This window comes from Terrapene carolina, unplaced genomic scaffold (assembly GCF_002925995.2).
Source record: "Terrapene carolina triunguis isolate 2854851 unplaced genomic scaffold, T_m_triunguis-2.0 Scaffold242, whole genome shotgun sequence".
NCBI lineage: Eukaryota > Metazoa > Chordata > Testudines > Emydidae > Terrapene > Terrapene triunguis.
In genome coordinates, this window is record NW_020664593.1 from 8,762,873 (window position 1) to 8,834,961 (window position 72,089).

Genomic DNA, 72,089 nt, shown 5'->3' on the forward strand with positions numbered 1-72,089 from the left:
CATTTCCTACAATGCCACCTTCCTGGAAAGGCAAAGGATTGCAGTAGCTGTTACTCACCCAAAGCCAGTGTTCCTGGGCCACTCTCTGCAGTACCTGGAAGACTGCTGTAAATTTCAGCAAAAACGCATCTAAACCATTCTACGTAGTAACTTCTGCTGTCAAAGGAGAAGAAACTAAGGAGTTGGAAATGGTCTTTTTAGTACTCAGAAAACAGCACTCCTACATTAGCAGCACTTATCTAACAGGAGAGGCAACTGCCTTCAGTTTTCCTCAAAGCCTTTTGAAATAACTGGAAAAATATCCCTTAATATGCACAGGAGAGAGCTAAATACTGAACTCCAATAAACCCCAAGTGAATAAGACTGGCAAATACTGGAATAAGAACAATTAAAATAATATTTACTATTATTTAATTCTTACTAATGCACTATGCCATATGCAACAGGGATCACTTTACCTGCTACTGATATTCAGCAGTCATTCTGTGTGAGCCACACTATACACACTTTCAGGAGAGAAGTGAAAAGTAGCACATACAATTCATTACAAATGGGTCTGCACTCAAATTCTGAATCCAACCTTTCCTACCAGACGTACAGAGTGTTTGAAAGCCAGATCCTAACATGGCAGCTTGAGCTGTCATCTGTACATTTTAGACATACTTAAGGAATCCTGTGTTGAGACAGTTAATACATTAACTTATTTAAAATATCAAATAATTATAACAAATATACATCACACCTCAGGACCTATTTCATTCAATGACTTGACATTTTAAATGATATATTTCACAAATGTGCATAACCACCAGTTTGGTTAAACAATGGTTTGGAATAAATTCACGTGTTCATCTAAAACTTTTTAGCTTAGTGTTTTGTCACTGAAGTGTGAAACAGGAAGTCTACGATGGCTTTCTCCTTGTTTTTCAGGAAGCAATCTCTTTGATCAAATCTTCAAACTCCAAGACCGCAGTCAGTTATCACTCAATGGATAATGAAACCAAAGCTCAGAGTTTCCCTCTCTCACTATGGATCCTGTGTATTTTTCTTTAATCCTTTTCGACATAAATTAAATGAGCATTCAGTTGTGTAATTTGAGTCTGGAATCATCAAGTATACAGGAAAAGCCATATAAACATCTGGAAAAGTATGTTGCTGGTTCTTTTTACCTAGTCTTTTTACTGGGTTGGTTACTGATTCTATAACTGTTGACTTGCAAGAGAATTGGGATGCTGTTGCTGATAACATCATGTGAAACTTAGCGTTTTTAGCATGGTGAGAATCTCAGGAGCTGGGGATGAGACATTCTCAGTGAAGGATGTTTGGTTATGAACTCCTTACCCTACAAGGTCAGGGAGAGCTTATGTCTTGCCTTTCTTAGGGCTGGTCTACACTGGGGGAGGGGATCGATCCAAGATACGCAACTTCAGCTACGCGAATAGCGTAGCTGAAGTCGAAGTATCTTGGATCGAATTACCTGGGGTCCAGACGGCGCGGGATCGACGGCTGCGGCTCCCCCGTCGACTGCGCTACCGCCGCTCGCTCTGGTGGAGTTCTGGAGTCGACGGTGAGCGCGTTCGGGGATCGATATATCGCGTCTTAACAAGACGCGATATATCGATCCTGGATAAATCGATTGCTACCCGCCGATACAGCGGGTAGTGAAGACGTACCCTTAGAACACAATGCCAAACACACATTTTCAAATAGGCCCCCCTACGACATTCCCCAGGGTACAATCTGGACTGTTGAATAGTTGTGTCCCCTCAATTCTCTAGCCTGGGGTGCCTTTTACACTGCTTTTCTCTATAAACAGCAACTTCTGGCCAGTTCATACATAGCCCCTAGCATGTAAAATCACTCCCAGTTGAATACATGAATGCTATGGCCAGCCATTCATGAATTACATACAGGGCAATACCAACAACTCCGTAGTCGCAGCCTTGTTCCCCTGAAATGTGTGTCTTAAACTGTCCAGCCCACTACTGAACAATGCAAGCTCATAGAAAGTCCATCATTTCATCAAAGGAAAATGATATATGCCCCAGCCTTGTTATCCCAAATGGAGTTTCCCACGCGCTCTAATCCAAACACATTAAGATAAAACAATAATATACATTTATTAACTACAGAAAGATAGATTTTAAGTGATTACAAGTGATGATGCATAAAAGTCAGGATTGGTTGCAAAAAGAAAATAAAAGTATAAAATGCAAGCTAATACCTAACTTCAACAAGTTAAGTGAACTTAAAAGCAAAAGGTTTTGCCTTACCATACACTCTGGTAAATTTCACACGCTGGGTCTCCTTTCAACCCTGGACACTTCGCTTAGTTAAGTTCTTTGTGAGTCATTGATGTCCTGAGCAGAGATGAAGGAGGAGAGAGGTGAAGTGGAGACCACTGTCTCTCTCTCTCTCTTATACCACCCACCCCTCTTTGAGGATTACCCCCAGCTGGGGTGCAGGCAACAAGTAGTCTCTTGTGAAGGTGAGGGTTGAACCATCCCTGAGAAGAAATGTAAATTTCTTGTTTACACCTTCCTATTGCTGGAGAATGGCTGCTTAAGCATGTAATAGAACTTTAACACCTGGCTGGGTGTTAGTCTGTCCTTTGTTCTTGAGAAATTGGTTTGGGTCTGCTTTTCTTAAACTTGGAGCGTGTTATAGAAATGTTATACAGTAGAAACTTATAACTTTACATACAATGTTGATACATATTTTTTCCAGGACATTAATGTTCAGCAGATTATGAATTTTCAAATGATACATCACAAGGCATGCTTTGTACAAAATTTATCATAGTCTTGTAAAATTGGTGACCTTAATAGTGCAAACCATCACATTCTCATATTAGCTAGCAAGTTTTCTTCTTCCTAAAAGACATCTCTCTCCAAATAAAGTCACCTGCTAAAATCTTGCTGAGGGAGGAAAATAATTCTACCAAGATGATGCTGAGATATTTTTAATTCTTGCATTTGCCAATTTTAATACATTTTGGTGATTGGTTTGTTAGAAATGGAGGAGTAGATGAAAATACATGATGAATCCAAATTTTCTTTTGCTTCTTTTTGTTCTCTGCATATCTGTGACAAGTTGATTCATACCTGGTATAACTCCATTCACATCAGTGGAACTACACCGGGGATGATTGTGACGTATATTGCAAAGTTACTGCACATACTTACCGCATCTTTACTGTAAGGTGAACCACAGGAATGGATCAGTTAGCAGCCAGTTGCTTTTAATTAGCCAGGAAGGGATGAATCCAGGCTGCTGGTTGCAAATAACCATGAAAGTGTGAGAACCAAGGATCTTGTGGCCACCAAAAAGGACCAAACCGTACTACATTAAGTGTTGTACACTTCTGACCATTCTCTCCAGGATAGTTGCCAGGAGATGCATTATTTATTGTTACATTATGCAGTCAATGTACATAGACAGGTGAGAATCGATTGTCAGTTTGCAACCCTCTTATCTATGAGAAATGGAGATCTTTTCCTCTTTGAGGAATTCTTCCATTTATTGACACCTGTGGAGCTAAGAGCCTGTTGTTTTGGAGAGGTGCTGAAAAGTTTGCAAGCATAGCAATAAACTGAACCAGTTTGTGAAGAATAGACCAGCCATTCTCCCTGATGCTTGCATTGTTTTTGTTCTGCCTCAAAAATAATGTCCTTTCAGACTTCGTTTGACATCTCCATGATGTTGAACAGATTTGGAGAAATCACCAATATTTTGACAGGGTTCCTTGGCAATGAAATGTTCATGAAGCTCATCTGTCATAACTAGCCAAAGCAGTGGAGGGGATGGATACATTACTGTTACACTGTTAATTCCTAGTCATTTTCTTGGTCCCTAGTGGGTGCAGTGATGGCAACTCAAATTTCAGTGGCAGGGGTATTGGTGATAATCATGTTTTCTGGGAATGGACTCACTTTTATTCTTTGCTGACTGAAATTGCACGACAATGTAATTCTGTCCAAATGTTTTTCTTGGTGACTAAGCAGCTGCCCTCATGCTGCATTGGCCATCTTCGATGACTGCTGCTGCTTGTGGCTTCAAAAAACTTCTGAAAGGCAGCTTGTTCTCTTCTTTAATTCTTCCTCTATCTATGACCTTGTTCTCCTTTTTTGAACTCCTAGCTCATACATCTGATTCATTGTAACCTGTAGTAAGTACAAGGCTGTGTCTTAGTGTTGTACTCTCGGCACATACATGTATGGGCCTGTTTCCGAGCTCACGCTGGTTTTAGTCGTAGAAGTAGTACATCTATATCTTAGGACAGCACCCAGAGTCCCTAGTCAGGATTGGGGCTCCACTGTGATGAGTGCTGTACTAATGCAGGTATGAAACAGTCCCTACCCCAGAGGCCGAACGCAGGTGTAACTCCATTCACCACAGGAGAGTTCTTCCTTATTTCCATCTGCACAAGTGAAACCAGAATCAGGCCTCAAATATTTGTCTTACTTACTCATGTCTGACTTCTATAGGGTGATAGGAAATGTTTACCCACTTTGTAATTTTGTGAGGCACTCAAATACAATAATGATGGACACTTTATAAGAATGTAGACAGGCAGAATTGGATGTGATATAATGTATTTTTAAAATTTGAATAAGATATTTCAAAAATGTAGTAAAGGAAAATATATACATTATATATTAGCCATACCATGTTTGTGTGAGTGTGAGAGCATTTTTTTTATCTATGCCTGTGCATAAATCTGGACTTGATGAGATCTTTCTTAACAGCAAATAGCCAGGTCTTCTGTTTTATATCTTAAATGAAAGCCAACCTCTCCAGTGTCTGCTAGCACAGTGTTGGGCCAGTGGTGTTTGGGCTGACACAACGAAGAGCAGCGCATTATGGCAGAAGGGATCACTTATACTCTGTGGGATTTTGGCGGGAAGGGGCTTGTTCTTTTGTTCTGAGACAGGGGAGACTTTGAACTGGGAACTCTCATTGCAAAAGGGAAAGGAATATCAGATACTGACCGTGAACATTACTTAAGAGTCAATCCAGTCAGTGACAGAGGAGCACAAAAATTCACAAGAGCCCCTTGATAAATCCTCCTCTCCAGCCTGCTAGTTCTCCAGGAACTGACAATTCAATGTATTATGATGGGGTCTGGACTTTTTTTTTTTTGTAATGCCAAATTCCAGCTTAAGCAAAGAATTGCGGCTTAAGCATGGTGAAATGTTACACTGTCAGATAAAAAAAGTGGGGGGGGGGGGCTAGGGAAAGAGAGAAATAGATACAGATAAGTAATAGAGATTTTGTTTGACAAATACTGGGAACATGATGCAGCCTTTACTATAAACATGAATTGCTGTTCCAGATTTCGATAGGAACCCTTGGGATTCAAGGGAAAGTATTTCTCTGCAGTACTTTTTACAAAGATGTATTTATGAGAAACTGGCCTTTACCAGACTAGAGCAGCATCCCAGTGCATCTCATTTAAATGGTTTATCTACAAATATCCAATCCATAGAGGAATGATTGTCTGAGTTTCAGGACCACATGTCTGAAATGGATACACAATGCTCCTAGCAGGGCAGGGGAAAGGCAAGTTTCCCTTCAGTGGTGGTATTTATTAAAGCTCTATCTGCTATGAACAAACCACACTCTGATCTTCTTACAGGGTGCCCTGTGCTCCTGAGATTTCATGTTTTCTGAGGTGCAAGTTGTGCCCTCTGTCGTACAGGTGCACTGTGTGCAGTAGTTTTAAAAAAGAGCCACCGTGGCTTAACAACCGTGTAAAAGAAGCAGTGAGAGATAAAAAGGCATCTTTTAAAAAGTGGAAGTCAAATCCTAGTGAGGTACTTAGAAAGGAGCATAAACACTGCCAAATTAAGTGTAAAAATGTAATAAGAAAAGCCAACAAGGAGTTTAAAGAACAGCTAGCCAAAAACTCAAAAGGTAATAACAAAATGTTTTTTAAGTACATCAGAAGCAGGAAGCCTGCTAAACAACCAGTGGGGCCCCTGGACGATCGAGATACAAAAGGAGCACTTAAAGATGATATAGTCATTGCAGAGAAACTAAATGAATTCTTTGCTTCAGTCTTCACGGCTGAGGATGTTAGGGAGATTCCCAAACCTGAGCCATCCTTTGTAGGTGAAGATCTGAGGAATTGTCACAGATTGAAGTGTCAGTAGAGGAGGTTTTGGAATTAATTGATAAACTTAACAGTAACAAGTCACCGAGACCAGATGGCATTCACCCAAAAGTTCTGAAAGAACTCAAATGTAAAATTGCAGAACTATTAACTATGGGTTGTAACCTGTCCTTTAAATCGGCTTCTGTACCCAATGACTGGAAGATAGCTAATGTAACGCCAATATTTAAAAAGGGCTCTAGAGGTGATCCCAGCAATTACAGACCGGTAAGTCTAATGTCAGTACCGGGCAAATTAGTTGAAACAATAGTAAAGAACAAAATTGTCACACATAGAAGAACATAAATTGTTGGGCAAAAGTCAACATGGTTTCTGTAAAGGGAAATCATGTCTTACTAATCTATTAGAGTTCTTTGAAGGGATCAACAAACATGTGGACAAGGGGGATCCAGTGGACATAGTGTACTTAGATTTCCAGAAAGCCTTTGACAAGGTCCCTCACCAAAGGCTCTTACGTAAATTAAGTTGTCATGGGATAAAAGGGAAGATCCTTTCATGGATTGAGAACTGGTTAAAAGACAGGGAACAAAGGGTAGGAATAAATGGTAAATTTTCAGAATGGAGAGGGGTAACTAGTGGTGTTCCCCAAGGGTCAGTCCTAGGACCAATCCTATTCAACTTATTCATAAATGATCTGGAGAAAGGGGTAAACAGTGAGGTGGCAAAGTTTGCAGACGATACTAAACTGCTCAAGATAGTTAAGACCAAAGCAGACTGTGAAGAACTTCAAAAAGATCTCACAAAACTAAGTGATTGGGCAACAAAATGGCAAATGAAATTTAATGTAGATAAATGTAAAGTAATGCACATTGGAAAAAATAACCCCAACTATACATACAATATGATGGGGGCTAATTTAGCTACAACCAATCAGGAAAGAGATCTTGGAGTCATCGTGGATAGTTCTCTGAAAACGTCCACGCAGTGTGCAGCGGCAGTCAAAAAAGCAAACAGGATGTTAGGAATCATTCAAAAAGGGATAGAGAATAAGATGGAGAATATCTTATTGCCCTTATATAAATCCATGGTACGCCCACATCTTGAATACTGCGTACAGATGTGGTGGTCTCATCTCAAAAAAGATATACCGGCATTAGAAAAGGTTCAGAGAAGGGCAACTAAAATGATTAGGGGTTTGGAACAGGTCCCATATGAGGAGAGATTAAGGAGCCTAGGACTTTTCAGCTTGGAAAAGAGGAGACTAAGGGGGAATATGATAAAGGTATATAAAATCATGAGTGGTGTGGAGAAAGTGAATAAGGAAAAGTTATTTACTTGTTCCCATAATATAAGAACTAGGGGCCACCAAATGAAATTAATGGGCAGCAGGTTTAAAACAAATAAAAGGACATTCCTCTTCACACAGCTCACAGTCAACCTGTGGAACTCCTTGCCTGAGGAGGTTGTGAAGGCTAGGACTATAACAGGGTTTAAAAGAGAACTAGATAAATTCATGGAGGTTAAGTCCATTAATGGCTGTTAGCCAGGATGGGTAAGGAATGGTGTCCCTAGCCTCTGTTTGTCAGAGGCTGGAGATGGATGGCAGGAGAGAGATCACTTGATCATTACCTGTTAGGTTCACTCCCTCTGGGGCACCTGGCATTGGCCACTGTCGGCAGACAGGATACTGGGCTGGATGGGCCTTTGGTCTGACCCAGTATGGCCGTTCTTATGTACACACACAGACACAGAATTCTGTCTTCCTCTCCCTCCTGGGTGTAAAGCAGCATAGCTGGTTATCAGCTGACTGCTAGGAGGAGAGCCCAGCTTCGACACTGATGTCTGCAGTACATATGAGTCAGGGTGCGTATCATCCTGTTACAAAGGATCAGTAAAGTGCACCTAGATTCATTCATTTGTGCCACTAGACAACTCTTGAACCTGATATGCTGGATGGCACCATCTCCTTGCAGTTGCTTGAAGAATTTCACTCAAATATGTTTCTGGTTGTCTCCAGTTCCAAAAAGTAATAATGACAAAGACCAAAACTATACTTGGCATGGACAACCCAGATTTAAAATATCTCTCTGATGAGGAAAGTGGCTGTAAAAATGATCCCTTCTTATTCAAGAGATCTGCCTTACGTGTGTTCAGAATCAGATCTGCTCCTTTTAATGACATAAACAAGTTCTTACTGCCATTTAGTCCTGCAGAACCAATACCACATGAGGACAGCAAGTGGGATTATTTCTTGCCGCACACATCATCAACAAACCAGTTTGCTGGGGATGATATAAGAGGCAGAAAGAAACAAAGATTTGCAGATCCCAGTGCAGGTTTGCAGCACTGGCAATCTCAAAAATCAGCTTTTGACTACAAAATTTAGCCCATTTGACCATGTATCACTGAGAGAGAATAACTCCAGATCTGGACAGCAGGTGCTGAATCCCTGCACAGAAATGCAGAGCTGTTTTGCTGACTGACCATGGCATCTAGATCATGTGAGTCCTATTATCTCCAAACAGGGAGTAGAAAAGGAATCTGAGAGTGTCTGAGGCAAAAGGAACTAGAGTTAGGGACAGAGAAAGAGGGGTCCTGCAAGAAACAACCCCTGGAAACAGCCAAGTTCAGGTCCAAGAACTGGCAGGAAGCTTATGTTTGCTGTTATTTAAGTTAACAAGAAAGGAAACCACAAGAAAGTAGATAAATCTAGATTAGTTTGCTTGTGTGTACTGTGTTAGGAGCAGAGTAGGAACACCACATGCTTATGTGAAATTTAAATAATAGGCTTTGACGGATCATTTCTGATCAATGGTGCTGATTAATGAACAGCTCAAGTAAGGTAGCAAACAAATAAAGAAGGGTGAAGACACGAATTACCGAAGGGGAAAGAGGAGGATTAGAGCATCAGGATGTGGAGTTATGGTAAGGGAGGCCATTAATCATCAGCACTATTATAAAGGACCACATTTTGTGCTGACTTTATGCCCCTTGCAACTCTACTGAAGCCAACACAGAAATTGACCTAAAGTGCACCTCTTAAATCACAATCTGAAGTACCTCACTGCTATCATAAATGAACCTTTTTTAATACAAATAATGAAATGATTAATATGTCTTCCTCCCTCTAAAATACTAACTAAGACTTGGGTGGGTTGGAATACATGTAAATATTGTATTTTAAATAAAATCATCTGTGTCATGTATCCCACTATAGTATGTTTTTAATATTAAATGAAAACAGCCAAGCTGTTCAGGCCATACAAGAAGCTCTGAAGAAAGAAACAATGAAGCTGGCTACGTGTTCTGGGACTTACAATGTTCTTCATGCTCTTCACCCAGAGTGGGTTTTTCAAAAGTACCTAAGGGAGTAAGGCTCCTAAATCCAGTTGACTTTCAATGGGAGTTCAATACCTGATTCCCATGTGTGATTGTGAACAGCCCATCCCCAACATCCTTTCTTCCTGCCACACTTGGTTATGAACCACAGAGTGAGTGTTGGCACACCAATAGAACCAAGGATCTGTTAGTTTAGAGTCCCAAACACCAGAGGCACAACAAATGGCACAGAAAGAAAGAGGTTTCAGAGTAGCAGCCGTGTTAGGCTGTATCCGCAAAAAGAACTGGAGTACTTGTGTGCCACAAGTACTCCTGTTCTTTTTGTAGAAAGAAAGAGGTGTAACAAAATACATATGGCTAACTCTGTCCCTCCTTAGTCTTGACTTATGTGAAACTTCTAGTCAATAGACATTTTGTCTGGCTGAAGAAGGACTGGGGGCCTGATCCTTTGGTCTTTCTGCCTGAAAATCTACTGTGGGAGTTAAACATGCAGATAAACTGTAGGATTGGATCCCCTGTAAGGACTTCAGGATTTGGACTATAGAAAGGTGGGGAGAGGGGCAGAATAAAAGACAGAATGACATGGATGAAATGTACATAGGAAGCAAGGTCGAAATTAATAGAAGGGGAGATAAGGGGTGTATGGAAAACAAGGTAAGCAGGGAGAAGGATTGAAAGGAAATCTTATGCTAAATGTTAGCAATGAAATCTAAAACTATGCACATATTGGGGATCATTACACCCTTGATATTCAACCCTTGATGTTTGTCACTCTGGTCTGTGAACCCTTCAAGCAAATCAGGAGCTGACTCCAAATACAAGTGAAACTCAGTGGTTCTAAATAAGTTTTGTATTGATCTTTCAAATTTGTTTAAATATGAAATTCGAAACAAACTTTAGGGAGGGGTGTGTGCCTACAAAAACTGGAACCTCAGAGAAAATGTGTGCTTGAGCCCCTGCGAAGTGCAACTGCCAAGTGGTGCATCGTGTGTCTGTTTATACAGATCCAGCTTGCCATTAGCCATCATTATTACAAAAGGTGAACATTAAACTGATCTTGAAAGTATACTTCGTGAAATGCAGTATTACAGTGTCATCTAAAATGCACTGAGAGAATACTTAATTGTGTTGGTAGGCACTCATTCCAATGTGTCTGCTATATTGATGAGTGGTTTTGAATATTACTGTGATGAATTTCCTAGCATACATTCTGACCTGCACAGTAATGTTAATTACCTGTGAAATAACAGTGACACTTTGTATCATTTTTGTTCACCTGTGGGTTTGTTTGATTTTGTTGATAAAGCAAATATTCATTTTTCTTCACTGATCCTACTGAAAATCCTGTATTCATGTGAGTAGCACCATTGGCTTCAGTGTGGGCAGGATTGGAGACACTGATGTCCATGGAGCTACTTGCATGAGTAAAGTGAGCAGGATTTAGCTTGTCATCTGCATGTTGGTTTAAGATACACTTCCATCCTCCACAGCCAACTACCAAAGGATTATAATAGTTAGAGAAAGAGAAGTCCTATTAGTCTAGTGATGGATTCAATTGCAAAAGATTTCAAAAATCCCAATATTTTGTAGAGTTCCGATCCAGAGATTTGGTTTAGCCAGTTATAAAAGCAGGAATCATTGCAAAAGTCAGGTCTGGATGCCGAATTCCCCCTTCTACCAAATATCAAGAATGCTTGGTTCTGAAGGGTTTTTTCGGGGCCCATTCTGTATTAGACCGTTGAGTTTACCCCCTCCTCTGGGCAGGATATGGCCTCCAGAGAAGACATTTCAGACATAAAATTGCTACTAAGGTTTGATGTTAGCTGAAAGACTGAGAATAAATTATCTCCCTGGTTGGTTTTTGTCACTAAAGTATCACCCACTGGTGTCCAAGTGAGGAAGTAGGTGGAGTTTCTGCCTTTGGACTGATACACTTTTATTTTAGCCACTGTTTCTGTGATACAAAGAAAGCAGGAGGAGAAAGGCAGGTCCTTTTCCTTCCTTCACCTGTATTTTAGCTTAGAGGCAGCTCTTTCTGTCTTCTCCTCTGAGCAGGGTTAGATGACATGATGGGAAAAATTCTGGTGCCTTTTCTACACTACGGCACCTGCTGTTGCTCAGTGCAGCTGCAGTCATAGCAGGCAACCTGCAAGACCAGGAAGGAATTCTATTGTGTGGCAGTTTGCTGCTTCATTCCCCCATCTTACCTACCCAAAATAGTTTGGATGGTTAGGCCATGGAGACGAGGGACTGGAATCTATCCTCATTTATAGCTGGGGTTGCCCAGATGTAACAGAGGACAGAATTTTGCCCTGCTAGGCCTCACTCTGCCATATAGATGTGGAGAATACTGATTAACTTTGCAGCAAATTCTCTCACTCTTGATAAATTATTAACAATTCCCCCGTCTCCTTTCCTTTTGTTTCTTTCCAGTACAGACACAGCCTCTCTCTGTCCCCTGCCCCAATGAATGTCTGCACTAGGGCCAAGGCTTGGAGTGATTTACCTGAAGAGTGACACCATTTGGAAACCACTGTAAGTAAATTTTATGTCCTACAAAAGACTTCTTGTTTCAGCAGAAAGGAAACAAAAACAAAAACAAAAAACACCCAAAAACCTTCAACACCTGGCCATTGCTGGTGAACACGAGCTAAATTTTACATTACACATTTACCTGGGAAGTAAGTGGTAAAAAACATACCAGTAAAAAAGTTGGTAAGTATTGGCCTCATGTTGTAGTTCAGCAGTGGTTTGACCTCTTGCATCTTCTAGTTGTGCACTGCTCTGGTAGGAGCCCCCTGCCTATTACTCAAGTTTAATGTGGTGTCTTCATGTCTCTCAGTGGAGTTTTGCCCTGTTTTTTATTATATTTCTTTGTCTTTTGTAGAGCTACTAGTCTTATGCGATCAGTGCATATTATTTCTTGTTGCAGTTCCATGCAGTGCAGTTTAGTTTCCCTGCAGCTCATTAAAGTTTTGAGCTGCTCTTGTCAAGTCTCAGTGATTCTTGTAGTTCTGTATAATTCAGGTTGGATCTCTGTGTGTCACTGTAGTTTTGCAGAAGCTTGGTTGGACTATGTGCTTCTCAGTGAAGCTTCCTGATGTTCTCAGTGGGTTTTCTGCTTCTTGTAGTTTCACAGTGTTCTGAAATGATCTCTTACCTGCTGCCCTGGAGGGCATAATCTTATAGTTTTAAACTGTAATGGGCAGAGCTCTGTTCATCTTAATATAGTTTTTTTTTTTTACTGTTCTAGTGAAATTGACTTGATTCTCACTTGTAGCTTCCTGCTTCAATGCACAGGTTTTTGTGCCTCACATGATAGTTTTATCCTGCTCGGGTTGGATCCCAGTGCCATTCTGATCAAGCCTCCCTACCTCCCATCCCAGTTTTGTGTTCTGTTCAGATTTCTCTGTCTCTTGTAACTTTTTATGGTGCTGCTTTCAGAATTCTGTGTATCTTTCCATCTTAGTTTTGTGGTCAGGTATCTGGTCAGACTTCTGTGCTTCTCTCGGGGTTGGTTGGTTGGTTTGTTTTTAACTGAACGTACTCATATCTCTGTCTTCCATAATCAGTTTCTAACCACACATCACATATTGTCAATGTCACATCTGAGAGAGGGTCAGGACTCACAGTGAGAAGCACTGATATCAGGAGTGGCATGAGTATCATACATGCAGGCGGGAGATGAATGTGTAGTAAAACACTCAAAAATATTGCTTAAAAATTCTGAAGAATAGCTTGTTCTCTCTTACATTTTTAAAACAGGAAAGGCCAGATGCCTTGATTTATATATATACTGTGTGCACTAACTATGTTAAAGCCAAATTATGACTCAAAAAGCCAGTGGAATGCTTGCTTGGATACTACAGATGCTGCTCTCAGGGGGCAGTGGCTGGAGGGAGACATTATGCCTCTGTTAGGCATAATACTTGGAATGTGGAGGGCGGAAACTCAGTCAGTAGCAGTCTTTGTTACATCATTAGCAATCCCCTGGCATTGTCCTCCAAGCACTAGCTGGTATTCCAGGGAGCAGGGCTTGACCATGACCCAGCCCATCCAGACATACTCCTTCTAGCAGTGCTAACATATCCTTGACTATGTGGAGGGTCACCTGGAGCCATGTGCCCCCCCCCCCCTCAGATTTCTGCTAGGGTTTATTTGCCCTGCCCTGAACCCCGCTGCATACCACCAAAACCTTTAAATTGTGCCGCCCCCCCCAACTATCAACAGTTATGTGGCATCTCTGCTTGACCCCTTGTGCTTAGGGAGTGCAAATGGTCTTATTATGACTACCTCCTTTACAGATGCACTAGGGAAGGCAGGGCTCATTCTAACCTTTTTGCCACCTCCCGTTCCCAGTGCATTCACACAGGAGCAATCATAATTTGACCATTAAGTAATAATTCAGTTTTGTATTTCTCACTGAAAACCTTTACTCTACAGAATGGGACAGGTACCTGCTCTGTGTTTTCTCTGCTGCCATAGCACCCCAGCCCTTCCCGCAAATAAGTCCCTTGTCTAGAGGCTAGAGAGTTCAGCCTCCACCTTTACCAGCTCACCACCTCCCCATGCTAACAGATGCTGATCTGAAGGGCCCTAGGCATCTTGGTTACCTTTGGGCTCACCTATACCTTGCTCAATTTAGCTGTTTGATAGTGTGTTGTGCTCTGTGATGGGGCTTAAGGAAGTAACTAATAGAAACTCATAAAAAAACCACTCAGCTGCCCTGTCTCATACATTAATCCCAGATCATGCCGGAGTGAAGAGTAACCAGGAGAAATTGAATCCTTTTAATAACCTACATCAGTTGAAATGGGCTTGACATGCTTCTAAAAGTAGAGAACCTCAGACACAGTGCATTTGGGTCCATTTCCAGAACTGGGATTCGGGCTGATGTCTGTTTCAAAGGGCCTCAAATGTTCGCTAGCTGACATGTGGGAAATGCTAGCAGCTGAGCAAACTAAATTGCCTGTCTTTGAGGGAGACCAGACTGAGAGGTTTGCTTGTTGTGACATGTTAATACATCTGGGGGAAATTAATCCCAAACACAGATAATTGTTGTGAGGGAGAAACCTGGGGAGACAACATTTGAAAGAGACTGAGGAGGATTGCTGGACAGCAAATTGCGTGTGAATTTGCAAGGCAATATGGTAGCAAGCAAAGTAAGTACAATTTTGGGTTTGAGAGGCATCCTGAAGCAAGGAGATAGGCCTCCCTACCTGTATAGCTCTGAGTCTACCATACCCAGTCAGTTCTGATCCATTCTGCCTTTAAAATAGACAGACAAAAAAAATCTGTGCTACTCTACATTCAGTGCCTAACATCATGTTGAAGCTGCATTATTGTGAGATGTCAGGCTTCTAGACCTTTATGAAAGAATGCTGCAGTGCTTATATACATAAAAGGGGGAATACTTCGTTACCAAAAAGATATTGGCACTTCGGAGGGATGAGAGGCTGGAGGGACTGATTTACAAGAAAAGTTTGAAAGACCTACTAAATAAGTGCAGTTTGGTTAAGTGATGACTAATACATGGTGGGGACTTGATAACAGTCTATGGATATTTGAAGAGTATACAGCCAAGAAAGAAGGGGAAATATTTTAAGTGGTGAATATCATGAAACACTTCCCAAGAGATGTATCTGGCTGTGGAACAGTCTTCCAAAGGAATTGGGTAGAAGCCTTATTACAAGGGCCATTGAAAACTAGACTGAATGAAACCATACTAAATGAACTCTAAGGAACAATCCTGCATTGGCTAGTTGAGTAAGATAAATGAGTCTTCACCATGTTTAACTTCTAGGATTCTATACATCAGGGCTATCTACCATAGTGTCCTTTTCTCCCAGTGTCTTGGCCCTGTTTTCCTTATAATGAGGGTAAAGATGATGATGATGGTGGTGCCTTGAGTGTTTTCAGATTCAGCTTCAATGACTGGAAGAGCTAATATAATAAACCACAACCACATACAGAGAAAGAGCATGGTCCTCCCTGGGGATCAAACCTGGTACCACCCACACCTGGGGCCTGATTCATAGCTTTATGAAACTGAGTAACTGTTAGCTGGGAGTAAATAGGCTGTTACTAGAAGGAAACATGATCACATGTACTGAAGTAGTGCATTACACTGACACCCACAGGTGAAATTATGATGTGCTACTGCCAAGCACTGTAGCCAGCTCAGAGTAAGAATCTGGGAAGATGTACAAACTGCAATGACGTCGGAATACTCTACAGTCACTTAGAGAAGCTGCCCCTCCCACCAAACCCCAGCCATTGTTGCCTCCTTCTCCCATTGTTTATGCACCAGCCAAATCCAGCTCTTCCATTTCTTTTGACACAGCCAACCAGTGGTCACATTCTGAAGCTACTGACTGAGGTGAGACAGTGCTCCAATTTACCTCCTGGAATAAGGAGATAAGAACACGTTGTGTAATAAACGGTTCAGGATTTGCTGCCTGTCCTTAGCACTGACTATCGGAGTCTAAGCTTGGGGATTGGAGAAATGAGGAGAGGACTGTTCATAAGGCCTCAGTGCCTGCGCTCCTACATAGGTAGTTTCTGATCAAAGTGAGTGCCGAGCCTTTTTTCTAATAAGTTTTCTCTAAATTCTAAGTTGGCTTTGATGTTTCCCTTACTTGAACTTCCCTCCTCCTGCTGCTTCCCGCTCATATGTTTGTTACTCAGATACAGGGAAAGCTCTCTAATCAGTAAGAAAGGAGAGGAGTAATGTTGTGAACACTTATTTCCCTGGTGCTAAACAGCATCATTGCCTCCTTTCCCTTTCCACTGAGTACATGTAGTAGGGCCACAGCATTCTGATTTGGAATGGTTTCTGTTGTGAGGGCCTCCTGATAGTATACTGTCTCCTTTGAGAGCAACGGTAGCAAATAAACCCATTCAGAGAGGAAAGAGATTAGAGATGGGAGTAGAGGATGCTATCCATAATGTCACTGGGGCCACAGCCTATAGTGGACTACATCCACCCTGACTAAATTGGCCTTCAACATTGGTTCTCCACTTGTAAGGTAACTCCCTTCTCTTCATGTGCCAATATATATTTATGCCTGTATCTGTAATTTTCACTCCATGCATCTGAAGAAATGGGTTTTTTACCCACGAAAGCTTATGCACAAATATATCTGTTAGTCTTTAAGGTGCCACCGGACTCCTCGTTGTTTTTTTAGCCTATAGTTAAAACATTTTCTAACCTGCCTCTGTACTTGATTCTGAGTGCTTGTGATGCAAGAGAAGTAGAAATTATTTAGCAACATGGCACTCAGGCTATTTCTTCACTGCAGAATTAACTCAAGTTATCTACACTTGAGTTAACTCCTCTCAAGTTAGCCTAGTCTGAGTGAGAGCAGCCACACTGCAAACTAATACTTGAGCTGCACAGAGTGGTTGGATTAGCAGCACAGAGTGCTAGTGTTAGCAGCTGATGAATTGTGCTAATATGAGCTGTTGCCTATACTCCATGACGGGTCAGCCAACTCGAGTTAAAACCATCAACACACTCGAGTGCAGGATTTGTGTGTGAGGATGGGACATGAGTTAGGGGCAACACTTGAGTTGTAGCTCGGGTTAACTGCAGTGAAGACAAACCCTTAGATGTTGTAAATCTGTTACCAAGGATGGGGATGTTCGTTACGCCATATGTCCAGCCACTCCAACCACCTCGGCCAGGGCCGGCTCCAGGCACCAGCTTCTCAAGCAAGTGCTTGGGGCGGCCGTTCCGGACAGGGGCGGCAGTTCCAGGTATTCGGCGGCAATTCGGCGGACGGTCCCTCACTCCACCTGGGAGTGAAGGACCTCCCGCCGAATTGCCGCCGCAGATCGCGATCGCGGCTTTTTTTTTTTTTTTTTTGGTTTTGGCTGCTTGGGGCGGCCAAAACCCTGGAGCCGGCCCTGACCCCGGCCCCCCAGATCCACTGCTGGCTGAACAAGAACTGGCATTGCCTGAAAGCTTCACAACTAACAATGCTGTGAAAGAGGGGTGTGTGTGTGTGTGTACATGTGCAGAGGGAGGAAGGTACTGGGAATGAGCGGAAGGGGGGCTATTTCTCTACAGGCCCTAGGAAATGTGACAAGAGTTAGCATGTGATAATGTTTGAAGTGCTCTCATGGACAAAAGGTATACTTTCTTTACTCAAGTTTCTAAAATACATTGCTGTGTGGCAATAGATTGTGTGGCTAGAGGTAGATTTTAGCAGCAGAATTGGTATCCAGATTTCAAGCATGCTGGAATTGGGGTGGGGGGGACTGAGATGCTTAATTTATTTTTCAGACCTTTCTCTGTATGAAGTATATTTACAATATTTCAAAACTGTCTGATTTTCATGCAATTTACAGTGATGCAGTTCTAGCCTCAGTTATTCTAATACAAATTTGAGTAACTCAACTGAAGCTAATAGAGTTACTTCAGATTTACTCTGGTGTAAGTAAGATCAGAATTTGGTGCATATTTTCAACATATTTGTAATATATGTTGTTCCCTACCATACAGTGTATGGGACGGAGTATTCTCCACTGCACTAAACCTCTGATTTTGGGAAGGGTGGCTCCCCCAACATAAAATACACTAAAGTTGCCAGCATCACTGGGGTTAACAACAAATCTAACTCAGCCTCGATTCACCTAAAACTCCCATCTAAAACCCTGGACCAGCCTCTTTGGAAACAGAAACATGAGCAGTGGGAAGACCAAAATGTTTTTGTGCTTTTCATCCAATTTGGGAGGTTCAAGCAGAACTGACCAGCACAAGACAGGTGCCTGCAGCCATGTAGTTTTGACCACTGAACCCGGTCACTCGGGTATGAGGAAACCCAGGGTGGTTGGCCTGGATTCTCCATGCCTGTGTGTGTGTGTGTGTGTGTGTGTGTACACACACCCAGTTTTGCTTTGTGTTTCTTCATGCAGTGTCTGCCTTTTCTTTATTTATTTTTCTTTTTCACATTTTCCTTCCTTTTTCTATTGTTTTACTTTGGGTTTGGGTGCTCAGCTTGGTTTTATTGGGGGGGTGTGGGCTGAGGGCAGGCCTGTTTAACTTTTTTCACTTGAGCTTTCATTTTCCGGCTGAGGAGACACTTCATTGGAGTGTGTAATTTTAACACTTACGGCAAAGAATTTAAAAAAAAAAAAAAAGGAGCTTGGCAGACTTAACCTCTGGCATGGTGACCAGGAGGAAGATTCTAGGGAGGTTTTGTCTCACTACAATGTAGCCTGGAGCCAGGTGGTGCTCTGCTGCCCTCTGAAGGTGACCAGCTAGTACTGGCAGCCACCAAGGTTTGACAAGAGCTTCCACATGCTATGCCCTCAGATATGCCAGGCTTATATAATTCTTTTATATAACCGGAGACAATGTTCTCGATTAATGGCAAAGTGGCTTTGCTCTCTGTTGCGTGATAGATGCTCTTTCTTTCTTGTGTGTATCTCTTTCTCTTTTTTCTTTTTTTTTTTTTCTTTTTTTTTTTTGTTTCTTATAATAGGATACCAAAAAAAAGTTTAAAAAAAAAATAAAAAAAAAAAAAAAAAGATAGGCAAGAGGCAGGACTATTTCTCAAAGATATGATTTTGCTGTCTTAATGAGCCTGTATCTTTGCAGGACACGTTGAGTAAGGATTTTGGTGGTGGAGATATAGGAGAAAACTGGTTGTGTTGTTTATTTGCATTTACCAGGGCAATAGGCACTTCAGAAGGGGCTGCTGACATAGCAACCATTCCAGCCATTTAAGGAATTACAGTGATGAATAGTCCGGTGCTCTGTTTGTAGAATGGTTGCTGTGATGTGGGGAAACTGGATAAAACAACAGGAGAACCCTCAGAGCTTCTGTAACACAAATGGAGGGCTCCCTGGGTGAAAAATAATGCATAGCCGTTGTTGTAGAGAAAACATTTTAAGAAGGTTGCTTTCTTCAACAGTTATTTGTGTTTTAAGTGGGCATCATTCTAGGCCAAAGAAGAGCTTTTGAAATCAGGTTTCATTAGGTTGTACCTATGAACAGCAGTAAGTGACACATCCTGCCATCATGGCAGGTAGTACCTGAATTGCTATGTTTACCCCCCGTAACTTTCTGCTCACTTCCATGAGCACTGCACCTGCCTGGATCCAGACATACAGTAGGGCAGCCAGTCTGCTGGCCAAAAGTTACAAGTCATTGCTTCTCCAAGACAATGATTTTGCAAACTAAACACTGCAATTAGAGCTCCAGCTGTAACTTACTTCTATAAAGAGGGAGGTAGCATTTTCTAGAATTTAAAGCACAGAGCTCTGGGCTTTTTTCCTTTCTATGACAGACTTGCTGTATGCCCTTGGGCAAGTCACTTTCCCTCTTCACGCCTCAGTTTTCCCACCTGTAAAATTAGGATAATAATGCTTACCCGCCTCACGTGGGATTTCTGAGGCTTCATTCTGGATGTTTCCAAAGTGCTTTGAGGTCCTGGATGGAGTGCACTAAAGAAGTACAAATATTAGACTTAGTAATTAAAGGCTCTCTTCTTTTAAGGGACGTAGAGGAAGCCAGCATGCAGTGTGGCTATTGCTGGTTGTGTAAGGCTCTAAATCTTATTGCTTCACCTGTATAAATGACCTCTGCCTCTCTAAATTACCCCCTTTCACCATCCTTGCCCCCTGCACCCACAATCTTCTTCACAAAGTACCAGCTTATACTTTCACACTTCTTGAACTGGAAACATCAGTGTTTATTTGTTTTCCAGATACATTTGCTATATATTTCTGTATAACTTTCAATTCAGAGTGATGCAGCCTTGATTAATATTTGTCACATGGAGCTCAGACTGTGTAAAGAACTCAGACAGGTTTTAATTTATATGTAGTCAGTAGGGGCAGAATGGGGAGCTTCTGACTTGGTCTCTGTGCTTTAATGTGGTCTCAGGGCCATTGCATCAGAGTGAAAACAAGGAGCAGCTTGTTTCCAAACAAGAGGCATGGAGTCCTCCCTGCTACCTCCCTTTAAGGAAAAAAAAAAAGCAAGTTATCTTTAACAGATTCTAAAAATGCCTTTACCCAAATACGCAGTTAGTCCCTTCAAAGGTTTCTTTGTTTATTTTCAGGAAGAAACCCAAGACAGCTGAAAACCAGAAGGCGTCTGAGGAGAATGAGATTACTCAGACGGGTGCATGCAGCGCCAAGCCAGGCCTTCCCTGCCTGAACCTTGAAGCTGTTCCGCCTCTGAGCCCAGCCCTCACCCACTCATCACAGTCACCAACAAACCTGCCCGCACACACAGGGTCATCTGATTGTGAGTACACCAATGTACTGACGAGTTGCTGGGAGCTGGTGAAATACCATTCCACACCGTGGACCAGCTTTCCCAGCCTGATGCATGTTGTTTCCATAATGTCATCAGCAAGACCTCATCAGCCTTTCCCTCCTCCTTTTTTTGGTCCATTTATCTTCAGAATATTTTCCAGGAAGTTTTCTGTGATAAAGTCGTGATTATTCAGTCAGCCTAAGAAAGCTGAGAGAGTTGCACAGATCAGGTATGCAGGGCTGGCCCTAATTTCTGTGAAATAATATGTGCATGGCTCCCCACCAGCTCCCTCCCTCCCTAGGACTGGGGTTCCTCATCTTCATGTAGCTGTGTTTCTCCTCATCCCCGCTTGTCTTCTGACTGCAACCCCAACCCCAACCCAGGCCACAATGGAGGACAGCAATTAGGGAATGCAAATCTCTAGCAGACCCCGGGATGCAACAGGGCTTCAGGCAAAGAATCCCCGTGATGCTCTGTGAGGTGGATTGGGTTTAGCATGGTGGGGACCTGGAGGACTCAAGGCCCAGTGCAACCAGATAGGCCAGACGCCTTTGCTGTTGATATGTTTTCAGTGTATTAACTCAAAGATGAGTCAGCACAGATTTCCTGTCCTTTTTAAAATGTTCTTTTCCGTTTCATCCAGGACACCAAAAAAAAAAAAAAAAACCCCCAACCCCAAAATAAGGAAATGAGCAATTGGAACTCGATTTTGAAAAGACAGAAATACATAGCAGATCTTCAATATACTGAAATTTTACAACCATCCCTTCATTGGGTTATGTCAGCTCTCACGTTCACCATTTTTTAAGGGTGGTAGTTTACCTCTTTTGGAGTGGTTTTAAGATATTGTTAAAATGTACAAGGTGGGGGGAAGTAAGACGAGGAAGCCAGCTTCCAAGAACTCAGAAGCCAGCTAAACTTTGCGGAGGTCAATAAAAAGAAAATCTGGGCATGGCAATAAAAATACCAGGTAAAAAGTAAGATATTTTCTTTTTTTTTACTTAAACGACCTGCCTGAGGGCCAATCTTGGAAGCAACCAAGTTATTGGGATAGTTGCTATCCTAATCACTTCAGCGGCAATTCACTCCTGCCACCTTCTGACTTTATTCGTTATGAGCCTCTTCTTGAGATCACAGTTTTAATAGAACCAATAAACAGCATCAGGAGGCTTCCCTAAAGCTGGCCCAGTGACCTGGTAAAGAGAAAGAAGCATGAGACAATGGAAAAGGAAGCACCATACAATTTGGTGCAAAGGAAAATTCTCATCAAATTTGAGATGCCTGTCACTGGCTAAGACTGGGATTTGGGTTTGTTTTGTAAGGTAGTTGAAGCATTAGATCAGTGTACCAGGTATTTGAATCTATTACCGCAGATTACATGAGTCCTTATTTATTTTGGACTCTCTACATGGTTCAGCTTAAGAGCAATTTCCCGAATATAGGTAGCAAATACACCAAGACAGCCAGCTGCACCTCATCTTTAAAAGACAAAGACAAAGAAAGTTTAGGCAGTAGTTTGAATGCTAACGGTGCTGAGGCAAGCAGTTAACAAAAAGTCTGGGCAAAGAGATGTATTATACAATGCTCTCTTAAGGGCCCCATCCTGTGTGGTGAGTGCCTCCTGTGTGGTGCTGTGTGCCATCAACCCCCACTGAAGTCACATTGACTCGGCCCCGTGTAGGATTGGGTCTTAAATGTTACTATTCTTGGGCTTAGACATATTACCAGTGAGAGGAAATTCCTGAAGCAAGGACTTTCAATCTAGAATGCATTGCTTCAAGCTCCCATTGCTTTCCCTGCTGGGAGAGATTAGCTTAAGCATTCCAGGCAAATGCAGGTGGAATGGCAGTTCAGAAGGAGAGGTGGTTTCTAGATAGCTGAGTCCTAGTTCGTGTAGGGCTTTGCAGATAGCAACCAGTACCTTGAATTCCCTTGGAGTTATACCAGACGTTAGAGTTCTAAATACCTCATGGTGTACATGCGGATGTTGGTGTGAAGAGTTGTGAAATTTGAAGAGTTTGGGTGTAAATTGCAGACACAGGCTAAGAGTCTCCACTGAAAATCTGGCCCTATATGTTCAGAAATAGTTACAAGGAAGCAATGAGGCTATTGTCAGATGGTGCACAGATTCCACACACTTTCCTAATCACCAAAAGAGCAAATGGTAACGGTTAGTAGGGGCCAAAACCTAAGGCCATACTCCACTTTCTACTTGGACAAAACTCCCCTTGACTGCGATGCGTGTATAGTGAATAAGGACTTCAGAACATGGCCCCATGTGAATAGGCTAGGCTTTCAAGAGTGTAGATAACACAGGAGCTGTTCAAACATCAGTGACTATATAGACCTATGTTTTGGGAGTGCCAAAAGATAAGAACATTCCGGCAGAAAATTTCAACAGATGCTTAAGGATATAATAAAAATAAAGCTTCATTCAATCTTAGCAGATGTGTCTAAACTCATAGGAATCCCACAGGAATGGTGCAGCTGAATCTCTTTGTGTCTATTGATAGTTAAAAGTGTTATTCTTAGACATTGAAAGGGCAAAGACGGCCCATCTATGAAGGAATTTGTTCCAGATAAGGGAAAGACAACACCTTAGCAAAGAGTTTCCATGGGACTGAGGAGCAGGTTGGATGATTATTGAAAAAAATGGGTGGTATGGGGTTTATGATTTAAGAGGACACAGAAAAGGGGGCTGGCCTGAAGGTAAATTGTCACAGTGAACGTAAGTCCAAGCAGGAAAGTAAGACAAGATAAAGAAGAAACACGGAACAGCAGTAGTAAGTGGAGGGGATGAAGGGATGCAGAGGTCATTTATGTTTAATTGGGGGCCAAGACAGTTCTTGCATATAGAAAGGAATGCACTTTTTAATCTCTGGCGATGGGCCTGAACCACAACCCTCTGTCCGTAAACCCCCACATTTCGTGCCTGTCCAGATCCAGACGTGGGCTTCACCGCATTGCAGACCAGGACAGAAGCATTGAGCCAGATTCTATTTGCATTTTTCTGTTAGTAAAATCTGACTTTCTTATTTTGATGGCTGTTTGCCTTTTAAACTTTAAGGGAAAGGAAGAGAGAGGGAGGCAAATACCCTTCGGGATTCCTAAACTCCACAGGGCACTGAGGTAGGGGGGAAGGAAACTCAGGATGATATTTTTCCTGAGCAATCAATAAGGGTCTATACACCTTCCTTGTGACTCAGTGGGGCTGTTTTGCCTAGTGCTAGTGTTGGGTTCTGTGAAGTTGCAGATTAGTGGAATTTTGTCATTTCCAGTTTTTATGTTTTAATTTTTATATGTCCCCTCTCTGAGGTTCTGTAGTAGGAACAAGGTGGATGTGTATCCTCCTGTCTCCTTCTCCTGGGCTTCACTGCTCAACCCTCCTATGGACTGCACTGGGACCTTAGAGCTCAGCACAGCACAGGGGAGATGCTGGGACACATGGTTAGAATGCACCTCAGGAGGGCCCCTGTCCTGTTCCCATTGAACTCCAGGGGAAAACTCCTGTTGACTTCCTTGGGTGCAGGGTCAGACAGCGTGTTCACATTAACAGTTATCTCATCTATATTTTTGTTAAACTGCATGTGATATGGAATGGTATTTCAGTTACATAATCAATGGGTAAATTTTCAAAAGCACTTAAGTGACTTGGGCTCCTAAGTTCCATTGGTGCGTAAGTCAATGGCACTTTGGATTGTAAGTCATTTAGGTGCATTTGAAAACTATATGTAATGACCTTAATTGCTAATTTCCTTTTTAAGTGACATTAATGTTAAGCTGATGAAGTGTTATCAGGTCTCATGATATTTGGTGCTTTTCTTAAAGCCCCAGCTCCTGGAGTGAAATGATTACATGAGAATCTCAGCTTTCCTTTTTTGAAAGAAAAAAAAGAGTTTCTAGCCCCCGTGGTTGCAGAGAAAAGCTTGAAAACGTGTCCCCAGTGTATCCTAAAGGTTCAAAAACCAGAAGGCAAAGAAAAAGGGCCAGGATTGTATTTATATATTTATTTATTTATTTATTACTCCCATGATTTTTGGACACTTGGGATTGGCAGTACTGTGATGCTTTTGTTTGTGAATCATATTACACTCCCCTAGATACGTTATAGCTATCCACTAACATTTCCCAACTATTTTCCTGACTCTAGTCTAAAGTAAAATGTGCTGGTCTCTCTAATTCTCAAGATCACCCATTAGTATCACTCTTTAAAGGTGAGTCACCCTGTAATCCCTCAATTACATACTTGTATTAGTAGCTCAGCAACTTCATTCATAGTTCCTTGATGAATGCCATCCATTACAGTTTAATTTCTTAAAATATTCTATTACCCCCTCCTTTATTTATTTATTTATTTACTTATTTATTTGCTTGTTTGTTTATTTATTTTATAATGTTCTCCTGGAAGGTGCCATCACCTTCATACCCTGAGATCATTTTCCTTGCCCCATCATTCTCCATGCTGAAAACCAATGCTAAAAAATCACATAGATTGTGAAATTGCTGTATCCTCTTTGATTACCCTACCTTTTTTGTGCACCGGTGGCCTACCTAATCCACTAAGTCTCTTGTCTATTTAATCCGTCTGTCCATGCTATCTAAGGTATTTCTTAGGCACCAGTCATTGCCTTGTGACCTTCTTCTTTCTGATGTATTTAAAGAATTTGTTATTACAGTACTTTCTTTATACCTTCAGCTATTTTTCTTAAAATTTCCTCTTCACTTCCTTAATCTCCATGTTACATCTTGCCTGATACAGTTTATGCTCTGTTCTATTAGCATCACTTAGGCATGATTTCCATGTTTGGAAGGAAACTTTTTCAGCCTTAATAAACTCTTGTGCCTTGTTACTTAACCATCCTGGTGTTATTCCACTTCCTTTTTCGGTTGTTGCTGTTGTCCTGGGATATGCATATTGATCCTAATAAAGGATTTTTAAGGCCACCTCCCTGCTGATTTTATGGATTTTAATTTCTTATCTTTTCCTTTCAGGCTCTTTCAAACTAATTTCTTCAGTTTTCTTAATAATCCTCCTCCTTGAAGTTGTATGTCAGAGCCTACCTTGTGATATGATCCTCCTGCAAGGGTGTCAAACTTAATAATATTCTGGTCGCTGCAATTTGATGGCTTAACTACACATATTTCCTGAGCCACCTCCTACTCAGGTGCATGAAGACTTTTTGTTAAGAGTAGCTCCTTCCTAGTGTGCTCCAGAATGAGCTGTCTCACACAACAATTATATGTCAGCAATTCCCACCCTTTTGAAAGGTGAGTCTCCCATCAAGAAAATGAAAAGTAATCACACCCCTTTCAGCACTGTCACGTGTTGTTAAAGGACTACTCATCTGAAGGTACACATCTTCCATGCCCCTCCTGGCTAGTCATTTGCACTCCTTTAGGATGTGCAACCCACACTTTAGGAAACATTGATTTAAGGGATCGAGGAATTATTAACCAGACCATGTCCTGTTACCCAACTACTTTGTGTAACCAAAGTTTACAATTATTGGTAGGGTAGATTTTGTTGCCATTCTGTTCTCTCATCATTCCAACTTAGGAACTTTTTGCAAACCTCATTCGGCGTTCCAGACTCACTTGCTCTGCATTTCTCTTGCTTTCTCTCTTGAAAGCAGCCTAAGTACCTTGTGCCATGATCCCATTCAGTCATTCAAAATAGGGTAGGGCCTGGTCAGCCCCTGAAGGAGAGGAAAAACCCAGGTGCTACTTGAAGAGATGTTCTTGACTGGGTAGGGCTCTCACATGGGCTGTGCTGCTGGAGATACTAAAACATAAAATTGAGATCCTAGTCATTACAGTCCGTAAATGTTTGCAAAGCATTTTCTCATTCTCTGGTGGAAGGCACTAGAGAAGATCATAGTATTACAGTACATACAATATGCTTTGAACTATTATGGAAGTGAAAATAAGGTATTTGTGACTGAAGGGTGCCACCCAAACTTCTGACCGACCTGCTGCTTTTATCATGAATACCGTGTCTTACCAGCCTGCTGTGTGATGAGTGAACACAACTGTCTGTTTATGGAAGCATTGTGCATTTGGGTTCCATAGCAATTCAAATATTACTATTTATAGTGGCACCAACAGTGTGTTTAGTGCTGTCTCAGTATTTATGTTTGCTGTGAATGTTTTTGTTGTTTCATGGAGTCATTTATGAGGACAAAATAACATGAGATCTAGTCTTACATTTCCACCATTCAGGAACTGAAATAAACTGTGAGAAGTCTAGATCTCTAGTTAATTCATCACTATAAAAGGTTCCTTGAGGTATTCTCAAAGCCCATGACACATGTAAAAACAAATACTAGAACCCTCACGCATCCCTAGTTTGTGCACTATGCTTGGCTATGTTAAACACTGAAAAGATCTCTGCATAGGTAGGATACACAGCATACTCTGTACCAGTATGTGACATGTGCGGGGTAATAATGCTTCTCCGTGAAAGCCCCCAAGAGAGAAGTAGTGTGAGTTAAAAGTAGTCTCCCAAAAGCTATTTTTGAGTTTTAACCAGTGACAATGTAAGTATGGCAATATTGTACATCTATTAAAAATCTTGAAAAGTTCTTTATACCTGCAAGAGAGGGGTGGTAACATGTAATTTATTGATGTTATACAGATAGAGAAAAAAAGACAAAGTAGATTTGGGGGGGTGGAGGGGGGAGTGCGCTAGAGGAAATAAAAACAAAAAGGGCGACTTCTCCACACAGATTCATGGATACCTTATGCAACCACATTGAGTTTAATAAGTGTACCTTGTGCTGTGATTCCATTCAGTCATTCTGAAAAATGTAGGGCCAGGCCAGTACATGAATGAGAGAAAACCCCTGCTTAAGGTGATGTTCTTGACTGAGAAGGGTGTGGGACGTAACCGAGAGCAGAATTTGACCCAGAGGTGATAACTTATCCACTATATTAGTATCCCCTGTTAGTGTCAGTATATGTATCACACCAATTTTTTAAAAAAAATTCAAATGTTTTATTGGAATATTAAAAACTGCAATATCTGCTTATTGCCACAGATCAGTCTAATAACATCAAATGACCCTAAATGTAGCCTAGGGCTGAATCTGTTTTTATTACTTACATCACACCAAAACTAAAAGAGGTGATGTTGGCGATATACCTTTGCTTATGGTTGCACAGGTGTAGCTGAGGACAGAAATTGTTTTAGTAGGCTGTAATGTCCAGAAACAAAATCATGTCTTATGCTGAGTATGTGCCACTATCACTCTGCTCATATGGGAACAGCCATGCCGAGATGGAAGGATGCACAGAGATTCTTCCTGCGTGGGACTGTACAAGGACCTTTCACAATAGCTGTCTGTGCACTCCTGCTCTCTGGTGTTCCTTCTGGGGGAGACAGCTCCCTCCTTTCCCTGAAAACTCAATGTAAAAAAGCCACAGTCCAACTCTTGAGATCTCTCTCTCTCTCATATGTTATTTCTAGGGTTGGAAAATTTACTGCAGCAGCCAGTCTTGCTAGTTAAAAATTACCCTTTAGTTAACAGATCAAGGAGACACATCAAAAGACTAACCAAACAAAACCAAGCATTCTTCTTCAAGTGATGTCCCCCTGGGTGCTCCACTGTAGGTGCAGCAATGCCTTTGTGTCTGGAGTCGGAGATCTTCAATAGCAGTGTCCGTCGGACCACACATGCGCAACTCCCCTCTCTCGTGCTGTGCGCGGGACGTATATATAGCGATGTGTGGTCCAGCCGCCCTCAGTTACTTCTCTACTGCCTGAGGTCTGATGGTAGCTTCTGTCCAGACAGAAACCCCTTTCCCACTTCTGGCTCAGGTTTTCACAAGCTGTTTCCCCACTCCAAGTTATTCCAATCAGCCGCTGTGTCTGTAGATAAAACAAATTCCACATACTACTTCCCTATAAAGGCTCCCTTTCCTTCACAGACTGCTACAAATACTCCCTATAGAGGGATTCTGGGTTGAGTAAAAACCTTCTAAACAGGTAATTATCTTAAGGGGTTTTAATCTATATTTTCCTTTTAACCAAAGCCCACAGGCTTTTAGCCTCACTGTATTTAACCACACTCAAACTGATACACTTTCTCCCAGTCTTGGGAAAAGGTAATTGATACAGGGGCAAATCCAGAGACGCTTAAGGGTAACAGTTACCATTTTGGGAGACGGTCATCAGTGCAGCAGTGCCAATTATTACATTCACTCCCCTCCTAAGGACTGTTTCCATTGACGGTGTAGATCCCTGCAGTCAAATGCAGAGAAAAGAGCAAGAAGAGCCCACACTCATCTTTCTTATGGGGCTTCAATCTCAGGGGCACCTTGAGGGTTTGGTCAAAGTCCATTGGAGCCAATGAAAACATTCCCAGTGACTTCATTGGGCTTTGAATAAGGACCTTAAAGAAGAAAGATACATCACCAGTGAAGCCCACATTTTCCTAGGAGCAAATTCCTCCGTTCTCCAGTAAACATCCCTCCATTTTAAACTTGAAGGAAAAACCCGCAAAGACACAGTAACTTCATGGGCATTGTTGGCTCCATCTCATTTGTTCAGTAGATGATACACTGTAACAAGTACAGCATATCCTATGAGTAATACAAATTGGCTCTGTGAGGGAAATACTAGCAGTACAGAACGCCCGGATTTTAGTCAAACAGCCTTAAACCCATAGCAGATAAATGAAATCTGGGCCAAATTTGGATTTGGTGTAAGCAGGTCTCACTCCTGTATCTTTGGGAACAGGTGAGCACAACAGAAACAGTTTTCACTGAGACATTAAAAAGTTCAAGTAATAAAGACAGTAGCAGTAGTAGTAGCTTGATTTCTCATCTGAGGAAATGGTGCCATCGTGTGGCCATTTTGTTTTGTTTGTGTCCAATTATGGGAGGGCACTTTTATAAACTGTTTTCTTCTTTTTTTTTTTAATACACTGGGGGGTGGAGGTTAGTGTAAATCCACGTAACCCCAGTGAAGTCAATGAAGCTATGCTGATTTTTACCAGCTAAGGATCTGGCCTTGGAGTTTTTTGATTTATCATCTGATTCCTTGCTGTTTTCTGTCCAGTTTGCTGTCAGTCTTGGAGATAAAAATCAGCAAACCCTGCACAGGACTGAGAGAAGGGAAGTAAGTGTGTGCGCGCATTTATGCTGGAGGCGGTGGTGTGTGATTTAAAACCAGAAAACAGATTACATTTGTTTATCAAAAATTGAAAGGATACAAATGAATATAGGAATAATGCCTTCTGCTCTGTGCCTCCTTGTGGGTATGAAGGGCCCTAACTATAGTAGTGCTAATCCAGTTCCACTGTGGAAGGATGGAGGAAGGAATCAGGAACCATGTTCCAAGGTATATAAACCCTAAGGCAGAGGCAACTTCAGTGGTAGATGGGAGGAGAGGTCAGGTACATTGCATATGTTTTTAAAGCATTCCTCTGAATTGCAAGGAACTGTAAAGGTTCAGGATGCTGCTTGCAGGCAGGATGCTGTGCTGGATGGACCTTTCATCTCTTCTACTCTCCCTATGTTCCAAAAGTACATGTCTGAAGAGAAAATGTGAGAGCTAAATCCTATTTCTTGTAACAGGAATAAATCTTTTAACTTAAAAATAGTTGGGCATGTCATTGGCAGTTAGAAACCTATGGTCACCAAGATGCTGTGAAAGGAAACTGCTACTTATAACCAGTGCATTGCAATTATAAGTAGGCTGCAGAGTGTCAGAAGACATGGGTGGGGATCAAGGCATTGAAAAAGTGTAGAAAGAAAACTCAGTGTCTTCAAGCCTGGAGAACAAAACTCTAAAGGAATCAGAGGAGTTAATACCTGGCCTGTCTCTGGTGCCTTTCATCCAAGGAATTCCAAACAATTTGTAATGCTTGCATCTCTTCTGTAGGTTAGGGCCAGTAGTATTATCCCCATCTTACAGATGAGGAAACTGAGGCACAAGAGAGTGAAAGACACGCATCACAACATTTCACAAAGCTGGAGTAAACAAGCAGAATCCTCCTCCCATCCTGCAGGCAGAGCCTGGGTTAGAACCATGGTGATTGCTCCTCCAGCCCATGGGGTGATAGAGAGGCTGCCATCCCCAGCATGGGGGTTTGTGCTTGCTGGAGGTAGGACATTCAAATCCTGGGCACCATGCAGTTTTATTTGAGGAAGGTCTGTATTTAGTCTTTGTTTAGATGCCAAATGGATTCGTCATAACTGGGCAGACGAGCAGGGAATTGTGCAGGACAGTTTGCGCAGGGAAGGGGAAGAATCTGTGTTGCATAAAATAAAAGTAAAAATCTTTTCAACTAAGATTTCAAGGCAAAGATAGGAAATCAATGGGAAGTGCAAATTCTTGCTCATTTGCCAGACACCTGGAGAGGTTTTACATTTTTTATTCCATGTTGTTTTCTTCCTCTCAAATAGATTTAGTTATTGGACTAGAAAATCAAAAGATGTTTGGTGGATTTTAGCACACAGTCCTTTCTTACACAGAGTACATTACTGACATGTTAATGGTTGTTATGCTAGTAAAAATACAGTACTTCCTGTTAGATGTAGACTGCTACATATTTTGATTCTAGCAACAATCTGGTAGGGTTAAAGGCAACTTGTGTAGTGTCATCTGGTGTTTGTTTTAGACAGATACTATACAAAGAGATACTGATTTTCAAGATGTTCAAGCAGATGATAAGGCGAAAACTCCAGTAAACCTTTAAAGCAACAGAAAGCCGGGGTGTTCCTGGTCAGCTCTCCCGCAGAGTTTGCAAATGTTCATCCATCCTCCCACAACTCCCTACCAGCATTTCCCCTTAAAGTCCCCTTTCAAGGAGGCCACACGGTCATAAGGACCAACCTGAGCAGGACAGGATAGACTTCCAAGCATTTTGATTTGAAAGCAGATCATTCCCTTGAGCAACAGAAAGTTCTCCCACTAGGCTTGGCTTCAGGAGGTAGGATCCTGCTATAGGCCAGGTATATAAAAGCACTGAACTGCATTACACCAGTCGTATTTTGGTGTAATTCCATTGAAATAAGTGGAAAGTAAAACAGTGGTGAATCAGGCCCACAACCTGTTAAATGGAAAGGAAAAATAGTTCCCTTTTCTCTTTGACCTGTTCTTTATCATGTGGACTTGTCATATATTCTCAGCTAGAATCAAGGGGTTGACTACAAACCTTTTGGTGAAATTTTATGAAAATATATTAGCATTCCATTGTAGGTCCTTTCCAGCTCAGGAAATTCAAAATATTTAGGAAATTGACTAGTTCCTCCTCAAAACGTAGGACTTACTAGGGTGACCAGACAGCAAGTGTGAAAAATTGGGATGAGGTGGGGGGTAATAGGCACCTATATAAGACAAAGCCCCAAATATTGGGACTGTCCCTATAAAATCGGGACATCTGGTCACCCTAGGACTTACCAACATGTTCATGTGTTTTCATGTGAATGCTGAACTTCAGCTGAACCAAATGTCAAATTTATGCAAATCTTGAAGTTTTCACTCCAAAATAAAGTTCCTTTTCACTCAGAAGTGGGTTTGCTTTTTAATGAAAACCTATAAAATTTCCAATTGGGGGGGAGAGGGGGCAACATTAGACAATTTTTTAAATATAAAATGAAGAAATCTTCAGATCTGGGGGATTTCGTGTCTATTTCGCGCAGTCCTAGTGAGAATGTGGTTCCCATCTCAGAAGGTTAATTTGAGGGAAAATGAAAGGAAACATTCACTAAGTCTCCAGTGTATTTCAGTCTAGATTTTAGAACATCAGGACTGCAGGTATAATATGCCACTGTTTTCTAAGTGTGAGCAGGAGTGCTGAAATGAATCAAGCAAAGCTTCCTAAGTGGTACTCAACCTGCTGCACCTCTGTCTGCTCTAAATGCAACACTGAAGAAGCACAGTGATGACTTGTTGAATCGGCAAAGAGAAGGTGCTTGAAGTAACCGCAGCAGCAATAGCAGATGCACAGTTACCCCTCTGTAAATCAGAATTCAGGATTACTGGCCTCCCACAATTGCTTTGAAAAGTCAGAAGATGGTGTAGCTCCAGCATTTTTGGAGCAGTTTTGTAGAACCAGAAATTGCAGGTTTCCAACAATGCTTGTAGGGAAGCAGAGGGTTGCAACAATAGTGGGCTAGGAGGAGCAGGTGGTTATGCTGGGACCCAGCTGGGCTGCAGTAGCAGAAGAAGGTTATATTAGTTTGCTGTGATGGGGCATATAGGAGCTAGTCTCTGGGCACTGGCATACAGTGAGTAAGTGGCAGAACCAAGAAGAGAACTCAGGATTCCAAACTCCCAGGTTACTGCCCTACCAATCAGATTCTGCACCCTTCTGAGTAGGAAGTGGCATTTTGATGATGGACAGGCACTGACGGGAGTGTGAGAGTTAAATACGCTTTTTCAAAGAAATTAGCAGAAAAAACAGGTTTATCCAGTGTGACATTTCAGGAGAAGCACTGACATGCATTGTGACAGGCATATTAGAATGTATCCCAAGGGTAAAGTAGCACGAGTGGGAAACTCCTCTTGGGATCCTATCATGATATCAGTGGGAGTTCAGGATACTCCGCACCATTCAGGAGGTGCTCAGCACCTCTCAGGATCAGGCATTTGGTATGCAGGCGAAGAAGCTCACAAATGTCAGTTTGACAGATTTCCAAACAATTCTCCATTGCATCTGGGGAAAACCTAGGCAAAAACTCTTCCAGGATATAGGCTCATCTTTCTTTTTCCCCTTCAGGTGAGAAAGTGAAGCAGGGCCCTTCTGCTCAGCTCTGCTGGTTATCCACATTAAAGATCCCCTCGTATGTTTCAAAAAAGAATAAGAGATAATGCTGGTGTCCTGCCCACCATTCCGTTTCTGAGTCAAAGAGGTTTAAAGTACAAGGCTGTCTGTAGAGATACTGCGGAGCAATAATGGCTTCTGTGGTTGCCCAGTCACTGCACCTCTAGCAATGCAATAGTCATTACATTGTAATGAGCTTTGAGATATCATGATGAAGAACACTATAGAAAATCAAATTCTGTGATTTTTTTTCAGCTGTCAGCATTCAAGAGTCGAGCATTTACTTTGCAGTTGAGGACACCTTGTGGCCACACAGTAGAAACTTACTACAGTAAATAAGCTTTAAAGTACTTAACACTCATGGGTGGCCTTAGCGGTCTTCAGCACCACTTACATCCCCTGCTAACTGAACTGTTACTGAAGGATTCCAGGGATCATTTTCTGCATTTATGTTAAACATACGGGAACTGCCGAACGTTGTGCAGCGCTCTCTGCAATATTTTTGCACATAGAAATCCACATTCAAAACTGCTCCATAATTCAGCTTCTCATCACTACCATCTACATTTTCCATAGCATCTACCAGGAGACTGCTGCCTGCTGTTTCCTTCTGCCATCCCTTTCCCATACAGTACTGTGCATCAATGTCTCTTTCTCATTTTTATTCTAATGTTAAAGCCCTCCTTCTTTTTGGACACCTGCAGCATAAAGGTCAGCGGGAAGTGCTGGATTCAGTAAAGCAGTAAACTAAACATTTGGTCATTTATTACGCAACAGACGTCTTTCCCCTTTTCCATCCATGTTGTGCTCCTTCATACCAGTGGAGGATGAATTCCATGCATATTTCTGTGAATAATATGACAGTTTAATCAATACATTTGCTTATGGGGAAACTGAGCATTTTTCAGACATGCACAGTAATACATTTCACCATTCTACAATGGCAGCTTCATATCCCAATCCCAGGAGAGCTGCAAATGTGCATAATCTGTGCAAAAAAAAATTTCTTTCTTTCTTTCTGAATGGACCAAATGCCTATTCATTGCCTATCTAATGGGTTTTGCATTTTCACACTCTTTCTTTCCTATCCAGTTTCTAAATACTCCTCCAATCAGAAGTTGCTTTCACAGAACAGGGACAAAACCCTCCTACAGTAGCTTCTCAGAATGAGTCCGTCAAGATCTATATGTTGCTGTTCACCTGGTGAAAAGAAAGGGAGCACTTAACAAAGGCTGCTTGAAATTTCACAGAAAGGTTTCCCACTGTCTTAACTCTAAAAAGAGTGGAAGGCCTTGGACTAAACCGGGACCGCAGTCTTTTCCCCTTTGCCAGACATTCTATGCAGTGACTGTAAGGTAGGGGTATGTAAGCATATTTTCATTACACTTCATTCTGATATCTTGGTCTTTCAAGAAATTGACACACATTCTTGCTTGCAATATAGTGTTCACCCTTCTCTTTATTCTTTGTAGCGAAGTAATGTCTATTTTAGATTCAGACCCACACTGCAAAGCTCACATTTTATGGGGGTGTCTGACTTTGGACTTTTGGTTTGGCACATTGTATAGGTAAGGGACAGACACAAAGGTTGGGTCTGAATTCAATCTTCCTTAGAGTGTGGGAGATGCTGTTGCACCTGGAGCTTTGATTCAGGCCAATCCCTATAGTTAATGTGCTTGCCTGGGTGGCGTTACTGCATGTTTGTACTACTAGATTTCATGTATTAGCACGTTTGATAATGTGGCAAATGATCTGTTTTCAAGCTTTCTGGGGTTGTCTTTACCTTGGATACCTACAGCTATATCTAGTGACAACTGGCAGACAGAGACCCAGAAAGAACTTCATCATATTCTTTCCATGCTTTTCTGCCCCCACTCTCTCCCTGTTTTTCCTACGCACCCCAAGTCTCTCTTGTTTGTCCTAGTTATTTGTATTCTAGCTGAGGCTCTCATAGGTATGGGCACTTCAGCTGCAGGTCCCCTCACTCTCACACAGTGGGGCAGGGCTCCTTTTGACATTTGTAATAGGTGTGTAGACTTGGAACCTGGGTGTGGTGATTGGAAGGAAGGAGGGAAGGAAGCAGATAAATGAAAGTTTTGTAGTAAGTCACTAAACAATGGATTTTTCAAACAAAAAGTTTTGCCATGATGCTAGTAACCAAAAGCCATTACTGTCTGTCTGCTCATTGGCTTGTATATGAAATGACTCTAGTGGGGGTCAGTCCAGTTCCTAGAGGACAGAGGCTAGATTCACTGAGGGATTTAGGCACTTCACAGCCACTTTAGGTCCTAAATCCAAAATTTAGAGGCTCAAAAGCCCCAGCTCAGCTGCCAGCTAACCCAGTAGGCACTTAAATTCCACAGGCACCTAAATTTCTGCCAATAGGCATGCACCCAGCTGCCTAAATCCTGATGCCTGGAGTCTAGCACATGCCTACGCCTCAATGGGATTCTCAAACTAAGCATTCCCCCACCTATCTCACCTGTGGGGCCTGATCCAATAGGTGTGCTACTGGATTGGGCCCAGTACAAAACAAAGTGGGGGTGTTACCTGTTCACCCCAGGAAGTGGGAAACCCAGGTTCAAATCTCCTCTCTGCCTGTTGTGGAGCAGGCATTTTTAAGTGTTTATACAAAATGAAAAAGCTTCAACAGGAGAGACTGAGAGAGTTCCTTCCCCTTCCCCTCCAAAAAAATCCCCAGAGCCCAGTGATTAGAGCACTCTCCTGGGAGGTGGGAGACCTGTGTTCAGCGCCCTGCTCATCTCAGGCAAAGTGGCGGTTGAACCTGAGTGTCCCATAGCATGGGTGAGTGCTCTAACCACTGGGCTCTAGGGTGAAAGGGAGAGGGCACCAACACCACCTTCCTCAGGATCAGAATTAGGCACCTACATTTCTTTGAGCAGTGGGGCTTAGCCTGCATGCCTCCAGGGCCGACAAGAGGCGGGGGAAGCCGGTATAAATTACCGGGGCCCGGCGGTCCAGAAGAGGCCCCAGGGCCTGGCTTCCGCCCCCCCTTTGGCCCCGTTTAGCCGGTCTGCCCTTGCTGGGGGGCCCCAAAAAAATTTTCACCGGGGCCCGAACCCTGCATGCCTCTCCTCAGTATTTCCTGTTGGCTAGCTGAGGCAGTTCCCCAGTCAGTTTGCTGGCTTCAGTGAATCCCAGCCTTAGGAGCCGACTGTTCCCTATGCATTCTATAGGGAGCCTGGGGTCCTAATTCAGGGGTATGGATTCCATTAGGCAACAGGGAACTGCAACGCTAAGTCTAAGTTCCCTTTGTGGATCTAGCCCCAGCTGTCCACATCACATCAAAAATCCCCTCACAATCAGTACTGACTGGTCCCTGGTTGGCCATTTCAGCAGAGAATCATAGAAATAAAGTCATTAAGTCCCGCCCTCTGTGCTGAGGCAGGACCAAGTAAACCTAAACCATCCCTAACTGATATTTGTCCAACCTGTTCTTAAAAACCTCCAGTGATGGGGATGCCACAACCTCCTTTGAAGCCTATTCCACAGTTTAACTACCCTTAGGGCATGTCTTCACTACCCGCCGATCCGGCGGGTAGCAATCGGTCTATCGGGGATCGACTTACCGCGTCTAGTGAAGACGCGGTACTTACCGCGTCTAGTGAAGACGCGGTAAAATCGATCCCTGATCGCTCTGCCGTCGACTCCGGAAATCCACCTCGGCAAGAGGCGGCAGCAGAGTCGGCGGCAGCGGTCGACTTTCCCGCGTCCTCACCGCCAGGTAAGCCGACCTAAAATACGCAACTTCAGCTACGGTATTCACGTAGCTGAAGTTGCGTATCTTAGGTCGGACCCCCGCTGTAGTGTAGACCCAGCCTTACAGTCAAAAAGTTTTTCCTAATGTCTAACCTAAATCTCCCTGGCTGTAGGTTAAGCCCATTACTTCTTGTCCTACCTTCTGTGGACATGGCAAACAATTGATCCCTGTCCCCTTTATAGCAGTCCTTAACATCTTTGAAGACTGTTATCAGGTCCCCCCTCAGTCTTCTTTTCTCAAGAATAAACATGCCCAGTTTGTTTAACCTTTCCTCAAAGGTCAGGTTTTCTAAACCTTTCGTCATTTTTGTTGCTCTCTGGACTCTCTCCAATTCATTCACATCTTTCCTAAAGTGTGGCTCCCAGAACTGTACACAGTACTCCAGGTGAGGCCTCACCAGTGCCGAGTAGAGCCTGGCAATTACCTCCTGGGTCTCACATTCGACATTCCTGTTAATACACCCCAGAATGATATTACCTTTTTCACAATCATATTCAAGTTGTGATCTACTATAACCCCCCAGATCTTATTCAGCTGTACTACCACCTCGCCAGTTATTCCCCATTTTGTAGTTTTGCATTTGATTTTTTCCTTCCTGAGTAAAATACTTTGTACTTACCTTTGTTGAATTTCATCTTTTTGATTTCAGACAAATTCCCCAATTTGTCAAGGAGGTTTTGAATTCTAATCCTGTCCTCCAAAGTGCTTGCAACATCTCCCAGATAGGTGTCATCTGCAAATTTTATAAGCATACTCTTCACTCCATTATCCAAGGCATTAATGAAAATATTGACTAGTACCAGACCCAGGACTGACCCCTGTGGGACCCCACTAGATACGCCCTTTCGGTTTGACAGCGAACCACTGATAACTACTTTTTGAGTATGGTCTTTCAACCAGTTATGCATCCACTTTACAGTAATTTCATCTATACCCCTTTTCGCTAGTATGCTTCTGAGAATGTCTTATGGGACTGTGTCAAAATCAAGATATATTGCCTCTACTGCTTCCCCCTAACCACTAGGCCAGTAACCCTGTCAAAAAAGGAAATTAGGTTAGTTTGGCATGATTTGTTCTTGACAAATCCATGCTGGCTCTTTCTTATAACGTTATTATCCTCTTGGTGCTTACAGACTGATTATTTAATAATTTGTTTGAGTATCTTTCTAGGTATTGAAGTTAGGATGATGGGTCTGTAATTCCCCAGGTCCTCTTTGTTCCCCTTTTTAAAGATAGGTACTATGTTTGCCGTTCTCCAAAATAATTGCTAATGGTTCTGAGATTGCTTCAGCTAGTTCCTTAAGTACCCAAGGATGAATTGCATCAAGCTCTGCTGACTTTAAGACATCTAATTTATCTAAATATTCTTTAACATTTTCTTTTCCTGTTTTGGCTTGTGTTCCTTCCCCCTTGTTGTTCATATTAATTGTTTTGAGTATCTGATCACCATTAACCTTTTTAGTGAAGAATGAAATAAACTAGGCATTAAACACCTCAGCTTTCTTGATGTCTTCAGTTATTAACCCTCATTCCCCACTAAGTAGAGGACCTTTTTGTCTTTCTCTTGTTCCTAATGTATTTTTAAAACCACTTCTTATTGCCTTTATGTCCCTGGCTAAGTATAACTCATTCTGTGTCTTTGCCTGTCTGGTTTTGTCCCTACATACTTGTGCTATTCTTCTGTATTCCTCCTTTGCAATTTGCTCAAGTTTCCAGTTTTTGTAGGATTCCTTTTTGATTTTCAGGTCATTAAAGAGCTTGTGATGGAGCCATACTGGCCTCTTACGATTCTTCCTATCTTTCATTTGCATTGGGATAGTCTGCAGTTGTGCCTTTAGGCCAGATCTCCTGAACTTCTTTTTTCCCTTAGGTTTTCTTCCCATGGGACCTTACTTGCCAGTTCTCTGAGCTTGTTGAAATCGGCTGTTTTAAAGTCCATTGTCCTTACTCTGCTTTTCTCATGACTTTCTTTCCTTAGAATCATTAAATCCATCATTTCATAATCACATCACCCAAATTGCCTTAGACCTTCAGATCCACTATCAATTCCACCCTGTTGGCAGAATCAAGTTTAAAATGGCTGCCTCCCTGTTTACTTCCTCCTCGTTCTGAAACAAAAAGTTGTTCCCAATACATTCCAAGAACTTATGGGAAATGTTGTGTTTTGCCGTATTACATTTCAAACAGATGTCTGGGTCGTTAATGTCCCGCATTACAACCAGGTCTTGTGTTTTGTGTATTTATATTGGTTGTTTAGAAATGCCTCATCCACCTCCTCTTCCTGATTTGGTCATCTGTAGTAGACCTCTACCATGACATCATCCTTATTTTTTCCCCTTTTTATCTTGCCTCCGAAACTTTCATCTGGTCTGCTTCTGACCTCCTTCTGGATCTCAGAACAAGTGTATATATTTTTGATGTGTAATGCAACACCTTCTGCCTTTTTATCCTGCCTATCCTTCCTGAACAAGCTATACCCTTCTATTCCAAGAACTGAATGGAGCATAGATACAGAATTCCCCTTTCTCTTCAGATTAGGGCTTGGGAATACTAGAGGGATGTATGAACAAAGCTTGCCCTGATGCTGCTCAAGTTGTACCTGTCCTGTGAATAAACAGTAGACTTTAGTCTTGTCAGTCCAGCAACTTTCACCAGAGCTAAATTCTTTTGAAATAAATAAAGTTGAACTGAAGTATCTTCTCCTATGAATGTGTTTGCAAAAGTACAACTTCCAAATTAATGTGGGCTGCACTGGTTCATCGAAAGGAGAAGGGACTCACAGCACCTCTGAAAATCAAACCATACGTTTATAGAATCAGCCTGGTGCTTCTGGGGTATTCCCTCCGGTGTTCTTTGGATGTGAGCGGTAACCATTTTGATTTGCTAAGCTAGGCTGTTGCACGTCTTGCTATTATTAATAAATCTTTTTTTATAAAATGGATTAAAATTACAGGGAGAACTGGTTTTAAAGATCAGTTTGAATGAAAAGAATACCTCATGATCAAAACAGATTGTGATAGGTATGTTTTGACCTGGCAGAACTTGGGAAAAAGAAAATGTCTTGTGTATCCGCTCAATTAGACGTCGTCATGCCCTTATCTAGGGATGGCCTTGAAGAAAGGAGGTGCCATCCCTTCAACAATCAGCCACAGCACACTCCCGCTTCTGCAGGGGCCCCACCCCCATAGTGCTCCAAGTTCTCTGTCTTTCGGAGGGAGATTCCTTGTGTTTTATCTTGAGTTCATCTTGAATTCTCCTGTGATCTGACACATAAGGAAGTGTCCATGGCTGGCCAGGAGGACTCTGGGAGGTGGTTGTCTTGGTGTAGGAGGAGGAAAAGGCCCACTCACATTACTTGATGTGATACCTGCAATATCTATGAGTGAATACTTATGAGGTACCTGCAGTATCTAGGAGTGGCCTTTCCAGTGTCCTCGTCAGTCAGGGATAAAGCTCATGTGTCCTGGCAAAGCTTGTGAACAGAACAGATATAATTCACAGTCTCCATGATTCCACTAGTGATTTCCCAAGCATTGCTGCCATATGAGCATCACCCAGAAGACCAGTTTCATACAGAAATTAGTGCAATCCCTAATACTGGCCTGTTTCCTTCTGCAGGCATCAGGCTCCTTTAGGCAGCTTGTCCCTGTCAGAATTTCCAGTTCCTGACCTTTTTGGTCCCCTTTTATCATCAGAGAATTTAAATAACCACTTGTGTCCAATATGGTTTCTCTTTGAAGCACCAGAAGAGAGGGTGCTTAAGATAGCAGGAATGGGTAAATGAGGAGGAAAGGGCCTGAATGAGAGGGGGCTGCATTGTTCAGCAAATTGCAGTTGGTAGCATTTTGCTGCCTGTCTCTAAGATGAGAATAATAACAATGACCAATTGTTCTTTATGTTGGACTTAGAAGAACACTGGCAGGCTAAAAATCATATATTAAAAAATGTAACCATTCTTACATTTGTTATTAATATCACCTTAGATGCTGTTTATTTGCTTTACATTTTTTTCTTAAACCATAAAAATAAGCTAGTCTGAGTTACTGATTTTATAGAGTCAGTTTCACTTTCAGTTTCTCATGCATGCGTACCCACAAGTGTACACATACCCCTGATTGAGAACCACTGATCTAAACGGACAAGAGAGGGGGAAGAGAGGCAATATTAAATCAAAAATAATTCTTGGGAGAGAGAGAAGTGGACTGAGAGATTAAAAAGATAGTTATTTTTTAGCCAGCTGTAAAAGCAGTGAGAGGTAAATAAGAGGACCAGTTAGATCTGTATCTGAACATTCGGGTCTTGTCCAAACTATCCAGACTTCTTGGTTAAGCCAAGTTGATGAAGTTCTCCTGAGAACAGGCATTTTGTCCAGGTTTCTTTTACTTCCTACTTCTGGTCAGGCAATAAATACCCTCAGACAGCTTTTGTCTTGGTATTGCAGCAGTTCTAGTCCCAGCCGGTGTAGTGTCAAAAACCCCAAGGTGCAGTGAAAATAGGGCAGAAAGTTAATGGATCTCCTTTGATTCTTGACCGAGGGTTTGTTCACTTTTGAGTAATGAGTGACCTAAACCAAAACCCTGGACACACATACAGTTGGAATTTTGGAAAGGTTTCAAATCCAAACCATGGTCCAGATTTGGATTTTGCAAATGGCTGCCACCTTTATTAAGGGCTGAACTACAATACACAGGATCTAACTATGCCCTAACTTTGGGAGTTTCAAAATCCAGATCTAGATAGAGGGCCAGAAATTTTTAAACGACAGCCTCATCATATTACCAGTATGGTGTAAAGATCATTACTGTAAGTGAGAATCTGACCATTAGAGTCTTGTCTAGTTTTGCTTGAAGATTCAAGGTGTGGGTCTCTGCTCATCCATCCCATAGAGATCCTGCTAAATCTTTTCCCTGGGGAGTTGATCATCTCCACGCGTAGAGGTGATGCTTTGTGCTCAGTGCCCCTTTATGGTACCTCTAAGATATTCCCTGCGGCGTATATCCAGTGGGCAGGTGTTTTAACCAGCATCTCAGCTGTGGACATGCAGAGGACAAGCCCTGATCTGTCTCTCTGTTTTGTCTCATCCTTTGCTACAGGTAACATCAGTTGCAAGGGGATGACAGAGCGCATTCACAGCATCAACCTTCACAACTTCAGCAATTCTGTGCTCGAGACCCTCAACGAGCAGCGCAACCGTGGCCACTTCTGTGACGTGACGGTCCGCATCCACGGGAGCATGCTACGCGCCCACCGCTGCGTGCTGGCGGCTGGCAGCCCCTTCTTCCAGGACAAGCTGCTGCTGGGGTACAGCGACATCGAGATCCCCTCAGTGGTGTCAGTCCAGTCCGTGCAAAAGCTCATTGACTTCATGTACAGTGGGGTGCTGCGGGTCTCACAGTCAGAGGCCCTGCAGATCCTCACAGCTGCCAGCATCCTGCAGATCAAGACTGTGATTGACGAATGCACAAGGATCGTCTCGCAGAATGTGGGGGAGGTCTACCCAGTGATTCAGGACTCTGGGCAGGAGACGCCCAGGGGGACCCCCGAATCGGGCACCTCAGGGCAGAGCAGCGACACAGAGTCTGGCTACCTGCAGAGCCACTCGCAGCACAGCGTGGACAGGATCTACTCGGCTCTTTATGCCTGTTCCATGCAGAATGGCAGTGGGGAGCGCTCCTTCTACAGCGGAGCAGTGGTCAGCCACCATGAAACAGCCCTGGGGCTCCCCAGAGACCATCACATGGAAGACCCCAGCTGGATTACACGGATCCACGAGCGCTCACAGCAGATGGAGCGGTACCTCTCCACCACTCCAGAGACCACACACTGCCGCAAGCAACCACGCCCGGTCCGGATCCAGACCCTGGTGGGCAACATCCACATCAAACAGGAGATGGAGGATGACTATGACTACTATGGCCAGCAGAGGGTGCAGATCCTGGAGCGTAATGAGTCTGAGGAATGCACTGAGGACACTGACCAAGCAGAAGGCACTGAGAGTGAGCCCAAGGGGGAGAGTTTTGACTCTGGAGTCAGTTCCTCCATTGGGACTGAGCCTGATTCCATGGAGCAGCAGTTCATGGCTAACCTGGGCCGAGAGGGTCAGCAGGAACCTTCCCAAGTAGAGCAAAGTGAAGTCCCTGCTGAAGGCACACAGACCCAGCCGCAACACCTAGATGCCAACACTTCCTCGCCGGACAGAAGCAATGACATTGAAATGGACAGCAAAGTGCTCATTGTCAGTAACAACAGCGAAAAGGGGGCCTTGCAGCCTTCTGTCAACACAACAGTTGCCCAACCATTGCCAAGCACCCAACTCTACTTACGCCAGACAGAAACCCTCACCAGCAATCTGAGGATGCCGCTGACCCTGACCAGCAACACACAGGTCATTGGCACAGCTGGCAACACCTACCTGCCCGCCCTCTTTACCACACAGTCTGCTGGCAGTGGACCTAAACCTTTCCTTTTCAGCCTGCCCCAGCCCTTAGCTGGCCAACAGACACAGTTTGTGACAGTGACCCAGCCTGGCCTGTCAACCTTTACTGCCCAGCTGCCAGCCCCACAGCCCTTGGCCCCATCTGCGGGCCACAGCACAGCAGGTGGACAGGGTGAAAAAAAGCCTTACGAGTGCACTCTCTGCAACAAGACTTTCACCGCCAAACAGAACTATGTCAAGCACATGTTTGTACACACAGGTGAGTGCATGGCCACTTGGCTTATATGTGAGCCCAGGGACAGGCCTTTACAAATATGCAGTTGATTTTGACAGGTATTCCATTTCCCAGCGTGCCAGTCCCTAACGCAGACATGAGACGGTCTTCAGATCCTTAGAGGATTCTAGTTATCTCTGGGCACTGTTACTGCCGTGATGAGAATATAACTAGTGTTCACCACAACATGGGAAGGGAAAACACTGGGTGTCTGATCCATCAGCCTTTACTCACATGAGGAGTCCTATTGAAGTCAGTGAATGAGTAAGGGCCTCAGGACAGGCTCCTGGTTAATAGGGATCTAAGGGTGTCAAGGATACAGGGAAGGAAACTCTTCCTATAATCAATGAAATGTGTCTTAGGTGACTATCCAAGGAAATAATTAACACATGTCGCCTAGCACAAGTTGACCTTTGATTAAAGGTCAAACAAAATGTTATTGGAAACAACATGAGGAATCTTTAACTGAGAGCCATTAAAGATAGAATTTGTCAGTTGGAGGAGGGGTCATTAGTATTGTTCACTGCTATGTGCGTCTGTGTGCATGGAATACTTGGTGGTGGTGTGAGGTTCAGTTGGTTGCATTACTCATGAGTGATGAAGCCAAGTCTGAGTTATGCAGGTCAGCCTAAACAAGTGCCAAGACAACCTTGTAAAAATGACCTACAACAGCTTTCCTATACATTCAAAATGTATCTACATTAAAGGCTGGTGTCTTGGGACCTTCTAGGGTTAGAAGTAAAAGATTTGTGTCCCACTGGGAAACTGGGAATCTATACTTCCCATTGGGATAAAGCTCCCTTTTCTAGCCTTGTAGAGTCTTGAGACTTTGAAACAATGACATTTATTGTATGGAAAAGCTGTCCTTGGTTCAGGACTGAATCCCGGCTATCAGGCAGTTATAATTCTGGGAGGAAATTCCACATTTGGAAGGAGAAGGAAGAAATATTTACCTAGCTGTGTGAGCACTGAAATATTAGAATAATCTGGATGGGGTGGGAAATGGGCAGGAGAGGCAGTCACAAGAGAGAGAGAAATGTCTCTCATGCCTCTCCAATTTCTCACATAGATATCACTTCCACACACCTGGCATATATGTATATATAAAATAGTGTGTACATATTTATATTTATATTTATAGATAAATAGCACTTAGATGCTATTGTGAAGCATGCTCTAAAACATCTAAGATATACATTATTGGTTATATATTATATATTATATTGCTTTATAAATCATATATAAAAGTCCTGTGGCATTGATATATACTCTTGCTATATAAACAGTCATTGTTACAGAAGCAATAAGGACTTCTGCCTTGTAAAACCTTATAGGAGATGGTTATGCAGGCTGCTTTAGGTAAATCACATGATCAGCATTGAGGAAATCTTTCATGCAAATGCATAGAAAGCAGTTTTAAAAATCATCAGGCTGAATTAGAGCCCCTTCCCTGATCCACTCACATACACTATAGAATCACTTAAGGGTCACCCAGGGATGGACTGGGCTGCAGGGAGCTGTTATGTATATAAGTATTGTGGCGTTCAGGGTTGACACAGCAAAACTGGCATAGCATCCCCTTGCCAGCCTTCTCTACATGCAGCACTTGTGTCTCAGGATATCTTGCCATCACCAGCTGATACCTACAGTAGTTAATTGGCAAAACATTAGACTAGTGGTTGAGAAATAGCCAGGATCAACCATAGAAATGCACCCAGGTGAACCAATTCAACATGAGATTCACCTTGCTTGTCCCAAATGGAGCATTTCCATATACTTCTCACTTCCTCTCATTTCTAGGCCAAATATAAAGCAAATCAATGGTGAAGCAGTCCTGAATCCAAAGGGTACCAAGTGTGGCCGTATCTCAGCTCCCTCTTTCCAGTCATGGATATGTAGCTAAAGCCTCTGCATTGGTGGCATTGCCTAGCGCAAAAAAATTAGAAAATCAAGTCACAGAGTTTCCTCCCAATTCCCAGAGCTAGAATGGCTCGTCTGTGAAAGATCCATTTGGGTTAGCTGTTCCAGTAGCTAAGAATATGTCCTGCAGGTTGTAATAGGAGCTTCAAGACAGCAGAAGGACAGCGCATGTGGAGTAGTTAAGGAAACATACAGGGCCCTGCCTAAATATTTGACCTAGAGCTGCCACTGACTCTCTAGATGTTCTCAGTCCTGAGTCAGCAAAGATTCTCTTTGTGTGGATTGGAGAATTCAAAATTCACATACTTTCAGTGGCAAGTGTTTCAGTGGGCGAAGAGGCAAAGGGGAACTCTTAACATACTTCCCAAGTGACTTGCATTTCCATTTGGGAGCTAACTGACTTCTGGGATACTCTTGAAAACCAGTACATGGGTGAGCAGATTCCAGGCACACCTGAAAGGAATCTTTAAGAGTACTGTGCAAATTTGACTAGGTCCTGGGCCAAACAGCAGAGGCCAGGGGAGTAGAAGACCAACTGTGTCCACTGCTTGGGTGGCTGGAGGAGTGGCTTCATTGTCAGAGTGCTCAGACCTGTGAAAAAAATCCCAGAGAAGAAGCTCTAGAAGGGCATCAGAGCAGCAGGGAACAAGTGGGGAACCGTAAAATGCACAGGCTGTGGATTGGACTTGCTATATGAAATGCAATCCCAAGACTCTTAGGAGACTTTGAGCCCAAATGAGAATTCAAAGACCTGGAGTCTACAAAATATCTGCCCAGCTTCCATGCTTCCAAAAACTAAATGTTGGTGGGGTTTGCATACAACAAAGGTGCTGTAGTACACACATACACGTATGCATGCCTCATTCCCACACATATAGGATCAATACTCTGTCTCATGTAGACTGGCATTAACCTATCCAACAGTGCAATTATTTAACTAAGATGTGCAGTATTATGAAATTAAAGCTCTAGAAAACCTTCCTTACACATTTTAAAGCCTCACTGCCTTTTCCTTCATGTCATGGTTTGATAATTTTTGGTCAGTATTTCATGCCACTCTCCTTAGTGAGATTCAAATATGGGAGAAAGACCCAAAATGGGGAACACATGCATTTTAGAAGTGCACATGGCTAAAACTGATATGGGATTCGTGTCCTGAAAAGTAATGTTTCCTGTAACCTTAGTTTCTTCTTCGAGTGCTTGTACATTTCCATTCCGATGTAAGTATTTGCCCGCCCCAAACACAGTTGCTGGAATTTTTTCCCCTAGTGTGGTATCCATCAGGTCAGCTCTGGTGCCTCCTGGTGCTGCGCACTCCTAGAGCCAGAATAAAGAGCGCTGCTGACCTTGCACCCCCTCAGTTCCTTCTTACCGTCCATGACGGTTGCTGGGACTCCTCTGGTTGCTTCAGCAAACTTCCCAGTGGTTTTTCACTATCTTTCTAGTGTAAATAGTTAATCAGTTGTTTGTAGTTAGTCAGTTTTTAATTATATAAGGGTACGTCTTCACTACCCGCCGGATCGGCGGGTAGTAATCGATCTATCGGGGATCGATTTATCGCGTCTCGTCTAGATGCGATAAATCGATCCCCGAACGCGCTCCCCGTAGACTCCAGAACTCCACCAGAGCGAGAGGCGGAAGCGGAGTCGATCCCGCGCCGTGAGGATGCGAGGTAAGTCGATCTAAGATACGTCAACTTCAGCTACACTATTCTCGTAGCTGAAGTTGCATATCTTAGATCAATCCCTCCCCCTCAGTGTAGACCAGCCCAGTCCACACTGCCCTGGTCGCATCACTGAGACTCCTCATCATCGTAGTCGGGAATGGGGTCATTCTCCTCTTGCCCTCACAGCCGCCCACACTATTCCCTGAGGCACTCGTACTCCTCTATGGCCCCAAACGCATGGGTGCCAACAAGTGCATGGCCCTTCTGAAATCTATGGGGGCCAGTGCCCATGCAGTGGCCCTTCTGGAATCCATGGGGGTTCCCCCCAGCCCAGGGCTCTCTCTCAGGATGCTCCTACTTGGTGGCCTCTGAGAGCAGAGCACCGCCAGTGCCTTTCCAGGAGACTCCTGATCTGAACTCCGGTACTGAGCCCAGTACCGAACTTCAAGAGGAGGCCCCATGGGTCCGCAGCAAAATGGAAGGAGGGGTGGAAGCTCCCTAGCCGGTGCTGGCTTCCTCGTTCTCTTCCCCGGATGAGGCTGTGGTGACAGCTGGTGTGTCTCCTCCCCAGGATAACCACAAAGCTCCCCAAGTGGCCTCAAAGCGAGTGGCCTCAAATCTGGGCATCCAGGCAGATGGCAGTGGGCCACTCAATGAAGCTATCATGGACCCAGTTAAGGTGTTCTGGTAGACCCTCACATCCTTTCCTCCCGTGGCAAAGTGTACGAGGTGGCGTTATTGATTGCCAGAGGAGGGTTACGAGTTCTTACACTCACACCCCCCTCCAGGATCCCTGGTAATGTCAACTGCTAATGAAAGAGATTGCCATGGGCAGTCGGGAGCAATGCCTAAAGCGAAGGACCCCAAAAAACTAGACTTGTTTGGCAGAAAGGTGTATACTACGGGAGGGCTGCAACTTCGCATTGCAAACCAGCAGACACTACTGGGCTGGTATGACTTTAATATGTGTGATGCCATGCAAAAGTTTAAAGACTGGCTGCCTCAAGAAGCCAGACAGGAGTTCTCTTCGGTGGTCAATGAAGGAAAAACAGTAGCGAGGGCCTCCTTACAGGCAGCCGTGGACGTGTCTGACTCTGCGGCCAGATCCATGGCCTTAGCTGTAATCATGTATAGGAGCTCATGGTTGCAGTCGTCTGGGTTTCCTCAGAAGGTTCAGCAAACCCTCAGAATCTCCCCTTTGAAGAATCTTGCTCTTCTCGGAGCAAACTTGATGCTAAACTCCTAAGGATTCCAGGGCAACCTTGACGTCCCTGGTGTTGTATACCCCAGCAGCTTCTAGGAAACATTACAGGCCCCAGCAGGCTGGCCAGTACTTTGCCCCATCAGCCCAGGAGGACCCACAGAGAAGAAAGAACAGGGGGGGTTAGGCATAGGCCTCCTCCACCAGCTTTCACCTCGGGTCCAATGCAAACTGCCCCCAGGCACTCAGGGAGCTCAAAGCGCTCCTTTTCTCAGGATGCTCGAGGTCGACATCCCAGTCCCCATGATACTGGATCCAGTTACCCCTCTGTTTTTGGACTGCCTCTCCCATTTCTTCAGTGCCTGGGCCTGCATCACTTTGGACCGCTGGTGTTGAGCTCGGAAGTGGGATACACCCTCCAGTTTGTGTATACCTCACCTTCCCACCCTCCCTCCCTATCTCTCTTCGGGAACCCTTCTCACAAGCAACTATTAATACAAGAAGTCCAGTCTCTCCTTTGGGTGGGAGCCATAGAAAAGGTTCCACAAAACTTGAGAAGAAAGGGATTCTACTCACATTATTTCCTGATTCTGAAAGCCAAGGGTGGTCTCAGACCTATTCTAGACCTGTGCCGCCTCTACCACTACCTCAAGAACTTAAAGTTCTGCCTGGTCTCCCTGGCTTCCATCATTCCCTCTCTGAATCCAGGGGATTGGTATGCCACCCTCGATTTAAAAGATGAATGTGTTCACATATCAATTTTCCAAGGCCATAGAAGATTCCTCAGATTCATCATAAATCAGGTATGTTACAGTTCACTTTGCTTCCATTCGGCCTGTCAGCTGCCCCGTGAGTCTTCACCAAATGCAAAGTACATGTCTTCCTGTATCTCAATGACTGGCTTGTCAAAGGCCAGTCCAGGACTCAAATGGAATCCAATATCCGCTTCATCCAATCGTCCTTCCAGGCCCTAGGCCTGCTAATAAGCACACAAAAGTCCACTCTCATCCTGGTTTAGAGGATAGAGTTCATCGGGGCAGTTCTCGATTCCATTCAGGCCAGAGCCTTGCTCCCAGGAGACCAGTTTTGGGAGATCATGACCCTGAGAAGGTCCCTCAAGGCCCATCCGGTTATGACAACGCAGAGCTGTCTGAGTCTCCTGGGCCACATGGCATCACATATCATGCAACACACAAGGCTGCGTCTCAGATCTCTTTAAGTGTGTCTGGCCATGGTTTATTCACCTGCCCATCACCATCTGGACTCAGTTCTCATCATACCTTCTTAAGTCCTCATCTCCCTGGAGCGGAGGCTGGACCACTGCATGGTCTGTATGGGTGTACCCTTTTTGCGGCCCAACCTTCAATGTCTTTGCTCTCAGATGCATCATCGTGGGCTGGGGAGCCCACTTGGGGTCCCTCAGGACTCAGGGTCTCTGGTCCTCAGAAAAGATCTCTCTCCATATCAACGTCAGAGACCTCAGGGTGGTCCGCCTACCCTGCCAGGCATTCCTACCTCACATTGTAAACAAGGTCATTTTGGTTCTCACGGACAACATGATAGCTATGTTCTACCTCAACAGGCAAGGTGGAGCATGCTCTTCCCCTCTGTGTCAGGAAGCAATTAATCTGTGGGAGTTCTGCATAGCACTTTCAATCCATCTCAAGGCTTCTCACCTCCTGGGAGCACAGAACCAGCTGGTGAATTGCCTCAGCAGGTCCTTCTCTGCTCACCATGAACGGTCCCTTTGGCCGGACATTGCAAGGATCATTTTCCAACAGTGGGGAATTCCCCCATTAGACCTACCCGGATCAACAAGAAATGCCACCAGTTCAGCTCCCTGCAAGGCCACAGCCTGGGGTCTCTCATGGACAGTTTCCTGCTACTGTGGACAGATCACCTGTATTACACCTTTCATCTTATCCCACTAGTGCATGAGGTTCTGATGAAGGTCATTCTCATAGCCCCAGCATGGCCAAGGAAACATTGGTTTGCTACTTTGTTAGGCCTCTCAGCAGAGGCCCCATTCCTGCTTCCTTTGTATCTGGATCTGATCTCCCGAGACCACAGTTGGCTACTCCATTCAAACCTCAGCTCCCTCCATCTGATGACCTGGAAGTTCTATGGCTGAATCCAGAGGAGCAGGCATGCTTGGAGCAGGTCTGTAAGGTCCTGCTAGGCAGTAGGAAGCCCTCCACCAGGACCACTTACTTTGCAATTCTCCATCTGGTCTTCCCAACATGGAGTTCTGCCCTTGTGTTCCTCTTTGCAGCTTATTTTGGAGTACCTGTTACATCTGAAACAACAAAATTTGGCTATTTCTTCAGTCAAGGTCCACCTCACAGTGATTTCGGCCTTCCATCCCCCAGGCAACAAGAAGTCTGTCTTCTCTCATGAGATGGTTATCCTTTTCCTTGAAGTCCTAGAGAGGTTGTACCCCAGGTTAGGGATCCCATTTCTTCCTGGGACCTAAACCTCGTCTCATCAAGGCTTACGGGTCCCCCATTTGAACCCCTGGCAACGTGCTCATTAGTTCACCTCTCCTGGAAAGTAGCCTTTTTAGTGGCCATCACCTCGGCCAGATGGATTTCGGAGATTCGTGCCCTCATGTCGGAGCCCTGGTATATGATTTTCTTTAAGAATAAGGTGCAGCTGCATCCGCACCCGGCTTTCCTGCTGAAAGTGGTTTTGCAATTTCACTGCAGTCAAGCAATCTTCCTACTGTGTCCTTCACACAACTGCATTCAAACAGGGAGGAGCAACCTCTACACTCTTTAGATGTTAGACTGGCCCTGGCGTTCTATCTACAAAGGACCAAGCCGTTCCCTAGATCTGCTCAGCTATTCATAGCAGTAGAGGATTCTCAACTCACTGTGCCATCACCCAGCAGGCCAGAGACAATGCCAGCTTTGACCAAGCAGTATTGCAGTCAGCATATTAATGAACTCCGAATCCACCTCTTATGCAACTGCTTGGGAGTCACCTACATTGGAATGGACATGTGCAAGCACTTGAAGAAGAAAAAATGGTTGCTAACCTTTCTGTAACTGTTGTTCTTTGAGATGCATTGCACATATCCATTCCAAGACCTGCCCCCATTCCTCTCTAGTCAGAGTCAGCTGGTAAAGAAGGAATTGAGGGGGCACAGGGTCAAAAGGGACCTTTATACCGGTGCTGTGTGCATGCGGCACCAGGGGGCACGAGAGCCGACCCGATGGACACCACTAGGGGAGGAAATTCTAGCAACTGTGCTTGAGGCGTGCACACACCTACACTGGAATGGACATGTGCAACACATCTCAAAGAACAAGAGTTACAGAAAGGTTAGTAACCATTTTTTCATGGCTCTGCTTGTTTTGATGCAAATAATTCTCAGTAAGAAAAGGTGACAGAAGGATTGTTTGGTAAGGAAATAAATTTGCATCTGAAAAAATATTGATTTATTTGTGAGATTCCTAGGAGAGAAGACCCCACACAAAGATTTTGAAGCAAATGACGGGGTAAATACCATATCACAATATATATGAGGATATAATAATGCAAACAGTAGCAAACATGGAGGAAGGGCAGGAGAATACATTTTCCTGGCTAGGAAACTATTGACCACCTGAAGCCAGGGAACAGGAGTTCAGAAGGCTATGAAATGGGGAATTTCCTGGTTGACACAGATAAACTATTGAACGTGTGGAGTACGCATTGTAATGGGTTGGCTTCTGCTCCCATTGAAATCAATAGGCAAAACACTTATTTGCTTCAATGGGAGCAAGATTGGTTCTGAAGAGGTATAGGTCAGATGACCTGATTAATCTAGTTACAGGCACAGTTAGATAATCCCATCTATGCAGCAAATTCACCATGCTAAAGCCCCATTACAGCCTGGCAGTTGTGTTACAGATGTGCTTAGAAACAGAGTCGAAGTGCTGGAAACCCACATGTTTAGGAATCGTGTTTACCATGTTTTGCATTGAATCAGTCACACTACCTGCTATTACCTTTTTAAAACCTCAGTAAAAACCTATAGTGGAGAAGAGGTCCTTAGTTTTGTATATTTGTACCATCCAGACTAATGCACTTGCATTGAGGAGGTAGTAAAATGGGGAAGTGCAAATGGAGGGATATCAACAGGTTTCTGCTTCGTTTGCTCAGAAAGCTCAATCGCACAATGTAGGTGGTCATCACACCCAGCAGTTCTCTTTCGACCAATCTCATCAAAGACCTTTGGGATCAAAACCCTCGCTGTTTGCCGTAACAGATGGGAAGGAAGCTCTCCCTTCAGCCGCGTTTATGTATGCAGATTATTGAAAACCTGTGACCGTGATGACTGGCAAGGGTTGCTAAACCTTTTGCTTAAATCCTAGATGAAAGAATTGGTTATTTGGAGAGGCAGAGATGAGAACAAGTGGTGTAAATTTGTATCACATTGGCGTACACGGGGAGAGAGGAAGTGCTTTTGCCAATAATTTTGCAAGCTATGGGACAGATTCACCACTGGTTTAAGGAAGTGCAATGCCTGAAGACAATGGAGTTGCACCCACTTACACTAGCCACTGATTTGGCCCCACGCATTCCCTGTCTATTCAACTGCAAAGTAGCTGGAGAGGAATAAAGGCTCATAATAAAAGTATAAACCCTTCCCAGCCCAGTCCGAATTAAATGATCTTTTCTGACACAGAGTTTGAGCCATATACTGTAATCTCACAGCACAAGAAAGCAATTAAATGTTGCCAATGACATGTCCTTTTCTCTGCACATGGATATGAGACTACGCCATATTAGAGTTTAAAGTAGCCAACACATATACTTTAAGAGAAAGCAGAAATGTCTCTTCAAAAAAGTGAAGCATCTCCAGGGGCTAGGAAATTGGTGAGTGACCAATGGGCAAAAAAAAAAAAAAAGTGCCATTACAATCTTTTTAAATGAAATGTTAGAATCCCTCTCAGTGGCAATAAGTTCTTGGGATGATGAATTAAAACACTTGAATGCCCCAAATATGATTTAAGAAATAAAGTTAAGGAGTTACGGTTTTTGGTGTGGCATTTAGGGATTTAGATGAATGCTAAAATGTGGAGTGAATATCATGAAAACATTGCCTGACAGTACAGTATATGAGGCTGGGAATTGTCTCTCAAAGTAAGGGGTGGAACATCACGTGAGACAATTGAACCTAATCTGGACAAATCTATCACATATACTGGACTAAATGATGCCATCAGTTGCACCCTTCTGGTCACTGGGTTGCCTGGATCAAACTGAGGGCAGACTTAGACCCGCTGTAGGGAACGATCTTAGATTGGCTGTGGGCGGAGAATACACTGTGATAGAGGGCCACATCCCTAATTCCCACGATTTTTGGTGTTCGATTGAAATGGCAGTCACACAGTTTAATTCTCGTGACTGTCATGCTGGAGATGTAGCCATTGTATGCGCTTTTGCTTTGTGCAGCTGGCTCATGAATTTTTGTGTGTTCAAATAGCCTTTGTAGTTATTCTTGCAAATTGTTTAGCTGCCAAGTTTGACCAGAACAAGGAGCAACAAATGTAAACCTCTCTTATGAAATAATAATCCTTTGCCCTTCTCTAGCACCTTCCATCTGAGAATCTCAAAGCACTTTACAAACATTCATGTATTAAGGGTCACAGCTCCCATGCGAGGTGGGTCAGAATCATTATCCCCATCCAATATTTACAGGTGGAGAAACCGAGGCCCAGAGAGATGAAGTGATTTGACCAAGGCCAGCCAGGAGGTGAGCGCTAGAAAACAAGAATGAAACACATTTTCTAGTTCCCAGCCCTGTACTCAGAGAGCAACTGTAGCTGAGTGGTTAGAACATGTATCTGGGAGCAAGGGAGAGTTGCGTTCTCTTCCCGACTCTTCCAGCGACTTGCTGTGTGACCTTGGACAAGTCATTAAGGTCCAGATTTTAAAAGGTATTTAGGCATTGCTGTGCTCAGTGATGCAACGCCAATCAGATTTAAGAGCCTGCGTCTCATTTCAAAAGGGAGTTAGGCGCACTTAGGAGCCAAAATCCCATTGACAGTTGATGGAATTTAGATGCCTACATTCCCAACTCACTTCTAAAAATGAGATATAGTCTTCTGAGTCAGTTAGGCTTTGCAATGCTGAGCACAGCAATGCCTAAATACCTTTAAAAATCTGGGCTGAATCTCTTTCACCCTCTGTTTAATTGGGGATAATGATCATCCCCTTTGTAAAGCATTTTGAGATCTATGGATGAAAAGTATTGTTTATGTCCCAAGTTTTGTATTATTATTAACAAAACCATTCTTCCTCCCCCAGATCATGTCTCCAGAGATTCCAGAAAGACCTGGAACTAGCCTATTCCAGAGAGCCTCACTGAACTGAGCTTAATTTGTTAAAAAAAATTTTTTTGCCTGTTTATTTGTTTATGTTTCTCTCTCTCTCTGGTACTGGGCAGGTGAGAAGCCCCACCAGTGCAGCATCTGTTGGCGCTCCTTCTCCTTAAAGGATTACCTAATCAAACACATGGTGACGCACACCGGCGTGAGGGCCTACCAGTGCAGCATCTGCAACAAGCGCTTCACCCAGAAGAGCTCCCTCAACGTGCACATGCGCCTCCACCGTGGGGAGAAGTCCTACGAGTGCTACATCTGCAAGAAGAAGTTCTCCCACAAGACCCTTCTGGAGAGGCATGTGGCTCTGCACAGTGCCACTAATGGCACGACCGGCGCAGCAGGCACCGGCAACAGGGCTGTCCCTGCCGGGGTGGTGGCCTGCACGGAGGGGACCACGTATGTCTGCTCTGTCTGTCCAGCTAAGTTTGACCAAATCGAGCATTTCAACGACCACATGAGGATGCATGTGTCAGACGGATAAGTAGAATCTCTGTCTCTTTGTTATGAACAAAAAAAATAGAAACAACAACAAAAAAGCTATGGCACTAGAATTTAAGAAATGTTTTTGTTTCCTTTTTACCTTTTTCTTTCTTCCTTTTTTTCTTTATTTTTAGTTTCGTTGTTTTTGTACTACATGAAGAACTGTTTTTTGCCTGCTGGTACATTACATTTCCGGAGGCTGGGTGAATAATAGTTTTCCCGACCTCCCTTGGATGGTGGCCTTAAGGCCAGGTAGTGCTTCAGGAGCTCCACTGGTTGGATCTCTAGCTACTGGCCTCTAAATACAACCCTTCTTTACTACAAAAAAAACAAACAAAAAAATAACAAAAAAAAATAAAAAATCTTTTTTTTTCTCACTTGTGAAGAGCACTACAAAAAAACAAAACAAGAGTATATTACGAAATCTACAAGGCCTACTGTCGTTTTAAGTACACCGCTTGCAGTGTTTCAATGGACGTCATTCACAATTCTGACCGCTCTCGGACTTCACAGTATCCAGTTAGAACTGTGGAATAGATCACTACTGGTTGAACAGCAACCAGACGCAACAAGGCCCTGCTGGTTTCCACCATTTGTCTGCTTTATCTTTCTCTCTCGCTCTCACACACACACACACACACACACACTCACACTCTCACTCTAAAAGGGCTGAGGAGAGGGCAAGGGAGTTTGGGTTGGATGGTGCGGCATCCCTTCAGGATCAGGAATAAGAATCACAGCTTCTTCTCCTGGATTCTGCTCCATCCCATGCTCTTAAGCTCACCCGCCCATCCCGCTTTCCCCTCACCACCAACACCACCTTTCAGCAGACACCAGGAAGATTCAGACAACAAGCAACGGTGGCTTTCTTTTGTAATTTATTCAGTGTCTTCGCTGAGCCTAGAGCCTCAGCACAATCAAGAGGGACTTTCACAGAAGGCAAAGAGAAACGCAGAGGAAAAACAAATATAGAGGTTTGCAACCTGCGAATCGAGGTACAAGAGAAGGATTAGTTCCCACAATCTTTGCAAAAAAAAAAAAAAAAAGTTGCATCAGGATTTATTCTTGTGGAAGAAAGAGGAATAGAGGGTGGGAGGGGATAATTAAAAAAAATAAGAGTTCTTGGGACTTTTTTAATTGAAAATTTTATAGAGGGGCAAAAGTGACGTTTACCAGATAGAATGCTGATTTTTTTAAATATATTTACAACAGTATTTGTGTAAAAAAAACAAACAAAAAAAGTGAGATTGTTAAAAGTAATTTTTCTTTGTTTTCTTTTTTGTTTTGCGTACACTGCCACTAATATCTTCTCTTTTATTATATATATACATATATATATGTGTGTGTGTGTGTATATATATATATATATGTATATATATAAACTTTTAAATTGAGACTGTTAAGGTTAGCTAACCTGCTTCCAGATAGAGGGAGGGTGGGGGGAGTGATCCTGATTTTTGTTTAAAAAAGAGCAAGGATGTTTCTTCATTTTCTATTCTAGTATTATTGTCTTTTTCCTTTGTTTGTTATTGTTTTGAGAATTACCTGGGTCTGTGAGGGCACTGTGAGGTCATCTACTATAGTCTGTCCATCCTGCAATGGCATTTGAACTGCTACTTTGTTTGGATATTTGGTTCTCTTTTGGCTCTTATCAAGGTCCTGTTGTTTATTTTTTGGTGTTCCATCTTGGATTTTGTTCCTGTTGAAGGGAGGTTCATTGTGAGAAGCAGGTTTTCTAGCAATGTTCATTTTGCCTCTGGAATGATAGAATTTATAGTCAAAAAGTATGTAAGATCCGGAGGTTAGGATTTCCCTTCCTTGTGGTCACTGGAGAAGAGTTAATCTGCTGTATTGCTGTCACCCTTCCATCTTGCTCACTACGGATCTTCCATAGCTGTGTGGAAAACTGATCTCCCATTAATTTGTTTTGATGCCAAAATAACTTTCTTTCCATACAATTTCTAATAATCTGCCCTTCCCTCTCATTTGCAAAAATGTCAAATCAAAGGACATGTCTTGCATTCTTTGTGCACCCAAAACTGTGCAAGGAATGCAGGATCAGCATTTAAGATTCCTGATCAGCGTATATGTCAGTGTCTTTATTTTGTTCTGTTGTCTCTCATCTGGCGTTCTCCCTTACCTCCCTCCATGAAGACCTTTGTGAGAATTCCCCCAAGGCAAACTCTCAAAGTACTTGGGTTCTTAATTCAGCTGGAACAGTGTCTGACAATATCTTTGTATTGTTTGAAACCCTTATCTAGGATTAGCACCTGCTGCACTCTAGACTTTATATTTTAGGCAGAGAAGAAGCACCTAACAATAATATGCAAAAAAAGAAAGAAAGAAAAAGAAAGAAAAGAAAAATTATTTCTTTAGATTTTAAAATGGGTCTGTATTTAAATTAAACTTTCTTAGGTTTACAAAACTTTGCTTGTAAAATCTGAAAATTTCCAAGTCATTCTTTCCAGACAACTTTCTAAAAATTGAATCAGTAGATTTTCTCACTAAATGCTGAGTATTTCTTAAGCCTACAACTTCTATTTCAGATGTCTGTAATTTAGCATGGGTGACTTAGTTGCTGTGGGTCAGGTGTATACGATTACTGACTTAAGGGGATACTGTCAGATACTTTAGGCTCACATTTTTGTATAACATACCCTCAAGATCCTAAATATGAAAGGCATGATTCTTAATTACAATAAGATGGTCTAAAGGGACTTCAGAGCAGGCTTAAATATAAATAAGAACCAGGCCCTATTTTTTTTTAATTTACATTTTTCTGTTACCAGTTGTTTTTAAAAGTGACATATTTGTATCATTCTCCAATATTTTGACTTGGCTACGAAAGGAATGCAAGTTAATTAGCAAATATTATTCTCACATCTATGTTGATAATATTGATGCTGTCATGATGAACCAGGAAGTGAAAGAGAGAGAGCCTATGGTACAAAGAGCAAAAGTTAATGTCTGCCAAATAAAGAACCCACTAAATCTGTACAGGAAAAAATGTTCTAACAACAATGGGGGGAGAAAACTATACAAAAGTATTTGACGGTGTCCCTTGGAAGTGAAGTGAAATGAAATGAAATGATCGGACACAGTTTTGTCTCATGAAAGTTTTCCCACACCTTTATAGTTGTAGCCTGCCCATTCACCAGCTGAGGCCTGGAGAAAAGCCGTTTAATTTGCCATTGAGACATTTGTGAAGAAGCCAAGATATTGGATAGTTGCAATGTGAGTCTGATGTCAAAGGAGATACACCAGAGCGCATGAGATCAGGATTTACATCCTCAGAATGTTGAATATAGACAGAACAATCCTGTTCAGATTAGACAGCTTCAATTTTCAACCTTCCCTAAATCAAACAAGCATCATCTTCAAAGTACAGATTTATAGCAGGACCTCATCAATTCTCACAAGTGCATTAAAGACCCATTATGAATGATTAAGTTGTGCTAATTAGAGAATAAACAAAGAAACAGATTTTAAATAAACAAGAGGTAAGGGTAATGCATCCCCGAATGAACTTTAACTGATTTGACCAGCAGTTCAGGCCAAGATTTTCAAAAATGGTTGCCTTAAATTTAAACTGATTGTAGTACATTATTAGTAATGTTCAGTAATAAGTGGCCTGGTTTTTCTAAAGTGCTGAGCACCCTGCTGCTTGGCTTTAGTAGTAGCTGATAAATGCTCAGCATTTGAAAATCAGGTCACTTATTTCAATGCCTCGTTGTGGAGTCGGGAGCCTCTCTTTTAGGCACTCATCTTTGAAAATATAGGCCTTGTTTTTTAATTATTTCATCATGTGTGCAAGGTCATGCCAGTGGAGAAGCAGGTTGGCCCGCGCTGTTCTGAATTTACCAGCACGCCCGTTGTTCTTGGCATGCGCCAGTACAAAGGGCCTTATTCTGCATCCCGTGGGCCTGATTCTCATTTACCCTGAGGCTCCTTTTAATGTAAATTACACCCACTTTAAGGTCCTTTTACAATGTCAGAATGCTGTAAAATTGGCCTTTGGATAAATGAGAATTAGGCCCCTGTGCACCCAGAACTCCCACGGAGACCAAATGAAGTCAGCTGAGCAGATAGGAATTATTGTACCATTTTAGATCTGACCAATCGTACACCTAGCCCAGGATCCTGTCTTTGACAGTGGCCAGTACCAGCACCTTCAGAGGAAGGAGCAAGAATAATGGACTAACCTGCCTGTAAGGGAAGTCCCTGTTAGTCAGATATCTGTTTATGCCCTGAATCTTGATAGTTCATGTCCCTTAATTTTGTACTCTAGCTAATATAACTGCCGACATTCTCATTCTCCTATAAATGTCTAGTTCTTTTCTTTTTTAATCCTGCTAAGCGCTTGGCATCAATAATATATTGTGGCAGCGAGTTCCAGAGGTGGTTATTTGCATAAAAAATATTTCCTTTCCAGTATTAAATATATTGCTATTGTCCCTTTATTCTTGTATTATATGCAAGGGTAAATAGGAGGACCAGATTTACCTGCTCTCTGCCATTCAGTTGAAGTCTGCCTCACTGGGAGATTTGAATGTGCAAGGAATGCAGAACCAAGCCATATATCTTTGTTGAGAAGTAAGGAGTGAACAAGTGTTTTGTGTGTAGGTGTGAATTCTGGGGAGGGGGGGTGAATTAGTGAGGTCCTACTGTAATTATCTCTTGCAAAGGAGGTGATGGCACAACTTGTAGTTCATGGGAACTACAGGCAGTACAGTGGCTGAACACACCAGCTTACGCCTCTGGATCTCTGGAGACTTGAATAGGACGAGCTTCACACAAGGCCCTAGTGTTTGTCCCTGTCACAGAACTCTCACAGTTTGGCACAATTACTAGTCTCTGATAAGGGGAGGTAGAGGAGTGGAATAGATGTGGGTATTTTGCACGAGATGCTTTGAAATAGCTTGCACAGCAGCTGTCTCCATTATGCCTGCTTCTAGCCAATGCTTTTAGCTGCACTCAGATTCACCCCAAATTTGTGATGAATTTCTACTGGAAGGAGAGATGTTTTTGGAAAGGCAACACTAGCACTTAAGGCTGCCATGCATGTCCTCGGAGAATTAGATTTGCACCAAGATCAGCGGCCAAGCAAAGTCCATTTTTCTTTGTTAGTTTGAATTTTTTTAATCCAAAAGAGAAACGTGAGTATAACCACTATGAGCCCAGTCCCTCATTTCTTGCAGACCCAAACTCCCAGTGGAGTTTGAGATGCCCACTGAATGCAGGATCATTCACTTTGCAAGCAGCAAGCTTAGGAAACAAACCTCTTGCGTTCAGTGGGTGTTTTCCACTGGGACCTTCTTCTCTTAGGGGCGAAACCAAAAACACTGAAGGATGAGACACAAAAGAGACTCATTTCAAGATACTTGAATCCAATCTGAAGTGTGAAACATCCAAACCATTTCAAACATGGCAAGCCCCTCAGGGAATGTCTACCCAGCATTTTGTACTGAGCAGGATTGAGTCTCCCAACCCACAGTGATAGACTTGGGCTTGACTTGCATTTTAGTGTATAGACAGCACTTAGAAGTTGTGGCTTGGGCTGGAGCTCTGGATCTGAAGCCTGGGGAGGGAGGTGGCCTATTTTTAGAGTGCTGCTAGCCCAAGTCTGTCAACCCCACTTGGTCCCAAATGCTGTGTTAACATACCCTCAGTGTCCAAGGCTGTAGGTCTGTCATCATCCTAATGCAATCTGCATTGCTCACTGCTGAAAATGACTCCTGCTCAGCAGGGCGCACCACCAGCCCTGCAGTAAGTTGCCCAACCCTTCCTTCTCCCCATCCCTGGCTACATCGCAGCATTGTCTATCTTAGCTGTTAGGAGGGAGCTTCCCTATTCGCAGTGTCCCTTCTGCTTTTTAAGCAGCAGGGATTGCCACTGCAATGGCACAGGTCTCTTTCTCGCCTGCTTTGCTTCTCCACAGTGCCGAAATCCTGCTGGTTTGCCTGCCTCGTAGTCAGATTTGCCCACTCTCACGCTTCCACAGCAGCACAGATGTGACTGCTGACTTACTCCAAGAGTGCCCATCACCTATTCTCTCTCTCCACGTTCCTAAACAAAAGGATGTCTAGGAACAATTTCTTTCTCTAAGATCAAGTACAGTATCAATTTAGTACCTGATACGTCCTCTATCGAGGGAAGCTAGATCCTTGATTATCTAATCAGCTTATCCCCATCTTCAGCTCCTATGAACCCTTGAAATAAACCCAATATAAGTGAATTCAGCAGGGGGCCAACCTGAAGCAGCTGCTGATCCAGCCAAAAACAATTGCAGCTTTCTTCCCTTCCCACCCCCCCGCTTACTTCATCATAGGTGGAGTGGAAATAAAGTGTAAAAACAAAGAAAAAGCATGTGGTCTGAAGAAGGAAAGATACATTTTATTCATACAGATTAGCTCAGCGCAGAGCAAAAGCCAAAGGAAAGCATAAACTCCTTTTAGCATAGAACTGTCAGGTATATTCCGTCGCCATGACACTCACCCAGACTAAGAAGCACCTGTCTAAAAATGAGGCAGCCTCACTCTCATATGTTATTTTAAAAGTAAAAGGCTGTTTGTTTCGTTGTGCTTGCATTGACAGTGGAGGGAAATATGTAAATAGTATAAGACCATCAGAAACCGAGAGTTCTGGGGCTGGAACTGATGACAGGAGGGGAGAAAGAGGCCGGGCTTTGTAATCTGATTATCCCTGATGTTGGTATCTATTCAACCAGAATACTCTCTCTACAAAAAAAGAACAGGAATACTTGTGGCACCTTAGAGACTAACAAATTTATTAGAGCATAAGCTTTCGTGGGCTACAGCCCACTTCTTCGGATGCATATAGAGTGAAATATATATTGAGGAGATATATATACACACATACAGAGAGCATGAACAGGTGGGAGTTGTCTTACCAACTCTGAGAGGCCAATTAAGTAAGAGAAAAAAACTTCTGAAGTGATAATCAAGATAGCTCAGTACAGACAGATAAGAAGTGTGAGAATACTTACAAGGGGAGATAGATTCAATGTTTGTAATGGCTCAGCCATTCCCAGTCCTTATTCAATCCTGAGTTGATTGTGTCTAGTTTGCATCAGGGGCGGCTCCAGGCACCAGCGCATCAAGCGCGTGCCTGGGGCGGCAAGCCGCGGGGGGCGGCCTGCCGGTCTCCATGATGGCGGCAGTCAGGCTGCCTTCGGCAGCATGCCTGCGGGAGGTCTGCCGGGCCCGCGGTTTCAGCGGCAATTTGGCGGTGGGTATGCCGAAGGCGCGGGTCCAGCGGACCTCCTGCAGGCATGGCGCCGAAGGCTGCCTGACTGCCATGCTTGGGGCGGCAAAATACATAGAGCCGCCCCTGGTTTGCATATCAATTCCAGCTCAGCAGTCTCTCGTTGGAGTCTGTTTTGGAGGAAGTTTTAGTAATCAATTGGACTAAGTCTGACCTCTCACCAGTGTAAATCAGCAGTAACTCAACTGACATCAAAGGAGCTACACCAATGTGAAACTGGTGTGAATGCAAGGAGAATCAGACCCAATGTTTTATATATGAAAACTTACCAACTCTAAACTAATATTTCTAGTTATTAAAGAGGACACTGTCAAGTACTTTTGGTCCAAAATGTAGGTTCTCTAGTTTAAAAGAAAACAAAAGAATGTTTTACAAACCTAATAGAACTAGAAATGTTCTCATGCTATTGTTTAACAGAGTCAAACAGTATTTTTTTGGTTGCATTTAAACAGTCTCCAGCAATGTTTGTTCTCCACATATCACAGCTCTGTGCTAGTGCATGAGAACCAGAAGGTGGAACTGGCAGGTGTCACTGCCCCGCCATGAATGAGGTGAAACTAAGTAGGGAACGAGGAAAAGTAAATTGGAATTGTAACATTCCTGCAGGCTAATAACTTAAGATGTAGTTAGTAACTCAAGTATGGATATTTGTGTGTTTTTTATAAAATAGGAGAGGGCCAAACTCATCCCTACCGTAACTGCAGTGAAGTTAGTTGTCACACCAGGGATGGACTTGGCCAGTGGTTTTTAATCTCACAATACTCTCCCTTTAATTACCAATTGAAAACTCTCCAAAATAACAACAAAGGAGACACACTTGCATAGTTTCAGAGACTTTTGATAACGTGAATGAGTGCAATTACCATGAGAATCCACCTTCATGGTTTCTGAAGTTAAAAATACGATCCCATGTCTGCAGCCTAAAATTAAATCTATTTCCCTATTGGCATTCCCTTCCCTGCACTCAGTGAAATGAGCTTGTATGCACAACAAGAAATATACTAGGAAAGCACCTAATGTTTCTTTAATGCAAATTTAGCATAGCAGAGATCTGATTATCAATAGCCCCTGTAACCTCTACAGCCCTTTGTCTCGGACTGGACTGTGCATAGCAAGATACAGCCATGCAGTGAACACAAGGACCCAGTCTCCTCATGAGTAAGAACTGCCAGGGAGAAATGGCAGCCAGGAGGAGAACGAAATCGGTGTGAGTGGGGTCAGGAAGGAGGAGTGTCTTCCAAAGCACACTGTTAATTTAGAGTTTAACCTCAGCATTACACGTTTGTGCTAAAAATAAAATAAAATGAAACCCACCCTAACACTATGATTCAAAACCTAAGGAAAGTAGGATCAAGTGGAATGTTTCTTGGGGAAGCAAATGTATTGCAACCTTATGTAGAATTGCTGCCTTAAAACAGAAATCCCTCGGGGGAGGGTGGAGTGTCGTTATTTTTTGTATTGCCATATAAATAGATCTGATTTAAAACATTTATTTATGTGAAATGCAGTATTTTGTGTTTTCCTCTTCAAGATGTGTGGCAGCACTTGGGATGGGAGGGGACAGATGAGCTGTGACAACTCCACCAGTGGGAAAGTATGAGCACTAATTAAGAAGTATCTGGAATCTATTTGCACTGCATTCTCAGCTATCTGTTAATTTCAGTGATGGCTCCAGGTTTGGGATCTAAAATAGTCCTCTTGTCATTTTCTTGCTCTTGACATTGTCTCTTCATAAACCACTACAGGACAAGTCTTGATCTCAGGCAGAACTCCCTTGATGTTAATAACTTGAGTACAGGCTTTGAGATTTGGCCTACTCACTCAGTCACCATTCCCAACAGAGTTGATGAGAGAGAGACTCCGCTGAAAAGTTACGTCCCTACTTTAATGAAGATTTTCTTTCTTTCTCTTTCTTTCCTACAAGTTTTTATGTTAAATTCTGCCCTTAGTTTACACCAATGCAACCCCTTGATGTCGGGATTGTACGGGTGTCATTGACAGCAGACATTGGCCCTTTGTACTGTTCAGTGATGACTTCTGCTAGGAAAAACGTAGTGTCGTCCCATAATCTTTACTACGGTGGATGTATCCCTGAGGTCCCAACTTGCATGACACTTCTGTCAGATTAATCCCATGAGCTACAGGCTTGTGTTTCCTCTCTTGGTGCAATGCGATTTCATTATCAGCTAAACCTTGCTTATGCTAAGAAGTTTCATACCTGTTTTTCAGCACTGGTGCAGCTGCACCACTGCTACCAATGATATCAGCTCTAGGGTAGGCCAGACTCAGGTGACATTGTGGCAAAAACACCTGTGCATCGTCTCCTCTAGACCTTATGATACTGGCAGCACTAGTGCAACTCCAGTAAGAAATTTCCTAGTGTAGACATGCTCTTAAAAGAAGAATTGCAGCAATATGCATTGTGTACATCTCATACAGTTGACTCACTGGTGATTTCCACCATACTCAGTATTCAAAAGTGCTCTCAAGAGGTGTTCATAACTTGGATAGACATTCACTGAACGTGGACCTCAAACTGGGGCTTGACGGTTCTGCAGCTCCATGTTCCTTAGTATCAGCCAGGTATATGCTGTGATTCCTAGTTTTAACTAGGTGCCTTGTCCATCTAGGTTTGCTTCTGTTCTCACCTCTAGTTTGCAGCACTGATGCTATCAATATTTGTTGATGCTTGTGTTGTCTCAAAAATCACCCAAATACTGAATATGTAATATTCGATAGAAAAAGAATATCACGTTCTTGAGGAATTATGACATAGTCACACAAATGTACATTTCACTAACATCCATTGCAGCTTTTTCCTGTGATCTTTCAGTGAAGTCCTTAGTCAGTTTTCATTTTGTCTAAACTCTCATTGACATCAATGAGATCTTTGATAGAATAAGAACTGATTAAAGACTTCAGGTTTGGCTCTCTGTCTATGGGGCTTTGTTTTGTTTTGGAGTGGGGAGGGTTGGACAAAGAGAGATGATCAGAAAAAGAGCTTAGAAAGAAAGGGAGGTTGCAACTTCAACTATGGAGCCATTGGCATGACTCCGTAATACATTATGGACATATATATATATGTTTACAGCATATATGCGTGTCTCTCTACTTTATAAACACACCCATCTCTGTGGGCCAAATGCTGTTAAGTGGGTCTTTGCCCAAACAGGATCTTGGTTAAAAACTGAGTATTGACTCAGGATTTTGCCCAGCATATTTTCATGTGTACACATACCGGTACTGCAGGGATGGCCAAGTGTGCCTCACAGCACCTCATGTGGCCTTATGGCACTATCGAGAGAGCCCAGCATTGCATTCCTCACTGCAACGGAAATGTTCACACATGAAGGCTCTCTGCTCTGTAACTCTGCTCCCATGGTCACTCGCTTATTTCCATCTGCTGTGGTCATGCCTTTGAGTTAATAAGAACAAAAATAAGTTATGGGACTCGAGCACAGCAGTAGTAATGGACTTTTTTGATGCCTCCATCGCCCTAAAAAACGGATAGGAATTGAAATTAGCAAATCATCACACTGCATTAATGAGAATGAGGACTAGCCTTGGGACTTTCAAGGTCCAGAATCTCCAAAGCCCCATATCAAACAGCTGCTTCTGCAGCTCATGTACTATACTATGCATAGGCCTGTGCATACATGTACACATATATCTAATCCAGTCTCCTTGTGCAGCAACTAACAATAATTCATGAACTGTCTCCTGAAACCAAGGTGGCCTTTGCCAAAGTCTTTCCAGGAGTATGTGTTTTTACTGTGTCTAGCAGACCAATCGACTATCAGGAGGAGGAAAATTTCAGTGAGCTATAAGAGTATTCTAGGTGTAGTTCGTGCATATATCAGACTGCCAAAAATCATGTCACGCTAGTTTATTTAGTGGGCTAAGTGAGCAAGTTTGGCTTTGGTCACCTACAATGGAAGCATGATAGCCCTGAAATAATAATAACCAATTTCTTCACTCCGGAGTTCATTTGCCAGATTGGGGTTTTGCTGTTGTGACGTATATATATATATATATATATATATAGTTTTGCTCATACAGAGTTGAGTAAATGTTATTTCTCTTCGTGTATCTTCAAGTATTGGTGGCATTTTCCTTCCTCCTTTAAGTTAGGCAACAATTTTTTTTCTTTTCTTTTCTTTGGTTTTGTTAAATGTTCATTGTCTTTCTATAGTTAAAATGTCTGTGACTGTCACTGAAGGTATTTCTTTTATTGGAAAAATATGTTATTTTTATTAACAGTAGTAGTGACTTTGTGGAAGAAGAGAAGTTGCTATTTAGCTCTGCTTAGTTAAATACAATACACTACAATGCAGTATTTCTGAAAACTAGAACATACAGTACACAATATATATAACAACTTTATATCTCTATATATACATAGTATATTCATTTTAAATTTTGCATCTGCCTATGATCATAGAAAAATGATCGCTTACATTTATCATTCACCACCAACCTGCCGCAGCTATTTTGAAGCATATAATGATCATTATTACAACTCTAGTTTGCTTTTTATATTATTGGCTTGTGTATTGTCTTAACAGGTTTTCTTTTCTAGATTTTTTTTTAATTGATCTGTTTAGCAAAATGTAGGAAGGTGAATGTAAAAAAAACAAACATAAAACAGTATTAGGCTCTACAAAAACTTTACGATTGTGTCCTGATATCCCTTTTATATCAGAAGAAAAAGCAATCAAAAAACATGAAGGCATCTGTGAGCTCTCTTCAAGGATATTCAGTTTCATGGTTTCATTTTGGGAAAGCACATGGCAGGTTTCCTTCTTCCATTACTGGCCGAGAAGAATGGTGCCATGAAGTATCTTGATCCCTTCACTCTTCTCTATTCTGTTTCTCCAAAAGTTTTCAAAGGAGAGATTATGACTTCCTTAGATGCCCCACCAAGTTAATGTTACGATAATGAAAACAAAATTCTCTGCTGCTATCTTGAATGTGACCAGTGGAGTTTGATATGAGTCAGAAAAAGAATTATCTTTACCTGTTGCCATAAACATGTTCTGATCACACCTTAAGTGTCATCTTTGCCTTCCCCATTTTCAGATCTCATCAACCTCCAGTAGATATGAGTGTCAGCTCAGGAGGTTTCATGCTTTAGTTTCCATGTTGGATGTTGTCTTTTCTAATTTTTGTGCAACACTCCAGAAATGCCTAGTTGGTTTGAAGTCTGGGCCAGATCTTATTTTATCCAAACAGATTTACTTTATCCCCAGAGTTGCTGAAAAGATTTAACTGGAGAAAGGCTTAACCAAACCCCATATCCAAATACTCCTGAACTGTAGGGAAGATTTGACCTGGAACCAAACTTCATGGTTCAGACCCATCTCTAGAGTCAATGCAACAGCTATGCCTCCCTTGATTGAAATTACAGAGTGACTTTTCTTTCCCTTTATTTTTTCATCAGAGAATTGGTATTGATACACCAGATGGGCCCAAGCTGCAAGTCCAGATCTAAACTACATACGAGTCTGGGGGAATTTAGATCTGTTATTCTCTTTCAGGCCCATCTCTCTTTGGGTAAGATTTATCATTCTCTTCTAACTGAATATGGCTAAAGTTAAGTGGATGGGGATAAAGTATCTATTGTACCTAATTTCTTCATTCTCTGTACAGAGCTGCTGGGAATGAGGGATGGTCCATATAGAAGCCATACTTCCCCAGATGTGAGAAGAGTTGTGTCACCATAGATCAGTTTACTTAGAACTGGTGTTGCAGGGAAAATTTTATCCTCAGGCTTAGTCTACACTTGCAACTTATGTTTGTATAACTACGTCACTCAGGGGATTTCCACATCCCGAGCCACGCAGTTATACTGACCTAACTCCCAGTATAGATAGTGCTATGTCAACAGGACGTCGCCATAGCTACCGCCTCTCAGGGAGGTGGATTACCTACGGCAACAGGAGAAGTCCTCCCATTGGTGTAGGCAGCATCCTCACTGAAGCACTATGGCAGCGCAGCTGCAGCATGTTAAGTGTAGACTAGCTCTTCCTCTGTTTGTACAATAACGAAGTAGGGACTTCAACTTGGAGATCAGCGGGTATTGATGTTCTTTACGTACTCTATTCTGATCATCTAACATACTCACTTCAGTGGAAACAAGACTACTACAGCTTCCCATTTCTTTCCTTTCCCCATTTCCACTTGCAATTTAAACATTGCAGTCTTCCAACGGAGATGTCAACATCCAACCTTTCTTTGTTCTCTCTGTATCGTTTTGACTCTTTGAGACAGGAGGGGGAAGGGAGCAGCCTCTCTAAAGCAATTGCACAGGTAACAAATAGTATCATTTTGTGAGATAGAGGAGGCTTTTTTTTTTCCTGACAGGCACCTTCTGGTCCAGTTAGTCCAAGGAATTACTGCTTGCCATATTCATAAAGTTAATTCTATTAAGCTCATGATACAGAGAGCACTGATCCAAAGGTCCATGATTTCTCATCACAACCCTTGCCTTGTCCTTTAGTTAGTTTTGAAATCATGTTTATTTTCCTAAAGAGCCTTTTCTCCCTGTTGTGAATGCCTGATCATTTAAGCAACTACACAGCCATTCCACACTTTCCTCTGCTAATCCTTTGTAAGTTTCAGTAACTCACTTAGGATAAATTATTAGTTACCGTCATGTCTCTTGATTTGTTATCTTTACTGTTGCTTTTATTTTTCCCAATGCATTTTTTTTTTTTTGGCAAAACCTCGGTTCATTTTACAATTATGCAGTTTACAGTGTGTATTTTTAGGCTAAAAGTGGTCTGACAAACAGGATGGTAACAGACTTGTAGATTATCCACACTAGTGATTGTACTTTTAGAATGTAGTGTGTATAGGATACAATCGCCTAAATGAAAGTGAAACTAACAAAAATAACCCGCTGGTGAAAACTACTTTAACATATCAAGACAGTCATTTGTTATCCAGAAATCTTGCATTTGAGCAGCATTTTGAATTCTTATCTTTTCTTTTGTATTCTCTGTAGAAATGTAAACCAGAAGTATTGTGATGTTCTAAGGACCCATTTTTGAACTACCATGCTTTGCCATTCTCTTACTGTGCAGGTTTTGAAAACTTATAGACTCCTGGATTTGATACCTACCTTGGCATAGACATCAAGGAAAGCTTTTATTCCAGTATATCATTCATTATAACTTTCTCTTTCTAATCCTTAACTGGTTAACTAGACCTTATAGACTAATGCAAGCTGCAATCTCATGTTTCTATAGACTGTAGCACTTGTATTCAGCAGGCACCCATCTCAAGTTCCTTTTATTATTATTATTATTATTCTTACACAGCAGTTGACTAACGCAACAGGTTAAGTAACATTGTCACCACTAGAGGGAGCACTTATACTAACAGAACATAGTTTGTGCTACTTATACATGGCTAGAAAGGGATTTTCTTTAAGGCTTTTCACTGTAAGGTTGGATAATAAAGGAGGGAAAATTTCTCCTTTGTAGCCCTTGTACCAAAATGAGAGGTATTGCACCAAAGAAAGGGAGACTTCCCAGGAAAAAGGAAGGCTTGCACACTCCACACAAGGGACTTCTGTTCACCCATGCCCAGTACAGGAAAAGAGTAAAGCTTCATCTGCTGTTTCTGTTCCGCTTTAAAAAAGTTTTTTTTTTAAAGCTCCAAATGCTTTTTATTGGTGGGGGTGCAGTCACTTGAGGGCTACACTTGTTCATAAGTGCCCTAAACAAGTTTCACTGCCTTACAGTTTGCCTCATCTCCTTTTTAATTAATGTCAGGAGGTAGGTCAGCATTATCTGCAAACCTGTTGGTTTATTCCTGATTTCAGATGTGTTGTGGGTGCACACCCCTGAAGTTTTGCTCTGAGTTTCAGGTTCAAAGTCTCAAATAAAAATTTGGGAAAGGACTGAGTTTCCCAGTAACTCCATCTGTAACCATAACTCAGACCAGAAAACTGGGCAGTAGGAGCTAGTCAGCACAGAAAGGATGGACATTCTTAGTCAGGGTCAGTGGGATCATTACTTCCTATTGTAAGCTGCTCTGAGCACTACTTTGTGGGCCTCATCCTACAAGCCTTATTCACGTGAGCATTCTCCTGGGCTTCCGTGCACCCACTCACATCAGGAAGGCAAACCAAGCCATATGGAATGATAGAACCCTAAATATCAATTTCACCTACTCCCTTTAGCATGTCACAGGACTTGCGTGAACATGGCCTGTTTCTGCCCAAAGGTGAACCTGACTCAATGTTTGGGTTTCCCCCACCAGGCAGCTTTCACCTCATTCAAGGGTTTGATGGTTAAAAGTTTGCTTTGCTTTGCTAGGCTGATGCTTCTCCTACTTGAAAGACTGAACGGAGATGAAGCTGCTTCGTTTAGAACAAGGCACAAGATGTTTGTGTTAGCCTCATTACTAGCCTGGACCTTTTCTTCCTCCCACAAGTCCATATTTTTGGTTGGCCTTTAAACATGTAATTTAATTTTATCGTAACTAGAAAATAACGAAAAAGAGAGCCCAAAGTATGGACACAATCATTTACATGAAGACCCCTTTACTCTCTACCAACCGTGAGACACCTTTATAGTGCCAGAGTGGGGCAAAGGAGGTCCTAGTGTAACTGAGCAGCAGGCCCTGTGAATTTCCAGTGGTATTACTTGGAGTCAATTGATTTTAGTCATTAGGCTACTTTAGGCAGAACTATTTACGTATCACAGATCTCATGAAAACGAGGTGGGTGAGACAACCCTGCTTCTGTGCAATAGAATAGACCTGCCACCCCAGTACCACCCCAGTACCTTTGAAGTTTAGAATCACACTGCACTATGCAAGGTTGTCTGTAGGCAACCTCTCTTCATAAGGTACCACACTGTTTTGTGAAGGAGAATGGATGTGAGTGACTACCAAGTGGCCTGAGCTCAACATTTCAGCAAATAGAGATTATGGCCCTGAAGTGCAGCCAGATGAGTATCTAGGACTTTTGTTGATAGTATTTTGTATTGGGTAGGTTGGTGTTACATATTTTACATAAGAGCTAGTGAGTGTTATATCAGTTTTATAGTTTATAGATTCTCTGCCATGTGGAGGCTCTGGGGAAGAACTTCAAAGAATGATTATATCTTTTCCATCTCTGTCAACTCTGATTCCATATAGCTCTTTTCACAGTGGGCTCTCAAATA

The 72,089-nt window shown here is 42.7% G+C and overlaps 1 protein-coding gene across 1 annotated transcript; it reads left to right on the top strand.

Moving 5' to 3' along the window:
* The first annotated feature begins 11,924 nt into the window (after positions 1 to 11,924).
* On the top strand, positions 11,925 to 55,630 carry ZBTB20 (zinc finger and BTB domain containing 20). The gene is made up of 4 exons (XM_024218473.2): positions 11,925 to 11,989; positions 20,528 to 20,715; positions 42,372 to 43,973; positions 55,212 to 55,630. The coding sequence occupies exons 1-4, from the start codon at positions 11,925 to 11,927 to the stop codon at positions 55,628 to 55,630; spliced, it is 2,274 nt and encodes a 757-aa protein (XP_024074241.2).
* Positions 55,631 to 72,089: the final 16,459 nt, after the last annotated feature.

Excerpts from the sequence above, each read along its gene's own strand:
- ZBTB20 (XM_024218473.2), top strand. The coding sequence starts at position 11,925 with ATGTCTGCACTAGGGCCAAGGCTTGGAGTGATTTACCTGAAGAGTGAC. Across the intron at positions 11,990-20,527 it reads GACACCATTTGGAAACCACT|GAAGAAACCCAAGACAGCTG; the intron begins GTAAGTAAATTT and ends GTTTATTTTCAG. Across the intron at positions 20,716-42,371 it reads ACACACAGGGTCATCTGATT|GTAACATCAGTTGCAAGGGG; the intron begins GTGAGTACACCA and ends CCTTTGCTACAG.